This window comes from Oncorhynchus mykiss, chromosome 1 (assembly GCF_013265735.2).
Source record: "Oncorhynchus mykiss isolate Arlee chromosome 1, USDA_OmykA_1.1, whole genome shotgun sequence".
Classification (NCBI taxonomy): Eukaryota; Metazoa; Chordata; class Actinopteri; order Salmoniformes; family Salmonidae; genus Oncorhynchus; species Oncorhynchus mykiss.
In genome coordinates this window covers 17,659,827-17,722,766 of record NC_048565.1, presented here as the reverse complement: position 1 = coordinate 17,722,766, position 62,940 = coordinate 17,659,827, and the positions used below count along the sequence as shown (strand labels likewise).

The window sequence follows — 62,940 nt, the reverse complement described above, 5'->3', positions numbered from 1 at the left end:
AAGACGACAGCAAAGGAACAGATGTTTTGGAAGACCAACCATGCCCTGAGGACCACTGTATTGAAGATTGCCCCAGCTACAGTGGATCACGGTTATTATTAGACCTTCAGTATAAAAATAGTATACAAAAAGTGTACAATATTGAGCCTGTGAGTTTAAGAACTTAATTTCCCTTTGTCAACAAGATGTTAGCAGAATTACCATGAATTTTGTTGTTCATAACATCTGCTTTTGTGTAGCAATCTTGCAAGAACATCTCATTCACTTTGGATCAATGTCTCAGTGGACACTATTTCAGTCACATCGCCTGATACATTGTAGCACTTTACACCCTTTGGAAGGGTCCAACTGTTTATTTTAGTTGTTATACTTTGTCAGTCGAATGTGAGAAACTCAACGTCATATTGTCACTTCTATACTTCCAATAGTAATATATTGTAAATTAATATCCATTTTCAAAATTCTTTGAATTAAACTACTTCAAACAAAATATCGTAAAGAAATGTAAAAGTGACAGTTATATTTGCAATGGTTGATTGCTTGGGTGAAATGAGTCCTTAAATCTATGACTTATTTTATTTTGTATTTCTGGATCCTTAAGGTTTATAGTTGTACTCAAGATTGCACAAAGAATCATAAAACATACCGCTCCTAGTGAAGTAAAAAACGATACAACCGCTTCACTTAAAATTACAGACAGATACAAGCACAACCAAGCTTAGTATTCCCCAAGTTATAAATTAAGGGTTATCATGTCTAATTTGCATAAATGGCCAACGCCCCATAGAAACAGAACACAGTGCATAGAACATAAATTACAGACATCCTTACAATAAAGGCATAAGAATTCCAGGGGTTGTTTTTGTACCATATGACTGATAACGGAGTTACAGTGCATTCGGAAAGTATTCAGACCCCTTGACTTTTTCCACATTTTGTTTTACGATACAGCCTTATTCTTACCCCCTTTTTCATAATATCCAATTGCCATCTTGTCTCATTTCTGCAACTCCTCAACAGGCTCAGGAGAGGCGAAGGTCAAGTCACGCGTTCCCCAAAACATGAACTGCCAAGCCGCGCTTAACACCCGCTTGCTTAACTTGGATGTTAGCCACACAAAAAAAGTGTGAAACAAATCGATCCTGTAACAGGTGTGCCTTGTAAAAAGTTAATTTGTGGGATTTATTTCCTTAATGCATTTGAGCCAATTTGTTTTGTGACAAGGTAGGGGTGGTATACAGAAGATAGCCCTATTTGGTAAAATACCAAATTCATATTATGGCAAGAACAGCTTGAAAGTTTCTTCAAGTGCATTTGCAAAAACCATCAAGCGCTATGATGAAACTGGCTCTCATGAGGACCGCCAATGGAAAGGAAGACCCAGAGTTACCTCTGCTGCAGAGGAAAAGTTCATTAGGAGTTACCAGCCTCAGATATTGCAGCCCAAATAAATGCTTCAGAGTTCAAGTGACAGACACATCTTAACATCAACTGTTCAGAGGAGACTGCATGAAATCAGGCCTTCATGGTTGAATTGAACTACTAAAAAGGACACCAATAAGAAGTGACTTGATAGGGCCAAGAAACACGAGCAATGGACATTAGACTGGTGAAAATCTGTCCTTTGATCTGATGAGTCCAAATGTGAGATTTTTGATTCTAACTGCCGTGTCTTTGAGACACACAAGAGTAGGTGAACGGATGATCTCTGCATGTGTCTCACCGTGAAGCATAGAGGACGAGGTGTGATGGTGTTTTGCTGGTGACACTGATTTATTTTGAATTCAAGGCACACTTAACCAGCATGGCTACCACAGAACTCTGCTGTGATACGCCATCCTATCTGGTTTGCTCTTAGTGGGACAATCATTTGTTTTTCAACAGGACACTGACCTAATACACCTTCAGGCTGTGTAAGGGCTATTTGACCAAGAAGGAGAGGGGTGGAGTGCTGCATCAGATGACCTGGCCTCCACAATCACCCGACCTCAATCTAATTGAGATGGTTTGGGATGAGTTGGACTGCAGAATGAAGGAAAAGCAGCCAACAAGTGCTCAGCATATGTGGGAACCCCTTCAAGACTGTTGAAAAAGCATTCCAGGTGACTACCTCATGAAGCTGGTTGAGCAAATACCAAGTGTGTGTCCAAAGCTGTCATCAAGGCAAAGGGTGGCTCCTTTGAAGAATATCAAATATATTTAGATTTTTTTTTTTAACACTTTAGGTTACTACATGATTCCATGTGTTATTTCATAGTTTTGATAACTTCACTAATATTCTCTAATGCAGAAAATAGTAAAAAAATACATTTTTAAATCCTTGAACGATTGACTGGTACTGTCACTATTCAGACCCTTTATTCAGTACTTTGTTGAAGCAACTTTGGCAGCGATCACAGCATCAAGTCTTCTTGGGTATGACGCTACAAGCTTGGCACACCTGTATTTGGGCAGTTTCTCCCATTCTCTGCAGATCCTTTCAAGCTCTGTCAGGTTGAATGGGGAGCGTCGCTTCACAGCTATTTTCAGGTCTCTCCAGAGATGTTTGATCGGTTTAAGTCCGGGCCACTCAGACTTGTCCCAAAGCCACTCCTGCACTGTCTTGGCTGTGTGCCTAGGGTCGTTCTCCTGTTGGAAGGTGAATATTCGCACTTGTCTGATTTCCTGAGCGCTCTGGAGCAGGTTTTCATAAAGGATTTCTCCATTCATGTTTCCCTCGATCCCGACTAGTCTCCCAGTCCCTGCTGCTGAAAAACATCCCCACAGCATGATGCTGCCACCACCATGCTGCACCGTAGGGATGGTGCCAGGTTTCCTCCAGATGTGACACTTGGCATTCAGGCCAAAGAGTTCAATCTTTGTTTCATCAGACCAGAGAATCTTGTTTCTGATGGTTTGAGAGTCCTTTAGGTGCCTTTTGGCAAACTCCAAGCGGGCTGTCATGTGCCTATTACTGAGGACTGGCTTCTGTCTGGCCACTACCATTAAGGCCTCATTGTTGGAGTGCTGCAGAGATGGTTGTCCTTCTGGAAGGTTCTACCATCTCCACAGAGGAGCTCTGTCAGTGACCATTGGGTTATTGGTCACCTACCTGACCAAGGCCCTTCGCCCCCGATTGCTCAGTTTGGCCAGGTGGCCAGCTTTAAAAACGATGGAGGCCACTGTGTTCTTGGGGACTTTCAATGCTGCAGAAATGTTTTTTTTACCATTCCCCAGAGCTTGGCCTTGACACAATCCTGTCTTATAGCTCTACGGACAATTCCTTCGACATCATGGCTTGGCTTTTGCTCTGACATGCACTGTCAACTGTGGAACCTTATAAAGACAGGTGTGTGCCTTTCCAAATCATGTCCCATCAATTGAATTTACCACAAGTGGACTCCAATCAAGTTGTAGAACCATCTCAAGGATGATCAATGGAAACATGATGCACCTGAGCTCAATTTCGAGTCTCATAGCAAAGGGTCTGAACAGTAATGTAAATAAGGTAACTGCTGTTTATTTTAAATAAATTAGCAAAAATGTAAAAAAAATAGTTTTTTTTTACCTTTGTCATTATTGTATTGTGTGTTGACTGATGAGGGAAAAAAATAAAATAATACATTTTAGAATAAGGCTGTAACGTAAAAAATGTGAAGGGGTCTGAATACTTTCCGAATGCATTGTACATGTGACACTATTGATACATTTAACATTGCGATTGAGATGAAAGTCAGTAAAAGTTATCAAAAGCTAAAGAAGCCTGCGTCTGAGGCGACAAGCTCAGCAAAGACTTGATCACTAGAGTGAAATGGCATTGGAGATAGTAGTCTTAATGACTTACTACATTTAGACACTGGTTATAAAAGAAGAATTCCTAAAAATACTTTATTTTAATACACACTTAAAATACCAGTTGCAGGTAGTGTGTGGTTTCCGTCCTCAGCGGCCACACCATTTGGCTCACCACACAACACTGTAATCCACCATGACTTACAACAGCACAGTCCAAAGTATGAACAAAAAAATCATTTACATTTTAGTCATTTGCAGATGCTCTTATCCAGAGCGATCAAAAGTAGTCCATATACTTTCATACTGGTCCCCCTTGCTAACAGGGTGTGGAACAAATATCCCAAATAAAAACAGAAAATCACTCCATGATGCTAACGAGCTCTTTTTCTCAAAATGCTCATGTTTGCTCTATATTTTCTACTTCTCTCCTTCTTTGCAGTCATTGTCCAGTTAAAAACTGACAGGTGACGACCCTCTGCTCTCGGCGTGGGAAGGGGTTGGTAGCATGGGAGGGCTTCTCCAGGCTGTTATAAAAAATCTTGGTTTTTAAGAGTGGTGTGAGGGATCGGATGCAAATCGCAGATGGGGCACAGTGTGTTTATCACAGGTGGCACCTTAATTGGGGAGGACCAGCTCATAGTAATGGATGGAACGGAATAAATGGAATGGTTTAAAATACATCAGACATGTTTGATACCAATCCATTCACTCCATTCCAGCTATTATGACCAGTCCTCCACTCACTAGCCTCCTGTGGTATATGTGAAGGGGCATGGTAACATTGGGCAGTGGTTCTGTTCATTCAACTGCAGCCCTCAGAGGTACTGCTGGAGGAAGTGCAGCAGCATAATCTCATAGTGCTCTCCAGACTCTGGGCAGCGGATGCTGTGTCTCTCATTGGGGTAGATCTGAAGAGATGGAGACAAAGGAACAGATGGAGGAAAGAGAAAGCCCCCGGAAAGGAAGCACCTGTCTTCCTCATTTATAAAATGTTTATTTTAATGTGCTCTGAAAAGAGGCCTTGAAAAATAAATGAGTCCCACACTTTTCTTCTTTGTAGCGAATGCGTGTTTGTTTTCAACAACGTGTCAACTAAAGCCTGGGAAAGGGTTCCACTCCACATATTCAATTCTCTCATCATTGCGCGCCATTTTATACAATGAAGTTGAATGAACACTGTGTTGTCGGTCTGTGTAAGATGGGGCACATGTACACAACTAAACCCACTGCCCTCCTACCTGTAGCTGATACGGCTTCCCCGCACGGATCAGTTGAGACACCAGGAAGTTGGTGTGGAAAAAGTGCACATTCTCGTCAAGGAATCCATGTAATATAAGTAACCGGTTAGGCCTGGGTAGGAAAACAAAATCTAAAAGATTATCCCTAGAAAAGCTTTTTAAAAAAACACATTTTAATTTCCCCTCGCATCAGAACTTATCCTGGTCCCAGATCTGTTCGTTATGTATAGCCAACTCCTATGGTCATTGTCATAAGAGTTGCCTATACAGCACAAACAGAGCTGGGATCAGGCTAATTGAGACATAGATTCCAAGCAAGTCTGTCCCATCAGGACCATATCAAAAACAAGTGATGAAAAGTGTTGCAGGACAGCCGCACTTTGGAGTCTCTTTAATGCTGCCTTTATGTATTGCCTGTGAAGCACCCTGAGGTTGACAGTAAACAGTAATGAATGGTGATGACTCACTCGCTGGGCAGCTTGTCTACGTGCAAGGCGACAGAACCGGCTTCGTATCCCTGCTGGTTGTTCTCAGGTAGGTCCATGTAGCGCTCCGTGTAACCGGTGTCATAGGCCATCCACAACGTCACAGGGGCACCCGCTATGGCCACCTAGACCATACAAGGACACCTCAAATCAACCAGGCTTTTAAATTAATGCTAAAATGACTTAATTTTAACTGATTGAGTGAACAGTAACCATATGTACAGTACAACCAGTCAAGATTTTGGAGCGTTAAATTCAGTTTTAGAGTCAATATTTTGAGCTTGTTGATTTAAACCAGGGCTGGGCCACATTACTACCCCTTCATGGTTCAAAGCCATAGAACTACACAGCCTGCCGTCACAATTAATTTCTTACACAGAATGCATGTGAGGTGAAGTTGTGACATAGTCCAAAGAATAATCAGCGCGACTTCGAACTTTCCTCTCACCTTGAAGACGTTGGGCCTGTGGACGAGGCCCATGAGGGAGAGGAAGCCGCCGTAAGACCAGCCGTGGATGGCCACGCGACTCAGGTCCACAAAAGTGTAGTTTTCAGCCACATACTGCAGCCCCTCCACCTGGTCCTCGATCTCCACCTGGCCCTGAGAACCACAGGTGAACCTAGGTGAAAGACTGACACCTACAACACTGGTGTATGGTTAGTAGAGATGTGAAGTCGTGTTACTGTTTACCATTTTGTTTTTCAGAGCTCCCTCGAACTTGAGGCCTCTCTGACAGGAGCCTCTCCCGTCAATGACCACGACGGCGTAGCCTAGTGACGCTAGCGTATTCAGTCTCAGGTACTTCACTCCTTTGTATGTGTTATTTACTAACTGCACCTGGAGCACACAAACCCCCCCCCCCCTCAACATTAAAAACATACGATATAACTAGCCTTGAAATCCAAACTGTCACAAACAAGACTATATTACAGAATACAAATATTTTTATTGAACAAACCTGGGGGCCTCCATACACAAAGAGGATTGTAGGGTGCTTCCTGCCAGGTACCAAGTTGTGTGGTTTGTACAACATGCCGTAGAGGTGGAACCCTGAATTCCCTGGGAAAGTAAAGATCTCTGGTGGGATGTAATCTCCTGGGCGCCCTGAGAAATAACATTAACACCAATATGAAGTCAAATGCATATCACTATCGAGGTCAACTGTAGATACTATAGATGTTCATTCCATTGGGGGAGTTATTATTGCAAGGGCAGATTCTATTGATGTGACTGCCCTGGGAAAGTGACTCATTCAACTATAAATAAGCAACATTGAATTTGCAGGGCCATTCTGTAGTCTCAACATGTGAGTTAAGTGTGATGCCGACAGCGTGCTTATGGTAACACAGTTCATTGATGTGTTCATGTTTTGTAGTCAGAGGTGAAAAGCCAACAGAAGATTTCAATGCATTGACCCTAGTGATGAGTGGGATACTTAGATATTACAATATTATTTTGGACGATATTATAAAATCGATACTTTCACACACAGAAAATATTCAGACCCCTTGACCTTTTCCACATTGTTAACTTAGCCTTATTCTAAAATGGATAAAATACCCCCCCTCCCTCTCAATCTACACACAAGCAGGTTGACATTTTTGCAAATGTAATAAAAATAAATAAATAAAACCCCAGAAATAACACATTTACATAAGAATTCAGACCCTTTACTAAGTACTTTGTGAAAGGACCTTTGGCAGCGATTATAGCATCGAGTCTTCTTAGCCCCTTTTCGCTCAATTTCTGCCTGAATGACATGCCCAATGTAAACGGTCTGTTGCTCAGACCCTGAAGCCAGGATATGCATATAATTGGTACCATTGGAAAGAAATCACTTTGAAGTTTGTAGAAATGTTAAAATAATGTCAGAGAATGTAAAACACAAAAGATATGGTAGGAGAAAATCCAAAGAAAAACCAACCAGAAATGTTTTGAGAGAGAGACCATCCTCTTACAATGGCAAGTATAAGGTCACACTAAAAATTAGACTGCTGACACCCTGTGGAAGCTATGTTCAAGGTTTCCGGCTTGTAACTTAAAAAACGAATAAGAAATAACAGTTTTATTGGAAGGACAGTCTTGGAAATTAATGTTTGCGCAAGCCATGAAGACATTACGCACCTGCTAAAATTAGCTTCCTATTGAACATACTTCTTTCCATAAGAAATATTCAAGTTTGATTACATTTTAGGGTATCTGAGGAGTAAATAGAAACGTATTTTGACTTGTTGAAACAAAGTTTAGGGGTAGATTTTCGGATTCCTTTCTCTGCAAGTTGAATGGGTGGACTACTCAAATCGATGGCGCCCACTAAAAACTGACTTTTTGGGATATAAAGAAGGATTTTACCGAACAAAACGACACTACATGTTATAGATGGGACCCATTGGATGATGTATCAGACGAAGATTTTCAAAAAGTAAGTGAATATTTAAATCGCTATTTGTGAATTTATGAAACCTGTGCCAGTTTGAAAATATTTTGATGTGGGGCGCCGCCCTCAAACAATTGCATGACATGTTTTGCTGTAATAGCTACTGTAAATCGGACAGTGCAGTTAGATTAACAAGAATTTAATCTTTCAACCGATATGACACGTATGTACCTAAATATCCATAATATTTATGATTATTAATTTGAATTGCACGCACTCCAGTTTCACTGGAAGTTGTCCCGCTAGCTGGAAGCCTAGCCCTAAAAGGTTAGCCTTATTCTAAAATGGATTCCATTTTTTTCCCCCCTCATCAATCTACACACAATACCCCATAATGACAAAGCAAAGCAAAAACAGGTTTATAGACATTTTTGCAAATGTATTCAAAAAATATATTTTAAAAAAAATATCACATTTACATAAGCATTCAGACCCTTTACTAAATGCTTTGTCGAAGCACCTTTGGCAGCGATTACAGCATCGAGTCTTCTTGGGTATGACGCTACAAGCTTGGCCCACCTGTATTTGGGGAGTTTCGCCCATTCTTCTCTGCAGATCCTCTCCATCTCTGTCAGGTTGGATGGGGAGCACTGCTGCACAGCTATTTTCAGGTCTCTCCAGAGATGTTAGATCGGGTTCAAGTCCAGGCTCTGGCTAGGCCACTCAAGAACATTCAGAGACATGTCCCTGAAGCCACTTTTGTGTTGTCTTGGCCATGTGCTGCAGGGTCATTGTCCTGTTGGAAGGTGAACCTTCGCCCCAGTCTGAGGTCCCGAGCACTGTGGAGCAGGTTTTCATCAAGAATCTCTGTATTTGCTCCGCTCATCATTCCCTCAATCTTGACTAGTCTCCCAGTCCCTGCTGCTGACGAACATCCCCACAGCATGATGCTGCCACCACCATGCTTATTTGCTTGACAATCGGTTGACTAAATTTTGTGACCGCCACAGACCTAGCCACCACCATGCGTCACCATAGGGATGGTGCCAGGTGGCTTCAGTCTAGCCACTCTACCATAAAGGTATTGGTAGGGTGCTGCAGAGATGGTTGTCCTTCTGGAAGATTATCCCATCTCCACAGAGGAACTCTGGAGCTCTGTCAGCTGTTCACCTACTCTGCGTCTCACGAAGACACAGTAGTTGGAATCAAAAATCTCAAAGGACATATTTCCACCGGTCTAATGTCCATTGCTCGTGTTTCTTGGGCCAAGCAAGTCTCTTCTTATTATTATTATTGGTGTCCTTTAGTAGTGGTTTCTTTGCAGCAATTCAACCATGAAGGCCTGATTCACGCAGTCTCCTCTGGACAGTTGATGAATCAGATGCGTCTGCTACTTAACTCTGTAAAGCATTTATTTGGGCTGCAATTACTGAGGCTGGTAACTCCACTGAACTTATCCTCTGGGTCTTCCTTTCCTGTGTCAGTCCTGTCATGACGTTGGCCTCTTTGGGTATAGCAAGCCCCATCCCCCTCTCCCTGCCTCCCCCTTTCCTCCTTCAACTAGGTTGCTGTGGTCAGAGAGACGTCGTAAATTCCTGAGGATCTCCTCATGGACACACAGTACAGAGAGTACATTTTCATAGAGGACAAAGGAAATCCTTCCACCTCACAGAACTTGAGGTACGAACAAATTTCATGTTCCGGAGAAAGTATAAAAGACTGAAGAATCCAGCTACGAACTGGTCCGTTTGTCACAACTTGGGGAAGCTCATGGGAGAAGGTGTGACCACATTACCATAACGCTGTTTATATAATAGCCTCAGATATGAGGTTTACATCTAATTGTTGTATAAGATGAATGAGTGAGTATGATACTGTTTGTATAATTGTGTAATATGATTTTGGACTGTTTAATGAAGAAAAATACAATTACCTTTTGATTTGAACTAAATCCAGTTAAAACCAGTTAGGGTCAGGCCTCCTGGAACAGCCCTTTTTAAGCCATTACGAATAAAACCCCCACTCGGGTTTTCGATCAGCAGACCGAGCTTACCTCAATTACGAGATGGCTAAAGGTTGCAGACCATGTTTTTCTCCATTAGGGGAGACAAAGGTTGTAGACCATTGCTGAATCTTTTAACCACACCATGTGGTTAAACTCTTAGACTATCGATACCGACAGAATAAGAACAAGTCTTTGGTATTAATTACTAGTCTGCAGCTAGGAATTCGGTATCATTGAATTTGAAGAACGACAACCGCCGAAACATCCATTCTATAATGGATAATAATAATAATGAATGAATGTCACTCTGAACTAACCTCTATAACCACGACAGAGAGACAGGGAGAGAGACGGACAATTCTACAAAAGAAACAAACTTTTCACCAGCGATCAAGACGACACACTGAGCGTAAATATATATATTGATTGCAATTGTTCTCGAATGAGTGAGCGTTCATGTGTAAAGGATTAGCATTTCAATTGTTATAATTATCACTCTGTAGTGACTTCTTAGGTCGACCCCCACTTCCGCTTTTGTCTAACAAGCCGCCATTGCCGGTTTAGCCCACTAGGGCACATTCGCCTATCATTTCATGTAACCACATTTACCTTGTTTGTTTGGTTGTTTATGCATTTCTGTGAATTACTTAGTAATAAATAAATTATTTAAGAAAAATGATGTATGGATGACTCATAGTGAAGACTGGGTTCGTGCAGATAACCAACAATTTACAACGTTTGGAATGAGACTAACGTGAGGTAAAATAAATAATTCATTAATTCGAAGACTAATTAATCAGATAAAATATCTGAAAAGTTATATTAGGAAATTATAACTTTGTAATCTGAATATTCTTCCTTGGTGCCCCGACTTCCTAGTAATTACAGTTACATGATTAATCAGTCTAATCGCGTAATAACTAATTACAGAGAATCTTTGATAAAAACTTCAGTTAATGATAGTAAAGACACGACAGTCCTCATGAGAGCCAGTTTCAACATAGCGCTTGATGGTTTTTGTGACTGCACTTGAAGAAACTTTCAAAGTGCTTGAAATTTTCCAGATTGACTGACCTTCATGTCTTAGAGTAATGAAGGACTGTCGTTTCTCTTTGATTATTTGAGCTGTTCTTGAGCTGTTCAGACTTGGGTCTGTTACCAACACTACTGATAGGCCAAACAAATAAACTTAACAAGCATTCCAGGTGACTACCTCAAAGCTGGTTGAGAGAAAGCCAAGAGTGTGCAAAGCTGTCATCAAGGCAAAGGTTGGCTACTTTGTAGAATCTCAAAATATAAAATATATTTAGATTTGTTTAGCACTTTTTTGGTTACTACATGATTCCATTTGTGTTATTTCATAGTTGATGTCTTCACTATTATTCTACAATGCAGAAAATAGTAAAAATAAAGAAAATGTGTGTGTGTGTATATGCATGTCTGTATGTATGCATGCATGTCTGTATGTATGTATACACACACATACGCCAAAACTCTGGTATTTTTCATCCAATAGCTTGTACTCCATATTTTTAAATAGTGAGCCAACATGTTTTCAGCACTTTCATTTCCATAACTGATCAAACTAATTTTCTCATGCCCTCTCGTCTCTCTGAGGCAGACATATAGTAAGCAATTTGTTTGCAGCACTAAAATCGCAATAAAATTGCAGCATTGAATCGCAATACATATAGAATCGTGAGAACCGCAATACATATTGTATCGGCACCCAAGTATCGTTATAATATCGTACCGTGAGGTCCCTGGCAATTCCCAGCCCTAACTGACCCCCTTTCTTACTTACCTGTGGCCTCCATCATGCTAGCCCAGAACTCAGGCTCTTTGTGCAGTGGATCACTCTCAGGGCCCATCAGCTTGTAGATGTGGACACAGGGAGGTGTGCTGACATTACTGTAATGGCTGACAAACATGTCAAAATTCTGCAGAAACATAAGAACAGGTGAGGTCAACTAAATCTTCAAAAAGCTAAAATGCCAAAACCTCCAAGCTTAATTTCAAGGAAAAAAGAAGATGACAGAGCTTGTCGCTAAGGTAATGTACCTACCTGGCTTACAGAGCAGCTGTGGGAGAAGCCTGGCTTGGTCAGCCTGACCATATCCCCCGGGGAGTCGTAGCTCACAGTGTATAGGTGATGCTCCAGGGGCGTATCCCGCGTGCCTTGGAAGTACACCAGCTGGGTAGCCTCGTTCACCCAGATCTGAGTTGGTAGGGAGGGGAGACAATGACTGGGATGTTTTGCTTTCTACTGTGATAGCTGATGAGCGGTGACAAAGGGCTGTGGCACAAAATAAATGGGGTGATTTCCATGCTCGCCGCCTTAAAATGCTAAAACCCTTTAGGCATTCATTTTAGATAAGAGGTGTGTGTCTAGGGCTTACCTTGGAGCCATGTCTGGCCAACACCTCCCACTCTCCACTGGTTAACGTCACCTCTTCCTTGATCGGGCACTTAAAGTCCTCTGAAAGGAACAACCAGTAGACTAAATGAGTTGACCACAGGTGGCTTGAGGCACCTTAACTGCAGAGGATGTGCTCATAGTAATGGCTGGAACGGAATAAATGGAATGGTATCAAACAAACCAAACACGTGGTGTCCATGCATTTGATACCCATTCCATTGATTATCATCAGCCGTCCTCCCCTCAGCAGCCTCCTATGGAGTTGACCTCCCAAAAATATTATCAGAAATAGATTTGGGAAGGTGCACCTCTATTCACATCTTTACCATTAATCCATAAATCAGAGTATAAACAGTGTATTCTGCTACCCTCTGTCTGCATGTAGTCTCTGGTCCACTGGTAGCAGCCCTGTTGTAACAGCGTGGTTACTTTGTACAAATGGCAGAAGCCAGTTTTGGACTCGTTCGCCCAGAGGAAGGTGATCTCATCATCGTTTGTTTGAATGAAAGGATAAAATATGTCATGGACCTGAAACAAAGAAAAGGCCTTGCCATAACATGAGTCCTAGAAGAAAGAGCATTTTCTGGTTTCAAAAGGTTAAGACTAAATCTTTTCATTTCAAAATGTATAATTAGAAGAGAATTTTACCTTAACATTCATGTGACTACAAATTAACCAATAAAAACTACAGTACACATAACAGCAATATCAACCAAGGGCATGAAACTACAACTTCGTGCAAATCAGGGCACTGCAAGCAGTAAGGATGATTTCTATTACATATTGAGTTCCATGCTTAGATCTCAAGTCAAAATCTAGGCATTAGAGCCGAAGCCAGAGTTATTTTAACTCACGTTGATCCAGATGTCGGTGATCTCCTCGTAGATGATGAAGGGGTGAACCCCCTCTGGCACAGCCTCCACACTCTCCTCCCGTTGGGCCTGGTCCTGGGTTACAGGGATGAACAGGGCCGGGGGCAGCAGGACCAACTGGAGCCTCTGTTGGCTCCTGTCCAGCAGTACCGCCCATGCACTGCACAGAGGAGCAGTGGGTTGTCAGGGTCAAATAATTAGCTGGCTAACGTTGCTAAATAGCCTCATGAATTCCATATTTCCTAGTTGATGTAGAGAAAGACAACCTTGAAATTGAAAGGGTATATACACTATTTTAATTAAATGAAAAATAATTTGTTACAGTATACAGTGGGGCAAAAAAGTATTTAGTCAGCCACCAATTGTGCAAGTTCTCCCACTTAAAAAGATGAGAGAGGCCTGTAATTTTCATCATAGGTACACTTCAACTATGACAGACAAAATGAGAAAAGAAAATCCAGAAAATCACATTGTAGGCTTTTTAATTAATTTATTTTCAAATTATGGTGGAAAATAAGTATTTGGTCACCTACAAACAAGCAAGATTTCTGGCTCTTACAGACCTGTAACAACTTCTTTAAGAGGCTCCTCTGTCCTCCACTCGTTACCTGTATTAATGGCACCTGTTTGAACTTATTATCAGTATAAAAGACACCTGTCCACAACCTCAAACAGTCAGACTCCCAAACTCCACTATGGCCAAGACCAAAGAACTGTCAAAGGACACCAGAAAAAAAATGTAGACCTGCACCAGGCTGGGGTGACTGAATCTGCAATAGGTAAGCAGCTTGGTTTGAAGAAATCAACTGTGGGAGCAATTATTAGGAAATGGAAGACATACAAGACCACTGATAATCTCCCTTGATCTGGGGCTCCACGCAAGATCTCACCCCGCGGGGTCAAAATGGTCACAAGAACGGTGAGCAAAAATCCCAGAACCACACGGGGGGCCGTAGTGAATGACCTGCAGAGAGCTGGGACCAAAGTAACAAAGCCTACCATCAGTAACACACTACGCCGCCAGGGACTGAAATCCTGCAGTGCCAGACGTGTCCCCCTGCTTAAGCCAGTACATGTCCAGGCCCGTCTGAAGTTGGCTAGAGAGCATTTGGATGATCCAGAAGAAGATTGGGAGAATGTCATATGTTCAGATGAAACCAAAATATAACTTTTTGGTAAAAACTCAACTCATCGTGTTTGGAGGACAAAGAATGCTGAGTTGCATCCAAAGAACACCATACCTACTGTAAAGCATGGGGATGGAAACATCATTCTTTGGGCTGTTTTTCTCCCAAGGGACCAGGACGACTGATCCATGTAACGGAAAGAATGAATGGGGCCATGTATCGGGAGATTGAGTGAAAACCTCCTTCCATCAGCAAGGGCATTGAAGATGAAACGTGGCTGGGTCTTTCAACATGACAATGATCCCAAACACACTGCCCGGGCAACGAAGGAGTGGCTTCGTAAGAAGCATTTCAAGGACCTGGAGTGGCCTAGCCAGTCTCCAAATCTCAACCCCATAGAAAATCTTTGGAGGGAGTTGAAAGTCCGTGTTGACCAGCAACAGCCACAAAACCTCACTGCTCTAGAGGAATGGGCCAAAATACCAGCAACAGTTTGTGAAAACCTTATGAAGACTTACAGAAAACGTTTGACCTCTGTCATTGCCAACAAAGGGTATTTAGCAAAGTATTGAGAAACTTTTGTTATTGACCAAATACTTATTTTCCACCATAATTTGCAAATAAATTCATTAAAAATCCTACAAATGTGATTTTCTGGATTTTTTTTCCTCATTTTGTCTGTCATAGTTGAAGTATACCTATGATGAAAATTACAGGTCTCATCTTTTTAAGTGGGCCCCACTGTATATGAATATCAAATCATAGTTACTGTAGCTGGCTAACTTTTTGGTCATGCTCTGTGATATGCCCCTCTGGAGAGAAGAGATAAGTGCTGTTCAAAAGATAACCAGCCCGCATTAAGATTGAGATTGGTTTCTTGATGCGGTGACGTTTGCCTTAGCGGAGACCTCAAGACAACTGTCACCCACCAGGAGTGGTTAACTTGCCATTTCAGCCCAGCCGGTAGCACAATGGTGTGAGAACTAGTCCAGATTGCTGGTGAGTGTGGGATGGAATAGAACTTTAGGTGGTGTTGACCTACGTAACACGATCGGGCTGTCATTGTAAATATACATTTGCTCTTAACTGACTCGCCTGGTTAAATAAAGGCTAAATAAAAAAAATATCTGAGATGAAACCACAAGGCTTGGTGAGGTTTTCATATTTACAAGGACTTTACTCAATGACAGGAACAATTACACCTTTACATCACAGATATAATCCGCACAGATAGCTTTGCTTAGTTGTGTTTATTCCAATCTTTTGAACTCACTATTTGCCGTCTTTTGTCCAGCCGGCGCGAGCGATGTACTCAACCCCAGGGAACAGGGTGGTAAAAGGCAGGACCAACTCCTTGTCCTGGGTGCTTACAATCTAATGATAACAAGGACTCATAAGAATAGGCAGAAAGGCATTGAATGACATACAGAAACATATGGAACACATAAAAGACCACAAAAAGGGAACAGAAGGCAACATACAAGATGACATGCAGAATACGAAGACAGACCAATACAGTTCAAAACCATGAGAACTTTTTATGCTGTTCTTACTCTGCCAAGGTGGTCGGTTCTGATTTCTACCAGTTTGAAAGTAATTTGAGGATTCTTACTCCCTGAAAAGAAAAATGGAGGAGGGCAATACAAGTTACCCGTCTTAGATATCACGTATTGTCTGGCACTCCTGTCTAATAGCTCAAGTTACTCAAATGTACAGTACCAGAAACACCTACTCATTCAAGGGTTTTGATTTATTTTTACTCTTTTCTACATTCTAGAATAATAGTGAAGACATCAACACTATGAAATAACACATATGGAATCATGTAGTAACCAAAAAACTATTAAAAACAAATACAAATATATTTTATATTTGAGATGGATCAAAGTAGCCACCCTTTGCCAAGTGTGTGCAAAGCTGTCAAGGCATTCTCTCAACCAGCTTCATGAGGTAGTCACCTGGAATGCATTTCAATTAACAGGTGTGCTTAGTTAAAAGTTAATTTGTGGAATTTTATTTCCTTCTTAATGCGTTTGAGCCAATCAGTTGTGTTGTGACAAGGTAGGGGTGGTATACAGAAGATATCCCTATTTGGTAAAAGACCAAGTTCATGTTACATCAAGAACAGCTCAAATACGCAAAGAGAAGCGACAGTCCATCATTACTTTAAGACATGAAGGTCAGTCAATACACAATACATAACATTTCAATAACTTTGAAAGTGTCTTCAAGTGCAGTCGCAAAAACCATCAAGCGCTATGATTAAACTGGCTCTCATGAGGACCGACACAGGAATGGAAGACCCCAGAGTTACCACTGCTGCAGAGGATAAGTTCATTAGAGTTACCAGCCACAGAAATTGCAGCCCAAATAAATGCTTCACAGAGTTCAAGTAACAGACCCATCTCAACATCAACTGTTCAGAGGAGACTGCGTGAATCAGGCTTTCATGAATTGCTGCAAAGAAACAACTACTAAAGGACACCAAAAAGAAGAGACTTTCTTGGGCCAAGAAACACAAGTAATGGACATTAGACCGGTGGAAATCTGTCCTTTGCTCTGATGAGTCCCAATTGGAGAATTTAGGTCCAACCGCCTTGTCTTTGCGAGACGCAGAGTAGGTGAACGGATGATCTCTGCATGTGTGGTTCCCACCGTGAAGCGGTGGTGGTGTGATGGTACTTTGCAGGTGACAGGTCATGATTCATTTAGAATTCAAGGCACACAAGGCCATGCCCCCTTTCACTCAAGGAGAGCATTTGATGTTCCTCGACCACAACACACTTGCGCTCAGTCTGCATGGTCAATGCAGCACATACAACAATGCTGATGATGACAAGAATGTCGTTTTCACTTTGCAGCTTAATATAAATCCACTAGCATTCTATAATGACACTATTAGTTTGTTTCTTACATCAATAAACAGCTAGTTTGTCTTCACTTAGCAAGTTGCCCTGAATCTTGTGAGATATTAAATGTTAGCCGCTAATACTAATAGCTAGCTAGTGAGATGTACTGAGTAAGAGCAAATGTAGCTAGCTAATACGGCCTGATAATACCAGTGACAGTGTAGACCTAAATCAGCATGTTGTTTGTGCAACAGTATCTTCCAAATCAAAGAGGAATATGCAAAGCAGGAATATGTTAGCTACATGAAGTAGCTAAGAGAAAACATGCAATGTATTTAAAGCTTGTAGGATCCCCTAGGAAACACTTATAAACACTTTGGTTCTTACCCTGTCCCAATAACACCGCCCTGGCATTTTAATTTGCCGTAATCTCAAACACTATTCAAAGTGCACACTATTATAGTCTAACTATAGAATTAGAATAAACATTCTATTTCCATGATTCCAACAGTTTTGCTCTACTTCTCAAGTCAAATCGCAATTGGTAAAATATAAGTCCTAGATTATTTGCCCATATCGTGCAGCCCTATGTGGCAGTGTGAAATTGTCAATTGAGCAGTGGTGTAAAGTAAAAATACTTTCAAGTACTACTTAAATCATTTTTTTTGGTATCTGTACTTTACTATGTTTGACAACTTGTACTTCACTACATTCCTAAAGAATATACTGTACTTTTTACTCCATACATTTTCCCTGACATCTAAAAGTACTCGTTACATTTTGAATGCTTAGCAGGACAGGAAAATGGTCCAATTCACGCACTTGTCAAGAGAACGGTCATCTACTGCCTCTGATCTGGAGGACTCACTAAACACAAATGCTTTGTTTGTAAATTATGTCTGAGTGTTGGTATACCCCTGGCTATCTGTAAATATAAAAAAAAACAAGAAAATGGTGCCATCTGGTTTGCTTAATATAAGGAATTTTAAATGATTTTTACTTTTACTTAAGTACATTTTATCAATTACATGTACTTTTGATACTTAAGTATATTTCAAACCAAATACTTTTACTCAAGTAGTATTTTACTGGGTGACTCACTTTTACTTGTGTCATTTTCTATTAAGGTACCTTTACTTTTACTCAAGTATGACAATTGGGTACTTTTTCCACCACTGCAATTGAGTGCAGGAAATGCAGAAATGATAAAAGTGCTGAAATTTGTTTTGGTTGAAATTGAATTGAACAGTATAAAACAATCAGAATGGAGAAAGATTCACTTAGAATGTATGTGCTGCCACCCTAGGATCATGTAGAACTTCTACTTTTCAAAAACAAAAAAAAATACCATGATATAATATTTTGGCCATATCGCCCAGCCCTAGCTTAGCATATATGGGAACTCCTTCAAGACTGTTGGAAAAGCCTTCCATGTGAAGCTGGTTAAGAGAATACCAGTGTGCAAGGCTGTCATCAAGGCAAAGGGTGGCTACTTTGAAGAATCTAAAATACATTTAGATTTGTTTAACACTTTTTAGCTTACTACATGATTCCATATGTTATTTCATAGTTAATGTCTTTGCTATTATTGAACAATGTAGGAAATAATACAAATCAAGAAAAACCATTGAAAGAGTAGGTGTTTGCAAACTTTTGACTGGTACTGTATATTGAAGTATAAAATCCAACTCTGCCTTGCCACAATAGTCACATGAAAATGTAGATAATAGCCAATACAGTTCAATAAAAAGTTATGAATCAGTACTACTAATACTTAAAAAAAGGCGATTTGGGGTGGGGATGAGGGTGAGAGCGGACCTGTGCGGGGGTATCTGTAAACATCAGCCTTGCGCTCCTCCAGGGCTGGGGAGGGAACGTGAATTAACTCCACCTCTGACTCATCCACCTCCTCATACAGTAACTGGAGGGTCTTCCCCCCATCTGGGTCTGAAAGAGAAACTTATTGAGTTGACCATTTTATTCAAAAGCAAGTATGTGCTAAAGTTTTTTGGGGTATCTGTATTTTACTATTTATATTTTTGCAACTTTTACTTCACTACATTCCTAGAGACAATAATGTAATTTTTACTCCTTACATATTCCCTGACACCCAAAAGTACTCGTAACATTTTGAATGCTTAGCAAAACAGGAAAATGGTCTAATTCAGACACTTAAAAAGAGAACATCCCTGGTCATCACTACTGCTTCTGATCTGGCGGACTCACTAAACACCTGCTTCATTTGTAAATTATGTCTGAGTTTTGGAATGTGCCCCTAGCTAATGTGCCCCTAGCTATTTGTTTAATACAAGACATTTGAAATGTGTTGTACTTTTGATACTTAAGTACGTTTTACCAATTCCATTTACTTTTGATACTTAACTATATTTAATACCAAATACTTTTAGACTTTTACTGTGTGACTAACTTTTACTTGAGTAATTTTCCATTAAGGCATCTTTACTTCTACCCAAGTATGACAACTGGATACTTTTTCCACCACTATGTGCTTTGTGTTTGAGTAGCCTAACCTGGCTTAATTTGTCTTCAACAATCCAGTAAGATTTAACTAACCTTTTTTAAATGATTAAACTTACAGTAGTAATGAAAAACAAAATGCATTTTATTGATAAGATAAAGAGAAATCAGGAGTCCCTGTTCAGTCAAAAGCTACATCTCTGGTAGAGGGAAAGGAAACATAAGGACAAGCATCACAAAAACCATCCAGAAAAGACTAACCTTCAGGAGCAGCTGGCGACCACCAGTAGCCCGTGAAGCGGTCAAACTCCTCCTGGATTACAAAGGTGGCAATGCCTGCAGACTTGGGGTCCTCCTTCACATTATTCATCCCTAAGAAAAGGTAGAGAAGGATGCACTGTCAGGAGAATGCTCTATGCTTTCCATTTTACGTTAAAAGATGATGCCCTTTCATTAACAACCTTAATTTAAAAGATTAAAATAATAGCAAAATTGGTCATCAACACTACATGATACTATTTTAAAGAAAACTCTTGCTAGTATATTTGCACATCATATATATCGTAGCACGCGCTCCAGCAGATTTATCTCACTGGTCACCCCCAAAGCCAATTCCTCCTTTGGTCTTCTTTCCTTCCAGTTCTCTGCTGCCCATGACTGGAACGAATTGCTAAAATCTCTGAAGCTGGAGACTTACATCTCCCTCACTAGCTTTAAGCACCAGCTGTCAGAGCAGCTTACAGATCACTGCACATGTACATAGCTCATCTATCTACCTACCTCATCCCCATACTGGTATTTATTTATTTTGCTCCTTTGCACCCCAGTATCTCCACCTGCACATTCATCTTCTGCCAATCTACCATTCCAGTGTTTAATTGCTATATTGTAATTATTGTAATTACAGATTTTTACCTTGCCAGCTCGGGGATTTGACCTTGCAACTTTTCAGTTACTAGTCCAACGCTCTAACCACTAGGCTACCTGCCTAGTGATGAAAATGTCATGCAAATGAAATCCAGGCCTGTATGCATCTTTGGTATTACCCCAAGAGAGCACCCTTTCTGATACATTGAAGAGCGTGCATTCAACAGAAATCTATTCAATTGAGAAATACCACAACTCTGAAAGCTGACAAACATCAGTCTCAAAATAGTTTGCTTGTTTAGTAGCATGCCAACCTTCATGGCTGTAGGAAAGTCTATCCTCCTAATTTTTGAAAGTTCTAATGTTACTGGCCCCACTACAACAAAAAAAACATGTAATTTTGTTCTTGAAACAGTTAATTGAAATACTGTAGAATCCCATTCATTCCTAAGGAGTACTGCTTCTTCTGGGGAGTGCCAATACGGCGGACCGGTATACTGTGGTCACCAACCAGTCGATCTCCAAGGCATTCCTCGTAAATTCACTCTGGAGTGCCAGAGTGTGCGTCCGTAAATTCAGAGTGCTCCGCTCTGGGAGTGTTCAGAGCGCACACTTGGAGGCTCTGGCCGAGGAGTAGAGTTGATCCAAGCGTTCTGACCACACAATGGCAGTCAAGCACCCAAGCTAACAGGCTAACGTTGGCTAGCTACTTCCAGACGCAAATGAGATAACACCGCACTCTGACCATTTTTCACACCCTAGCAGAGCTGGTTAGGCTGTTATCATGTTATCCAGAGCGTTGGTGACTAACTGTGCTGCTGGCAACAATTTAAATGTGTTTTTTGCCAACGTTTACCGACACCAGTCATTTTCAACGGGTGCTGAGCGTTCGTAAATTAATCCGTTATTCTGCACTCTGGTGCACTCAGACGAGAGTGCTCTGAAATCGGAGTAGATAGCCAGAGTGAATTTACGAACGCGCCCCTAGTCAATCACCAAACATTTCTGTAAAGAAAACAGCGATGAAGCCTTGCGTTCCTATTTGTTTTATTTATTCGTTTCGCGCTGTTGATAGTATATATGCCTACTGTTGGCCAATCAGATAGCTCGGATCACCGTGCCGGCACAGTTTCCTCGAGCCAAAGACAAACAAAAAAAAAGTAAAAGTAAAAGCAAAGTTGATACTGTGAGCAGTATCCCCACTGACCCACTGGAATTGTGATACAGTGATTTATAAAATAAATAATCTCTAAACAATTGTTGCAAAAATGACTTGTCATGCACAAAGTAGATGTCCTAACCGACTTGCTAAAACTATTGTTTGTTAACGAGTTTTAATGACTCCAACCTAAGTGTATGTAAACTTTCGACTTCAACTGTACTCTGCATTTGGTTGGGGTAAATACTGTAAACTGCTGCCTTGAGACAGATTCGTGTTTAACGTTTGTGCAGTCAATATATTTTTTTATTTTATTACTTTTACCCCTTTTTTGTGATATTCAAATTGGTAGTTACAGTCTTGTCCCATCGCTGCAACTACCCTACAAACTCGGGTGAGGCGAAGGTCGAGAGCCATGCGTCCTCTGAAACACGACGCTGCCAAGCCAAACTGCTTCTTGAAACACTGCTCGCTTAACCCGGAAACCAGCCGCACCAATGTGTCGGAGGAAACACTGTCTTGCTGGTGACCGAAGTCAGCACGCCACAAGGAGTCGCTACAGCGCGATGGGACAAGGAAATCCCAGCCGGACAAACCCTCTCCTAAGCCAGACGATGGCTGGGCCAATTGTGCACCGCCTCATGGGTCTTCCAGTCACGGCCGGCTATGACACAGCCTGGGATCGAACCCTGGGCTGTAGTGACGCCTCAAGCCTAGACCGCTGCACCACTTGGGAGGCCCTGTGCAGTCAATATTTAACTTTTGCTCCAAATCTACCTGGCGTGGCAGACTGCGATATCAGGTTTAGAACCAAATGAAAACAGTCTAATTGAAACCCTCAAATCCTTTTCCAGTATGAGGTGGCCTGCCCATGCACAATCAACAAAAGCATTATGCCTCAATTATGCCAATGTTAGTCAGTCTCTTCTAGAAGTATCTGAGGATGAAAATCTAACATGGCTCTACCACTCTATACCCAAATGGATAAAGAGAAAGCTATTTCAAGTTTAACTTGTGAAACACAATACTCCAACGTTTTCAGAAAGCACTGCACTTAAGGTAGTCCAACTGGACCTGTCTAAGGGTGTTCGTTTGGTGGCCTCCTTTAGAGATTGTGGCTATGCCCCAGGATCAGTTTGATAGCTTTGAGGCAAAAGGAAAGGACATGTCGCCAAGCGTTCCAACGCTTTACAGACCTAACACAACTGAGAAGATGACAAAAACACGCTGATGAGTCAAAAGAGGCAGAGCCTGACTGTCGTTAATCAATGACAGTTTAGCAGAAATTTGCTGTTTGTGTTCACCGTTGTGATTGACACACTTATTGATGAGTTGGATAGGAGGTATGAGTCATACAAAGAGCTAAACAACTGCTTTGGATTTAACAATATACCTTCACTTTCCACATAAGACCTACATGGATCTGCACTCAACCTTCAAAGTAAATATATATAAATAAATAAATAAATAAATAAATAAATAAATATCAATCTGACTTGCAACATGATTTTCCAGATGAAATTGTCCAGTTTAAAGAATGTATTAAAAGTAGGGGGGAAAATTGCTTCACATGTTCTAACAGAGCAATCTACAAGCATTCTTTCACAATGTTGACATTGCCTTGCGAATATTCTTGACTTTACCCGTTACCTATGCATCAGGCCAGTGGTGCTTTTCAAAGCTTGCTCATCAAAAACAGACAAATCAACAATGGGACAGGAAAAGACAAACATTTTAATCTTATGGCTCTAGGGAATGATCTACTCAGAGCACTTGATTTCAAGGACATAGCTGCAGATTTCACTGCTTGGAAAATTAGGAACAAAACCCTTAAGATAAGCCATGATGACACTTTTTGCAACAGCATAAGGCCTAACGCTCGTCCGCTGGAGAGGCTGTCCAGGCAGCTGGTAGTGCTGAAATGGCGGAGGCCGCGCTCTTGTTTTCTTTGCGTAGGCTGTCTGGATGGTATCTGTCCATGGTCCTCCTGAATCAATATTGTGACCATGCTGTGTAGCCTAGGTTATGCAACTGTAATAATATGCTTTGTGGACTTTAATGTTGCTCTCCGATTTTAACTGTGATAATTATGAAACAAACATAAAATGTTATGCTTACTGTGTTGTATTGTAGCCTAGGCTCAATTTATTTAGTCTATTTCGAGAAGACACACACATATATAATCCCATGCATAAGGGGCTCATTCATCAAGCTAGGGGAAGCTAAGCTCTCTAATTGAATTAAATTTGCCCAAATTATATAGCTCATGATTAGCCTACTCCTGTCTATTATACAGAAATAAAATAATTCAAAATAGGCTACTAAAGCATGATTTGGCCACAGAGGATCATTAGACTCTTACATCGCATTGCCTACAGTCAGAAGGAAAGGCAGCATGCACAATATGGGCAGATGATTGTTGTGTAGCGACTGTCAGTGAAAAGTAGAGGCCCAGCCAGGCATATCAGAATATTTAAAAATACAATCACGGGAAAACATAGTTTGGAAAGCAAATGGTTATTGATGTAATGAGAAAGCAATGAAAAGACTAAATCTGTCTGAGTTATCCAAATTCTCAAATTAATTGGTGAGGGTGCACTACGCATATTCACTCTTTATCATTGTTGGGTCAGTGCAAAGTTTGTTTTTGGACAATTTCCTCCTCCAGTTTAGATGGATGTTATATTCTGTTTGTGTCTCCCCTTCTTGTAGGCCTATTTATATGGACATCATTTTTATTGATATGTTTGTCAGTAAAGTAGGCTATTGGTAATTTGTTGTAATAAAAAAGATTCTGCCAATGCCTCTAGTCATGTAAAGTCTAGTAGAATTACAGGAAATGTGTTTATAAAAAGCCAAAAAATAAATTCTGTCCAAAGAAAGGTAGGTAGGCTATCTGATATAGCCTAGGCCTACTCTACGCTATACGTGCTCAGCCATGCATTGAACGGTCTTTTTTCCAAACAGTGATTATTAGCCTTTTCTTTATCGTAAAAAAAACAACCTATTTTTTTGGCAGGCCATCTAACGATTTGTCCAGGTAAAAATGTACTTGAACACGCATTTCACAATCTGACATAATGGTCTCCTACCTTTTGGGCTTTACATTGCAGATAGTACATTTGTTCATGGTTCTAGGTCGTTTTTTTAAGCATTTTGAACAAAGAGCAGTTTGGGAGCCAAATAAGCAGTCTCTTTTACGTGAATGGAGCCAAATGAGCCAGCTCACCGAAAAGACTCAGAACGCCCATCACTACCCTCTCTCCCCTCACACTGACCATCAGATGCAGGCCTTCAGTCCAGTAAAAAAAAAAAATTATGCTCACTCAGCTGTGCCTCACAAGTAATACAACAAATGATCCATTACATGTGATCATATATCTAAAATGTTGAATAATATTGTATTGGGCCTATAGCACAAACCTCATTGCTATATAACTGTTTTTATATGGTTAATGTTGCAAAAACTTAAGTTGTTTTTTTATCTGAGAGGTAGATCTCGGCTTGAATTTTGACTCAGAAAGTGATCTTGATTCAGTAAAGTTTGGTGACCACTGCTATACATCATTTGTGCCAACCTTTATGGCAGTAGGTGAGTCTCCTCTCCTCCCCAGTCTCGATGCTGGCCACCCACAGGTCGTTGCTATTGATGAAGGCCATGAAGGTGGGGTCGCCTGGGGAGATCTTGGGGTCCATTCGAGTGCCTGAGCATTGGGTCTTAATCTCTACAGGCTTCATGGGGGACGCCTGCTAAACATCACACAGACTTTCAGGTATAGAAGTTACCATGCAACAGACAGGTTGGTTACCAGAGTGCCTACATGTCAAAGTCTTTTCTATCACAAACACTTGTAGGTGACCACTTGGTATACTTCTTTATTTTAGAAGTGTATAAGGCACTTTGTATACTTCACTTTAGCAATGTACAGTCATGGCCAAAAGTTTTGAGAATGACAAATATTAATTTCCAAAGTTAGTTGCTTCAGTGTCTTTAGATATTTTTGTCAGATGTTACTATGGAATACTGAGGTATAATTAAAAGCCTTTGGTACTTATGAAATGCTTGTATTGACAATTACATGAAGTTGATGCAAAGAGTCAATAGTTGCAGTGTTGACCCTTCTTTTTCAAGACCTCTGCAATCTGCCCTGGCATGCTGTCAGCCCATTCTTGCATAATCAATGCTTGGAATTTGTCACAATTTGTGGGGTTTTTGTTTGTCCACCCGCCACTTGAGGATTTACCACGCGTTCTCAATGGGATTAAGGTCTGGGGAGTTTCCTGGTCATGGACTCCCTTGGCTGGGAAGCAACCTCACACATGAATTGTCTCAGGATGCTTCACTGTTGGCATGACACAGGACTGATTGTAGAGCTCACCTTGTCTTCTCCGGACATGCTTTTTTCCAGATGCCCCAAACATTCAGAAAGGGGATTCATCAGAGAAAATTACTTTACCCCAGTACTCAGCAGTCCAATCCCTGTACCGATTGCAGAATATCAGTCTGTCCCTGATGTTGTCCTGGAGAGAAGTGGCTTCTTTGCTGCCCTTCTTGACACCAGGCCATCCTCCAAAAGACTTCGCCTCACTGTGCATGCAGATGCACTCACACCTGCCTGCTGCCATTCCTGAGCAAGCTCTGTACTGGTGGTGCCCCGATCCTGCAGCTGAACAACAATTGAACCGCTCTCCTTGAAGTTCTTGATGATCAGATAAATGGTTGATTTAGGTGCAATCTTACTGGTAGCAATATCCTTGCCTGTGAAGTCCTTTTTGTGCAAAGCAATGATGACAGCACGTGTTTTTTTGCAGGTAACCATGTTTGACAGAGGAAGAACAATGATTCCAAGCACCACCCTCCTTTTGAAGTATCCAGTCTGTTATTTGAACTCAATCAGGATGACAGAGTGATCTCCAGCCTTGTCAACACTCACACCTGTGTTAACGAGAGAATCACTGACATGATGACAGCTGGTCCTTTTGTGGCAGGGTTGAAATGCAGTGGAAATGTTTTTTGGGAGATTCAGTTCATTTGCATTGCAAAGAGGGATATTGCAATTCATCTGATCACTCTTCATAACATTCTAGAGTATATGCAAATTGCCATTATACAAACTGAGGCAGCAGACTTTGTGAAAATTAATATTTGTGTCATTCTCAAAACTTTTGGCCACGACTGTACAGAGCACTTTGAACAATTATTTCATTTAAAAACGCACAGAGCACTTTGCACACTTCTTCATTTTCACAATGTACAAGTTCGGACTACCGTACATATATTTGAAGGACTTTGCTTTCATGACACTTTGCTTTCATGACCACCTAAATAACCAAGATGCCAAGATAACTGTATTGTGTTAACAACAGTATGATCCTAACTTTAATAGGAAGGTATGAGCTGTGTCGTGTAAATAATACTCACAATGAAGCCATTATGGCCTCCGTCCCGACAGTAGAACAGGCTGTTGCTGGCCTGGAACAGGAAAAGGCCGCTCTCGGCGTGATAATCATACGATGTGATCCCAAAGACCCCCAGACGTTTTCTCTCCCTCAGCAGCTCCTCCTCCCGGGAGTACACCCCATGATGAGGGGTGGCCTGATGGTCAGGGAAGATACGTAGCAGACAGTGAGACAGCAATGCAGTGTTAGCTTAGCATGAACACCAGCGTGTTTTGGCTTTAACCAAAGTGCGGTTTTCTGGGCAACAATAGTGGTACCTTCATTTTTCCACTCGTGTTTACAGGGGAAATTAATGATAATATGCTTTTTGGGGGGCATAGTATTGATGGCTGTGTCATAAACAGAGCATAGACAAACACAGGCACTGCCAAAGGTCGGAAGTACAGTAGTATTCCATTAGGTGCCAACTGAGCTGACCCGTGTATGTCCTCCTCTACATAGTTCACATCAGTGCTGTGGATGAGGACATGCATGCAGAAATGCCTTGTGAATGTGTGACGAACTTCTTGAGGTGAACAACATTTATGTTTAGATTTCCCAGAAATCCGACAAGTGGCAAAAGGGAGCCCAGCGGAAGGGGCTGAGGGTTCATTACCTGAAAGTGATCTAGCATCTGTTTCCACGACAACACCAGAAGGGCCTCTTTCCGAATCTTCTTGGGAATCTCTGAGTAAAGTAATGAGTTTTCCCTACTTCCATAGGGCATTCCTATATGAACATGGAGTGGAAGAAACGGGTTGAGTTAAAGAATATATTTGCATCGCTAAGTCTGTTTATCTTTTGTCTGTGTAACCACAAAGTTCAAGGATATTGTCACTGATATTGGTTGTTCTGAGGTTGTCCTAAAGAGTTTCTTCCCATTGTAATGTTCCCTATAGCCTACCTTCTAACATTAATGGTGCAGAGGGAATCAAACACAAGTGAAGAGATCAAATACACACATGAGATTCCTCCATTTCCCACACCTATTCACATAAGTTAATTACGATACACCGTACTGTCACCTTTGCGGTGCTGTTTGTTGACAGAAGTTATGACGACTCCTCAAAATCCATAATGGGATTTCCAGTGAGGGTGTGGAGGTGTGACCTCACCAAGGTAGTAGAGTCGATGGGAGTATGGGCCTGACTCGTCCTGCCTCTGGACAAACTGGAAGTCGTGCGGGGCCTTGTTGATGACCATGCCCGTGTACTTGCGGCTACTATGGATGATGTTCCGCAGGCCGTCCCATGAGTGCTTCTCCACAAAGAACTGGGAGGGCACGTCCTCCATCTCCACTACCTCCGAGCTGTCCGAGAGCTCATCTACAGCAGTCATTCTGAAAGCTGAATAACTGACCCATAACAATAGAAGTCACCAACAACATGATACAAAGCTGAATATAAGTACATACATGTTACTGAGTATTGAATACAAGTAAACGATGAGAACAGACGGACCAGCTAGTTGTATAGGTTAAAAAGGTCCAACATTTGACCAAATGAGCACTGTAGAATGCAAGATTAGTTACGCACCTTTTCCAACTACCTTCTGTTTCGTCTTCAAGTTTCACCCTCTTAACTCTATGCATTAACCGGCCAACAAGCCTGAACCAGATTTGGAAACCTAAAACAGAGACATTGGATTTATTTGATACAGTCACTATAATACATGCCCATTCTCTTAAGGAACATTACAGTGTGAAACAAAAGCTAAAACCCTACCATGACATTTAAAAAAAAAATTTTTTAGAATACGTAGGAGACTGACACTAGACTGAAAATTCCCTGCATGAAAGAGGATTATCGTACAAGGACAAGCCAGAGAAACAGCACAGAATCTGCCATAAACATCCCGGATGAACAAGACTTCACAAAACAATTCCCTAAAAACTGCTATCTTGAAGAAATCTCCACACCATTGTTCTTTGACTTGCTTCATTGAGGCACAGCTCAGCGACTCACTTGGGAAAAACCTTTCTCCTGCGATGGTCTAACTATGTGTGACTCAGGACAATGCTAGAGAATGCTACATGCCTCTAATGTCTCAACACGAATATATCACCAGATTGAGGAATGTTTGGCTATTACTATACAATTCAGAGGTTAGTCAGGCTTGTTGATCTGCCTTCATTTTTTAGGCCTAAATGAGATCACTCACATAGCCTACAGTACATTAACATAACCATCCAATTACTACTGAAAGGAAGTAGGGCTGCAAAGGGTCAGAAATTTTCACGGAAATTTTCCATGGGAAGTTAAGCCTGGGAATCTTGCTTAAATTCATCAACAAACAAACAAAAAGTTAGCTTATAACAGTGAACCTTTTTTTGTGGGATACACAAGGCAATTCTAGGTATTCTGGCATATTTTGGTTGAACAATCCCCAATTCAATGGAATTGCAACCCTCTGCATGCACAGTGTATTCTTCTATCACATGTGTTGTGCACTCTTCCATCACATGTACAGCTGATTCTCAAGGTCTTGCACACTAATGAGATGCTATTGAGCCCACATTACTACACTGTCTTAGCCAAGGACTAAGACAGCTTTCAGGTAAGTTTTGATTACAATACTGGGTGGTTGAATATATTTTATGACATACATGTTTTTTTGTTAACTACTAAATAGTAGCCTGCAGCAAAGTGTGTTTAAATCATTTTGAAGTTGTTACCCATTTCTGCTAGTTAGTTTTTGCTACCATATGGGTTTTAGCTTGCTTGAGCCTGCTAACTGGGTGTTAATTCATTTTAAAACATTTATGTTACAAAGGAGTTGTTTAATCTAACTGCTTAACTATTTATCTGTACATGGAATTGTATTTGGGGGTTTTTTACAACAAAAAAAATTACAATCTTTACAGGAAAATGCCACGGGCACTATCTGATGTGTGAAGACATTTCACTGCAGCTAATGTAGAAGGAAAATCTGTGTACATTTGCAAATACTGTGCCAAATCATATGTGACGAATGCAACAAAGATGCAGAATTATCTGGCCAAGTGCATAAAGTTCCCTCAGCGCTCACAAGAAGCAACCTCTGACAAAAGTCCCGCTACTTCTATTCGAGGGGAAAATGATGAATCAGACACCTTATCAATAGCAACAGCTCATGGTCGTCCTGGAATCAAAAGTGTTTTTGACTCAATGGAGGAATGTAGACAGAGAAATGCTGATGAATGTCTTGCTCATGCTGTGTATGCAACTGGTTCACCTCTGATGCTCAAAGGCAATGTGTATTGGAAGAGATTTCTGAATGTTCTTTGCCCAACATTACACCCCTCCAACCAGACATGCTTTATCTACTAATTTGCTGGATGCAGAGTTCAACAGAGTTCAAGTGAAGGTCAACCAAATCATAGAGAAAGCAGACTGTATTGCAATCATCTCTGATGGGTGGTCGAATGTTCGTGGGCAAGGAATAATTGACTACACCATCTCCACCCCTCAACCAGTATTCTACAAGAGCACAGACACAAGGGACAACAGACACACCGGTCTCTACATTGCAGATGTGCTAAAGGCAGTCATCAATGACCCTGGCCCACAGCAGGAAATTGGACTGAGAACAGACAATGTTGTGAACATGAAGGCTGCTTGGTCTAAAGTGGAGTCCTACCCTTGCATAACACCCATTGGCTGTGCTGCTCATGCATTGAATCTGCTCCTCAAGGACATCATGGCACTGAAAACAATGGACACACCCTACAAGAGAGCCAAGAAAATGGTTAGGTACGTGAAGGGTCATCAAGTTATAGCAGCAATCTACCTCACCAAGAAAAGTGAGAAGAGGGGGTTGTCGAGGACTCCGGCCACCCTGGTCATGGACTGTTCTCTCTGCTGCTGCACGACAAGCCAGTCTGGGTCCAGGAGGATTCTGGACAGCTTCTACCGCCAAACCACAAGACTCCAGGACATCTAGTTAGGTGGCTGCCCCACCGCCACTCTGTTGTCATCTATGCATGGTCACTTTAATTGGCTCTACCTACATGTACATACTACCTCGGCTGGCCAGCAGCCCCACGCATTGACTCTGTAAAGGCGCATGTGACTAATAAAATTTGATTTGAATAAGAGCACCACATTGAAGCTGCCCATCAACACCCGTTGGGGTGGTGTTGTCATCATGTTTGACAGTCTCCTGGAGGGGAAGGAGTCTCTCCAAGAAATGGCCATATCACAGTCTGCCCTGCCCACTTCACTGTTGCTCCAAGCAGAGGAAACTGCAGTTCTGAAATACATCAAAAAGCGTGAAGACTTCTGCCTGAAGCCCATACACACCACTACGTACATGTTGGACCCCAAGCATGCTGGCAAGAGCATCCTGTCTGGTGCAGAGATCAACAAGGCCTATGGTGTCATCAGTACCGTGTCTTGCCACCTAGGCCTGGATGAGGGAAAGGTTCTTGGCAGTCTGGCGAAGTACACTTCCAAGCAAGGGCTTTGGGATGGAGATGCAATATGGCAGTCGTGCCAACATATCTCATCAGCCAACTGTTGGAAGGGACTTGTGTATCTGAGGCTCTTTCCCCTGTTGCCTCCATCATCCTCCAAATCCGACCAACATCAGCCGCCTCAGAGCGCAACTGGTCCTTGTTTGGGAACACACACACCAAAGCATGCAACAGGCTGACCAATACAAGGGTTGAAAAATTGATGGCCATCCTGGCAAATTTTAGGCTTTTTGAGCCTGACAACGAGCCATCGTCAACATGGATGGAAAGTGACAATGAAGATGAGACCTCAGAGTCTGATGTTCAAGAGGTGGACATTGAGGAGGTCCAGTGAGAAGTTTAGTTTCTAGACTATCATTTTACAGATGTATGTTGAAACCGTTTTTGGGAGATGTGATGGATCATTGGGGATCATTCAATTTTCCCTTTTGTTGTTCAGTGAAATCATCTCAAGTGAAGAGTCAACTAAATTCAAGTTAAATTCGGAACTAAATAGTTGTTCTTATTTCTATTGGAAGGATTTAATCATTTGCAATTAAGTCCACTTATGATAAGGTAAAATGTTCATGTTTCTGTCTCCATATGATATGGTAAATATATCCAATGCAAAAAACAAATATTTAAACAGTATTAATATTAATTTGCATATATTTCCATTAATTCCCTTATATTCCCATGGAAAGTTTCCACCTCTGAATATTCCCCAAAATGTGCAACCCTAAAAAGAAGAATATGTATGCTTTTATCCACACAATCCACAGGTTAGTGGGTTACTATACTTCAAGATTGTTTTGATCATGACGACAGGAATATGTTCTGGGTTACCTCAGTAACATTGACGTTATACACTGACTCGTTCACTGAGTTGTGCCCGCACCCACTGTGACGATTAGAATTTCTCCAAACCAAACACCATGGATAGATGGAAGCATTTGCACAAAACTGTAAGCAGGAACCACCGCATTTAACCACAGTAAGGTGACTGGGAACATGGATGAGTACAAACAGTCCAACTATGCCCTCTGTAAGGCAATCAAACAGCCAAAACGTCAGTACAGAGACAAAGTCGAGTCGCAATTCAACTGCTCAGACACGACATGTATTTGGCAGGGAGTTCCGACAATCACGGATTATAAAGGAAAAACCAGCCACGTCGAGGACACCGACACCTTGCTCCAGGACCAGCTAAACACCTTCTTCACCTGCTTTGAGGAAAACACAGTGCTACTGATGGGGGCCACCGCCCCTCAAGAAGTCTGTGAGCTCTCGTTATCCATGGCCGACGTGAGTAAGACATTTAAGCACCTTAACCCTTGCAGGGCTGCAGGCCCAGACGGCATCCCTAGCCGCGTCCTCAGAGCATGTGCAGACCAGCTGGCTGAAATGTTTGTGGACACATTCAATCGCTCCCCATCCAGGTCGGTTGTCCCCCACTTCCTCCAAAATGTACACCATTGTTCATGTAGCCAAGAAAGCAAAGGCAGCCTAACTGAACTAAATGACTATCGCCCCGTAGCACTCACTTCTGTCATCATGAAGTGCTTTCAGAGGCTAGTTAAGGATCATATCACCTCCACCATAGACCCACTACAATTTACATACCACCCCAACAAATCCATGGATGACACAATCGCCATTGCACTGCACACTGCCCTATCCCATCTGGACAAGAGGAATACCTATGTAAGAATGCTGTTCAACTACAGCTCAGCTTTCAACACCATAGTGACCTCCAAGCTCACCACTAAGCCCGGTCTGAACCACGTCCTGTGCAATTGGGTCCTCGACTTCCTGACGAGCCGACTCCAGGTTTTGAAGGTAGCCAACCTCCGCTGATCCTCAACACATGAGCCCCACAAGGGTGCGTGCTCAGCCCTCTCCTGAACTATATTTTCACTTGATCAAGCATGTCTCAACTCAACCACCAAAATGGCAGACGACACAAAATCGAAGAGACAGCCTACAGGCAGGAGGTGAGGGACCTTAGACTTCCCAAATGTGGGACCCACTTCCTCTCTGCTTACCTCATGTCAAAATAAAAGTCCTGCATGTCTGCCATATGTGGACAAAAAAGGGATAACTTGTTTTTGACATGAGGTAAGTAGAGAGGAAGCGGGTCTACAACAGACTCATGTTTGGAAGTCTGTTGAATAACAAAATCCTTTAGATATTTTGTCTCAAATTCCCCCAATCATAATGACCAACCTTCCTGCCTACAGACACAAAGTTGAAATAGCATTGCATTTAACATCTGGCTTCCCACGGAGTGTTTTTATGCAACCCAATCCAATAGAAAGCAACGCTAGTGTATGTAAATACCCCTGCGTTGCTAAAAGCACCTACCGTGGTACAAGGCTAGTTTTGGGTTGGCCGTTGATCATGACTCAGTTCCATTACATTACACATAAGAGTCATTGGACGAAGGCATCTACTGTACAGGGGAGTTTTGTTTAAGAGCTGCGACGCTCGGTCGGAACATTAACAAGCATCGCTTGCAGTACGGTTTTGGTAGCATAAGAACCTTATCAAAAAACAAAAAGGTTCAATTGATACACACCTTTATAGGGTTAGTGTTCCCACACGGCCATATATCCATGTTACAGTGCGTGTTTACGGAAGACAGAGGTGCTAATTAGCATGCTCCGAACAAATGTATTTGTCACATGCGCCGAATACAACAAGTGTAGACCTTACAGTGAAATGCTTACTTACAAGCCCCTAACCAACAATGCAGTTTTAAGAAAATAAAATAGAAAATATAATTATAATAATAATAATTAAAGAGCAGCAGTAAAATAACAATAGCGAGGCTATTTACAGAGGGTACACGTACACCGGTGTTTAACGGAAGAAGGCCGCCAGAAACGTGTTTTCACTGAAAAATACTGTCGGCTGCAAATCTGATAAAGCCGGTAAAGCCGGCGGTCCATAGCTAGCAACTCTACATTGTTATTTGTATTATTTAAACTCCTAATGTTAGGGGTTGGTGGCAGTGTCAACACAGCCCATACATTCACTTACATTAAACATGCCCAAGTGTGGATTGTAATCTGTCCAGGTCCATAAAAAACTATTTTATTAACTAGCTAGTAAAAGTTAAATAGATTCATCCTCGGATACTGACAATGACGATTGGAGTTAGGTAACGTTAGTTGGTTCTATGGCTAGCTAGCTAGATAACGTGAACTAGTACGTTTTATTGTTATATGTCACGCGATTAGCAATCCAACAAACTCTAAACGTAACGGAAAAACATGTTTTAACAAGGACCCGTTTTCAGTAATTCATTTCAGGATAAATTTAAGCAATTGTCGGAGCTTTACTAGCTACACTGCAGTGTTGACAGCAGGGGCTGTTCTGGCTAGCGAGTTAGCCTCAGCGGCTAGCAAGCTAACGGTTAGAAACGGATCTAGAACTGTCGGTTTACGGAAATAACAACATCAGGTTTGGTACTTACAGGTTCAACCCTAGATTTTCTCTCACACGTTTCTAACTTCTGCTTTAATGGTGCGATTAGATGTTAACCAGTTATAACTGCGTCCATGGCCTGTAGCTCATCAGACAAAACAATCACGGAAACGAATTTGGGAAGCCTTAACGAAAGCGACCCTTCAACCGGAAATCATACATATTTCAGCATCAACCATTGCTAATATCAGAGACGGAAGAGGAAGCGAGACACCCCACAGACTGCTTTTTTTTCCCTTAACATGTTTTTTTTTATTATTATTTTTTTTAACACAGGCTGCGTTTTTGTCTTCTGGTTCAATCGAAGTCAATTGACTAAGTAGGCCAGACCCAGCTGATATTGCGTTGATGGGTTGGTTGTTTAGAAACAAAACTTTAGGTTACGACCGTAACCCCGTTCTCTGATAGTATGAGTGAGGTATGTATTCCTCAGAAGCCTTTAAGAAGAGGCCTTTAAGCCAGCCATGATTGGCTGGACGTCGAGACCTGTGTGTCGGGGGAAAGTGTCTATCCTACCCTAAAAGGTCCAAGTCAGCGTCTCTGAGTCTTTCAAAAATAAGCAACACCTAGTCCTCGCACATGCAAAGAGGGTGGTCCAGTGACCTAAAGTTATTTTTCAAGTATTTGTTTCGGTATTTCACTTATGGGAAAACGGACTCCTGTATTGCCAGACAAGCTTATCCTGACGACCGACTGCCCTGTGCGATATATCACACAAATGGGCTTTGCCACTAGAAGATCCAACACGTAAAACAGTATGCGCCAGGGTCGGTGCAGTGACATCGAGCCTATAAAACTTTGCAAATGTATGAGGTGAAGTCCAACTCGCTGCTGAGCAAATATCTTGGATAGATATGCCCAAAAATAAATCGCAGAACGTAGCCATTCCTCTAGTGCAGTGGTTCCCAAACTCTTTACAGTCGTGGCCAAAAGTTTTGAGAAGGACACAAATATTAATTTCCACAAAGTTTGCTGCTTCAGTGTCTTTAGACATTTTTGTCAGATGTAACTATGGAATACTGAAGTATAATTACAAGCATTTCAAAAGTGTAACAGGCTTTTATTGACAATTACATGAAGTTGATGCAAAGAGTCAATAGTTGCAGTGTTGACCCTTCTTTTTCAAGACCTCTGCAATCTGCCCTGGCATGCTGTCAGCCCATTCTTGCTTAATCAATGCTTGGAATTTGTCGGAATTTGTCAGAATTTGTGGGGTTTTGTTTGTCCACCCACCTCTTGAGGATTGACCACACGTTCTCAATGGGATTAAGGTCTGGGGAGTTTCCTGGCCATGGACACAAAATATTGATGTTTTGTTCCACGAGCCACTTAGTTATCACTTTTGCCTTATGTCAAGGTGCTCCATCAACTGGAAAAGGCATTGTTTGTCACCAAACTGTTCCTGGGTGGTTGGGAGAAGTTCCTCTCGGAGGATGTGTTGGTACCATTCTTTATTCATGGCTGTGTTCTTAAGGCAAAATTGTGAGTGAGCCTACTCCCTTGGCCAAGAGGCAACCCCACACATGAATGGTCTCAGGATGCTTTACTGTTGGCATGACACAGGCCTGATGGTAGTGCTCACCTTGTCTTCTCCATACAAGCTTTTTTTCTGGATGCCCCAAACAATCGGAAAGGGGATTCATCAGAGAAAATGACTTTACCGCAGTCCAATCTCTGTACCTTTTTCCTGGAGAGAAGTGGCTTCTTTGCTGCCCTTCTTGACACCAGGCCATCCTCCAAAAGTTTTTGCCTCACTGTGCATGCAGATGCACTCACACCTGCCTGCTGACATTCCTGAGCAAGCTCTGTACTGGTGGTGCCCCAATCCCGCAGCTGAATCAACTTTAGGAGACAGTCCTGGCACTTGCTGGACTTTCTTGGGCACCCTGAAGCCTTCTTCACAACAATTGAACCGCTCTCCTTGAAGTTCTTGATAATCCAATAAATGGTTGATTTAGGTGCAATCTTACTGCCAGCAATATCCTTGCCTGTGAAGCCCTTTTTGTGCAAAGCAATGATGACGGCACTGGTTTCCTTGCAGGTAACCATGGTTGACAGAGGAAGAACAATGATTCCAAGAACCACCTTCCTTTTGAAGCTTCCAGTCTGTTATTCGAACTCAATCAGCATGACAGAGTGATCTCCAGCCTTGTCCTCATCAACACTCACACCTGTGTTAACGAGAGAATCACTAACATGATGTCAGCTGGTCTTGTGGCAGGGCTGAAATGCAGTGGAAATGTTTTTTTGGGATTCAGTTCATTTGCATGGCAAAAAGGGACTTTGCAATGAATTGCAATTCATTTGATCACTCTTCATAACATTCTGGAGTATATGCAAATTGTCATCATACAAACTGAGGCAGCAGACTTTGTGAACATTTATTTGTGTCATTCTCAAAACTTTTGGCCACGACTGTATTGTCCCATACCCCTTCAAACATTCAACCTCCAGCTGCGTACCCCCTCCAGCACCAGGGTCAGCGCATTCTAAAATGTGTTTTTTTGCCATCATTGTAAGCCTGCCACACACTAAACGATACATTTATTAAACATAAGAATGAGTGAGTTTTTGTCACAACCCATCTTGTGGAAGGTGACAAAGAGCTCATATAGGACTAGACAAAACTCACCCTTCTCCCGTTGGAAAATATACATGGACTGTTTGAAAATGTGAAGAAATAAAAAAATATATAAATATATATATACAGTGCCTTGCGAAAGTATTCGATCCCCTTGAACTTTGCGACCTTTTGCCACATTTCAGGCTTCAAACATAAAGATATAAAACTGTATTTTTTTGTGAAGAATCAACAACAAGTGAGACACAATCATGAAGTGGAACGACATTTATTGGATATTTCAAACTTTTTTAACAAATCAAAAACTGAAAAATTGGGCGTGCAAAATTATTCAGCCCCCTTAAGTTAATACTTTGTAGCGCCACCTTTTGCTGCGATTACAGCTGTAAGTCGCTTGGGGTATGTCTCTATCAGTTTTGCACATCGAGAGACTGAAATTTTTTCCCATTCCTCCTTGCAAAACAGCTCGAGCTCAGTGAGGTTGGATGGAGAGCATTTGTGAACAGCAGTTTTCAGTTCTTTCCACAGATTCTCGATTGGATTCAGGTCTGGACTTTGACTTGGCCATTCTAACACCTGGATATGTTTATTTTTGAACCATTCCATTGTAGATTTTGCTTTATGTTTTGGATCATTGTCTTGTTGGAAGACAAATCTCCGTCCCAGTCTCACAGGTCTTTTGCAGACTCCATCAGGTTTTCTTCCAGAATGGTCCTGTATTTGGCTCCATCCATCTTCCCATCAATTTTAACCATCTTCCCTGTCCCTGCTGAAGAAAAGCAGGCCCAAACCATGATGCTGCCACCACCATGTTTGACAGTGGGGATGGTGTGAGCTGTGTTGCTTTTACGCCAAACATAACGTTTTGCATTGTTGCCAAAAAGTTCAATTTTGGTTTCATCTGACCAGAGCACCTTCTTCCTCATGTTTGGTGTGTCTCCCAGGTGGCTTGTGGCAAACTTTAAACGACACTTTTTATGGATATCTTTAAGAAATGGCTTTCTTCTTGCCACTCTTCCATAAAGGCCAGATTTGTGCAATATACGACTGATTGTTGTCCTATGGACAGAGTCTCCCACCTCAGCTGTAGATCTCTGCAGTTCATCCAGAGTGATCATGGGCCTCTTGGCTGCATCTCTGATCAGTCTTCTCCTTGTATGAGCTGAAAGTTTAGAGGGACGGCCAGGTCTTGGTAGATTTGCAGTGGTCTGATACTCCTTCCATTTCAATATTATTGCTTGCACAGTGCTCCTTGGGATGTTTAAAGCTTGGGAAATCTTTTTGTATCCAAATCCGGCTTTAAACTTCTTCACAACAGTATCTCGGACCTGCCTGGTGTGTTCCTTGTTCTTCATGATGCTCTCTGCGCTTTTAACGGACCTCTGAGACTATCACAGTGCAGGTGCATTTATACGGAGACTTGATTACACACAGGTGGATTGTATTTATCATCATTAGTCATTTAGGTCAACATTGGATCATTCAGAGATCCTCACTGAACTTCTGGAGAGAGTTTGCTGCACTGAAAGTAAAGGGGCTGAATAATTTTGCACGCCCAATTTTTCAGTTTTTGATTTGTTAAAAAAGTTGGAAATATCCAATAAATGTCGTTCCACTTCATGATTGTGTCCCACTTGTTGTTGATTCTTCACAAAAAAATACAGTTTTATATCTTTATGTTTGAAGCCTGAAATGTGGCAAAAGGTCGCAAAGTTCAAGGGGGCCGAATACTTTCGCAAGGCACTGTGTATATATATATATATTTTTTTTGTTAAAAATGTTAATCACATTTTTATTTGGCGTACCCCCACAGCATTGCGCGTACCCCAGTTTGGGAATACCTTCTCTAATGGAATGAGCCTATAGGCCAGTAGGAGACTGAAGACCCTTACTTGTCCTTTTTCTAATAATTCCTGTACAAATGACAGGATTACCGGGACAGAGCACTGGAATGACACTGTCTGTGTTTTAATGCACCATTCCTCAAATACAAGCCATTTACAATTATAAAGGGACCTGGTGGATGAGGCTCTAGCACTCTGAATTGTCAAATTACATTTTGGGGAAGCCCGACATTGTTCAAGTTGAACCATTCATGGGCCAGGCCCAGAGCGCCAACCGTTCTGGTTGAGGATGGAAAATCTACCCTCGCGCCTGGCACAGTAGGTCGCGACGCAGGGGGGGGCCACGAATGAACGCATAGTAGTTGAGTGATCTCCACTAACCACTATTTCTCTGGCCAATGTGGGGCTATTAGTATGAGAGATAGACCCTTCTCCCGCATCCTGGCTAGGGTGGGGGAAATCAGGGCTAGTGGGGGGAATGCATACAGGAGGATGCGTGACCACCCGTGTGCCAATGCGTCCACACCCATCGTTGCATCCCGATCCCTCACGGAAAAGAACAGTGAACACGGAGTATTCTCCATTGATGCATAAAGATTTGCTGGCATGCCAAAGTGCATCCAAGCCTGATTGGCTACCTCTGGGGGGAGCTTCCACTCTCCGTATAGAGGGTTCCCCCTGGAAAATAAATCTGCAACCAGATTCAGTACTCCCGGTACATGAGTAGCTCTCAGTGACTGGAGATGCACACTGCTCCACATAATCAGTCTGTGTGCCAGTGTGTGTAAGTGAGGGGATCGCACTCCCCCTTGTCTGTTTATGTAAGCCACAACAGTGGTATTGTCTGTTCTGACTAGAACATGACGACCCTCCAGAAATGGGAGGAATTACTTTAATGCTAGGGACACTGCACGGAGTTCCAGGCCGTTTATGTGAGTAGATCGGAGATGGGGTCCCCACACCCCATTGACTGTTCTGCCCTCGTGGGTCGCACCCCAACCCAAGAGATGAGTCTGTTGTGACTACGTTTCTGGATAAAATCTGGGCACCCTGTGACAGAAACGTACGGTGTCTCCAGGAGGGCAGTGCTACCATGCAGTCTATAAGATCTGTACACGGTGATGTTTGTGGCATATTGGGGTCAGACCTAGAGAAGAGACCCAGCCTTGAAACCCTCTCATATGCAAACGTCCTAATGGGATGACTACTGATGCATCAACCAGCGGCTTTCAGTAGACGCAGGTTGACGTCTGTGGCAATATAGATCTCATCCCACAGACCTGGCTCCGGTGACCGCTAGCTCCTCCTGTAGCTCAGCCAAGGTATGCCATGGAGGCGGTGCTGAGAGCCCTTACCGCTGTGGCGACTGATCTGTAGACCTTCTCTGTCGCAAAGGACTGGAAGCACCCGTACTTGTAAGGTGGGGCCAGTCAAGGTCATGGAGGACTTCTGGCTAGGGTGTAGATGGGAAGCCACAAAGGGGTTCGATGGGGGGTATGTAGGCAAGCCCAATCCCCACCATGTCAACACAGTCCATCACCGACCCACCTTGGACAGGGTACTTGGAGGAGAAAGGTGTACTCCAGGTACGGGTAACCTCTTCCAGGCATTCTGGGAAGACTGGTAGTAATTGCCTGTTTTCCCATTTTATTTTTGGGTAGCCGCTTACCTCGTAGCGGGACGTGGTTGTCGCTGCTAATACATTTGGCCAGGGAATCACTAGTTTATTCGCAGAGCGCTTGCACACGTCATGCAGGTTCACACCAGGAACTGGTGGGGATGGCGCCCCGCCTGCGTGACCGGTTTCAGATTCCCCGGCAGGAGGCTTGATGGCCTGGCCTGACGGGGATGAATGAGTCTTTGTCTCCATTTGATGATTCTGAAAGGAGGCTGTCGCAAAACCCTGTGGAGTCGTTATCATCTCCAATCAGGAAACCTGGCAGGGAGGCCTCAAGGTCATTGCTGGAGTCCTCCAACAGACGGGCAATGGCATCGAGCTGGTCGCCCCAACTAGCATTAGCCGTCAATCCACGATTCCACGTTGGGATATCCATCGCCTCTGGTGAGCCATCGGGGACGCCGGCCTCCATGTTAGGGCCCTGTTGACTCTGTGATGGAGGCTCTTCACATTGAAGAGGGCACAGCGTTGACAGTTGCCAGGGGAGTCTAAGGCTTCCTGGGCATGTTGCAGCCCAAGGCAAGCGGAGTGGGTGTCTTTGGGCGATATCTTGTTTCCACAAGAGCAGATTTGTGCCAGGAGCTTCTCCTTGTTTGGGGTGGGAGATGCTTTTGTTGTCATAGCTTGGATGCTATGTTTTTAGCTGTCAGAAAAAAAATAGAGTTGTAGGCTAGTCCGATAGCTAGCGATTAGTGGGTTATGTGCGACGGTGGCACTCGGTGTGATGGCCGCATACCGTTTTCAAAACAACAGGTTAGAAAAGATAGCTTGGTGTAGCTATCAAAAATGTTTCTTGTCGAAGTAAAACCACAAAAGCTAGCTAGTGTGGTGGCTTGCTTGCTAACGACTTGTTGCTGTTTGGATACAGCTAACTTGGTTGTGAACAGGTTAGCCGTGTCACAGCTGTACCCGTTCCTCCCTCAAATAATTTCCTCTAACTATGGTGAAGGAAAAGGAAAATTGTGACCACCACACAGTCCCGAGAATAGCGCCCGGTGAGCGAGTTCTGGAAAATGCAGTCGTGTCGAGGTAAGTTTTATGATGAAAAGCAATAAGAGGTGCTTGAATGACTCAGAGATGCTGCATTGGACCTTTTATAGGGTAGGAGGGACACTCTTCCCCGAGGTGCATGTCTCGACATCCATCCAATCAAGGCAGGCGAAGTGTAATAAAGGCTTCTGATGAATACGCTGGGGGCATATCCCATTAGTGAAATACTTGAAAGAAAGTTGCGCACGCGTCAGTTATGTGGCAAAACAGACAGGGTTGGCTTGAATTCCTGACAACATATAAACTATATTTTGTCTCCAATGTTTGTTGAAAACAAATACATTTGCACAATGAGCACTTGTTGTCTCTCAAATACATAGTTACAGTTATTGGTTGGTTAGCTAGCTTGCACAATTTTTTTCCATTTTCCATATTAGCATAGATGTGACGAAAGTCAAAACACCTCAAAACAAGATATGCTATCAAGAACAAGATCAAAATTACAGCTGCAAGCAGAGTAGCCAGGGTTCAAGCTGTGGGCCCACCATGCCACCATCAGGACAATTGGTCACATCGTCCTAGGATGAGCTACTTCTTTACACCTTACTATGCTTGAATAAGGAATGGCGCCGGTGGAGATGGCTGCCGTTTTACAGACTCCTAACCAGTTGTGCTATTTGGTGTGTTCTCGCGTTGTTTGTAACTTATTTTGTACGTAATGTTTCTGCCACCGGCTCTTATGACCGAAAAGAGCTTCTGGGTATCAAAACAGCAATTACTCAGTTCGAACTGGACAAAGATTTTTCTTTAATGAGTCGGACGCAAAGGATTTACTCCAGATACCTGACAAGGCCCAAATCCCCGTTATTCGCATGAAGAGAATCCGCCGATACAGGGCACACAGGTCCGGGTGCCTTGTGAGAATTAGTTTGCTAGTGGGTAACCCGCCTCTACCATCTGTCCTATTGGCCAACGTGCAATCATTGGAGAATAAACTGGATGAGTACCGTTCAAGACTATCCTACCAACAGGACATTAAAAACGGAAATATCTTATGTTTCACCGAGTCGTGGCTGAACGACAACATGGATAATATACATTTGGCTGTTTTCTCCGTGCACCGACAAGACAGAACAGCTGCCTCTGGTAAGACAATGGGTGGCGGTCTCGAGGTTTTGCTCAGCTGAGGAAGGGTATCTCTTGATAAGCTGTAGACCACACTATTTACCAAGAGAGATTTCGAAGCTGTGTATTTACCACCACAAACCAATGCTGGTACTAAGATCACACCCAAGAAGCTGTATAAAGCCAGGCGGCACTCCTAGTGGCCGGGGACCTTAATACAGGGAAACTTAAATCCGTTTGACCTCATTTCTACCAGCATGTTACATGTGCAAAAAAAGGGAAAAAACATTCTAGACCACCTTTATTCGACACACAGAGACGCATACAAAGCTCTCCCTCGCCCTCCATTTGGCAAATCTGACCATAATTCTATCCTCCTGATTCCTGCTTACAAGCAAAAACTAAAACAGGAAGTACCGGCAACGATGATACAGCCTATAGGGATGAGGTCAGAGACCTGGAAGTGTGGTGCCAGGACAACAACCTCTCCCTCGACGTGAGCAAGACAAAGGAGATGATTGTGGAAAAGGAAAAGGAGGACCGAGCACACCCCCATTCTCATCAACAGTGCTGTAGTGGAGCAGGTTGAGAGCTTCAAATTCCTTGGTGTCCACATCACCAATAAACTATCATGGTCCAAACACACCAAGACAGTTGTGAAGAGGGCACGACAATGCCTATACCCCCTGAGGAGAATGAAAAGGTTTGACATGGATCTTCAGATCCTCAAAAAGTTATACAGCTGCACCATAGAGAGCATCCTGAATGGTATGGAAACTGCTTGGCCTCCGACCGCAAGGTACTACAGAAGGTAGTCTGTACGGCCCAGTACATAACTGGGGCCAAGCTTCCTGTCATCCAGGACCTCTTTACCAGGCGGTATCAGAGGAAGGCCCTAAAAATTGCCAAAGACTCCAGCCATCCTAGTAATAGACTGTTCTCTCAGCTACCATACGGCAAGCGGTCCCGGAGCGCCAAGTCTAGGTCCATAAGGATTTCTACCCCCAGCCATAAGACTGCTGAACAGCTAATCAAATGGCTACCCAGACTATTTGCATTGACACCACCCCCTTTTTTACGATGCTGCTACTCACTGTTTATTATCTATTATCTATGCTTAGTCACTTTACCCCTACCTATACGTACTGTAAATATTACCTCAATTCCCTCGACTAACCTGTGCCCCCGCACCTTGACTCGGTACCGGTACCCCCTGTATATAGCCTTGTTATTGTTATTTTATTGTTGCTCTTTTATTTTTTACTTTAGTTTATTTAGTAAATATTTTTCTTAATTCTTATTTTTCTAAAAACTGCATTGTTGGTTAAGGGCTTGTAAGTAAGCATTTCACGGCGCATTTGACAAATAACATTATTTGAGTTGATTTGACAATTATCAGCAGTTGAAATCATGACGTTGATTACTTTAAACGTCTTCTCCAGAACCGCTTGACCGATTGCCACCAAATTTGGTCTATAGTATCTATGGATGAACACCTTCAAACACATTTTCCAAGAATCTAGCTAAAACAATGTGGTCGCTATGAGCCAATGAGTTTGTATGAATGGTTTTCCCTTTCCGACAGCGCCACAATGTGGCCAAACTCAGCCACACTTTACAGGTTAGTTAGAGTCATATAATTGAGTCAAACAGATCAAGACATCTAAATATGTGCCCGTTATAGCACCACCGTGTGGTCGATCTAAAGGTGCTTGCATATGTTGAGTGTTGACACTGTTTGCAACATGTGTACCAAACGTGAGTGATTTATAGGCATTTATGTGCGAGACCACACCCACATGAATGTTTATTGGTCAATAACGGCCATTTTGTTTTTGGTATAAGTCTGGAAAATATTGCGTTGAGAGATCTTGGTCCATAGATGCCACATATCAAGTTTTGAGCAGATCGGTCATTTGATGCCAGAGTGCCATTTTAAGTGGCAGAAAATCCATCATGGGTCCTTAATGGGTCCTTCAGACAAATGTGTTCCTTGTGAGAATGACCTATGTACTGATTTTCATGATTCTAGCTCAAACAGGGTAAAATTAGACATATTGCCTTCGGATGAGCTACTTCTGTACTGTTTACCACACTTGCCAAATTTCAGAACTCAACATACAAACGATACATCAGAACTCAAAATCAAACTGACCCTGCAAAATAATATGATTTTGATGTATTTTGGACTATTTTCAATGCTGTTAACTACTTTAAACGTTTTCACCTCCAGAATCGCTCGACCGATTGGCAACACATTTGGTACATAGCATCTATGGATGAACATCTTTAAACACACTATTGTCCAAGATTCTAGCTGAAACAATATGGCTGCCAAGAGGCAACAAGCTTGAGTGAATGTTTTTTCCTGTCCAACAGCGCCACAATGTGACCAAACTCAACCCTATTTTACAGGTTAGCTAGACTCACACCCTTGAGCATTTGTGCCAAATTTCATCAGATCAAGAGATATAAAAATGTGCCCAACGTGTGGTAGATATGAATGTGCTTGCATATGTACCACATTTCATTAAACATACGAATATCTGTGGCTGATTTACAGTATATGCATTTATGTGACAGACCGCACCCACGTGAATGTTTATTGGTCATGTTGTTTGACATACTATCCTGGATGTGTTTACAGACCTTGGTCCATAGATACCATATATCAAGTTTCGTGAAGATCGGTCATTTGGTGAAAGAGGAGTAGCATTTGAACTGTTTTTCTGAAAATTCTAAATGGTGGACCTTGTGGGTTCTTGAGGCAAATTTGTTCCTTGTGAGGAGATGGACCCACAGTATGTACCACATTTTATGACTAGGTCACACAGGGTTAGGGGCATGGCCTTTCAAAGTTTGCATTTTCAATCGCTTGTTTTTGGCCTACCATGTTGTCAATTGTCATGGCATTGCATGGGAGGGTGTGGCTTTTGTCCCTTTACCATCATGCCAGGTTGCACCCTCCTGGGACTTACCTTCTCACGAAAATGTGCATGTGAATTTCGGCTTTACAGAAGAAGATTAAAAAGAAGAATGAACCGGAACAAAAACAATAGGGTTTCACCAGCTTCGCTGCTTGAACCCCTAACTAGCTGAAACGATCCACCAATGATTCCCTATATGGCATCTTCTTGTCATTAACCACGTTTCCACTCAATTGTTATGCAAGAAAAGTCATACCGGGCTTCCGAGTGGCGAAGCGGTCTAAGGCACTGCATCTCCGTGCTAGAGGTGTCACTACAGTCCCTGGTTCGATTCCAGTCTGTATCACAACCGGCCATGATTGGGAGTCCAATAGGGTGGCAGACAATTGGTCCAGCGTTAGGGTTTGGCCTGTGCAGGCCGGCATTGTAAATAAGAATTTGTTCTTAACTGACTTGCCTAGTTAAATAACGGTAAAATAACACTGTCATGACAGCTGTGATGGAAATAGGAAGTTTCGGTAAAATAGTATAAATGCCGACACATAATTTGTTCGTTTGACATGGTGGGATCTTTTTGTGTCGGTAATTAATTATATGAGAATTCTGCCTTTATGCGCAAATATTGACATAATAACCATCATATTGAAGTAAACTTGGAGTCACGAGATGGTATGGCGTGTGGCCTCCCACTGCGACTCTTGAAATCATGCCGTTTATTAGGCTGCAGATTAAATACATTGGGGTGGTGAACGTGCACGATGATGAGCTTGATGCTCATTTCCAATAAATATTGAGGTTCTTATTCTGGTGACGTGATGATGGATGCTTGACTGCTTTTTGACAAATAAAAATATTCTCGCTCTTATCCATAATAATGTCATCATGTAAACTAGCCTCCCCGCACCGTATCTGCGATCCGTTGGCTAGAGCGCACGTAAAACCAGAGTAGGCACATTTGCTATTTAACGCAACCGTTTTTGTGGCAAAACTATCCGTAGAGGTGAAAATCAGATGCAAACAATTAACTTTAGATTTTTATTCGGTACATGAACACGAAAAAGTACATTTTGGTTACACTATGTCATCAAGCAATAATTTCTAAAAGCAACAAATCCGTTTGTTGGAAACACCACTGGTGGGAAAATTCAAATTTTTCCACCAGCAGATTTTTGAATATTCGCATGAAAGTATTTTGCCAATTGGATGGAAACCTAGCTATTGTTACGAACTATCTGGCCACACAGAATCACAAGACCCAGACTTTTGACCCCTTGAAGCGTGCGCATCTTAATTTATCCACCATCTTTGATAAAATATAGTCAATGAACAAAAATATAAACACAACACGTAAAGTGTTGGTCTCATGACCTGAAATAAAAGATCCCAGAAATTTTCCACATTAACAAAAAGCATATTCTTATCTCGAATTGTGTGCACAAATTTGTTTACATCCCTGTTTGTGAGCATTTCTCCTTTGCCAAGATAATCCATCCACCTGACAGCTGTGGCATATTGAGAAGCTGATTAAACAGCATGATCATTACAGGTGCACCTTGTGCTGGAGATAATAAAAGGCCACTCTAAAATGTGCAGTTTTGTCACACAATGCCACAGATGTCTCAAGTTTTGAGGGACTGCAATTGGCATGCTGACTGCAGGAAATGTTTGTTAATTTCTCAACCATAAGCTGCCTCCAAAGTCATTTTTAGAGAATTTGGCAGTAAGTACAACTGGCCTCACAACCGCAGACGTGAATGGCGTCGTGTGGGCGAGCAGTTTGCGTTGTGAACAGAGTGCCCCATAGTAGTGGTGGGGTTATGGTATGGGCAGGCATAAGCTACAGACAATGAACAATGGCAATTTGAATGCAGAAATACCGTGACAATATCCTGAGACCTATTGCTGTGCCATACATCCGCCGCCATCACCTCGTGTTTCAGCATGATAATGCACGTCACCATGTCACAAGGATGTGTACACAATTCCTAGAAGCTAAAAATGTCCCAGTTCTTCCATGGCCTACATACTCACAAGACATGCCATCAATTGAGCATGTTTGGTATGCGCTGGATCGATGTGTACAACAGCATGTTCCAGTTCCCGCCAATATCCAGCAACTTCACACAGCCATTGAAGAGTGTGACAACATTCCACAGGCCACAATCAACACCCTGATTAACTATGTGAAGATGTACCGCTGCATGAGGCAAATGGTGGTCACACCAGATACTCACTGGTTTTCTGATCCACACCCCTACTTTCTTTTTTTAAAGGAAGCTGTGACCAACAGATGCATATTTGTATCCCCAGTCATGTGAAATCCATAGATTAGGGCCTAATGAATTTATTAAAATGTACTGATTTCCTTACTGTATGAACAGTAACTCAGTAGAATCTTTGAAATTGTTGCATGTATATTTTTCAGTATAGATTTTACAACCAAACCAAAAATTACAAAGCTGGAACTAGAGCACCCATGGGAAAACTGCCCTTTGAATTTCTTAAGAAAAAAAAGGCACCCAAAGGTTCTGTGCCATGATAATGTAGTTAGGCTAATGATAGGTAAAATAATATTTTATGATGGCTATTCCATGGTCTAAGCATGAGACCAACTGGGTTTGAAAATGTGTCATCTGCACAACGCAGAATTGTTAGCCCGCTAAGCTAAAGCCTATTGGCATTACCTTGGGAGAGAAAACCATTGACATGTTCAGTGTTTATATGTGTGCAAATATATATTTTTGATAAACTAGGGGGGCCAACCTGATTGGGTGTGACAGAATATTCAGGTTTTAGTTGATATAGTAAGTGAAACCTGGTACATTATAATTCCACTGTATTTGTTTTTTGCCCAGACTGTGGCCCTGTCCAGAAACAACACAGCTCCTACCCCTTCATGATTAATGTAAATACAAAATAATTTGATAGGTGTAAGCAACATGGTATTCAATCCAAGCTGATACTAAACATACAGTACATGGTGATACTAGATAATTATTTTTAGCACTAGTATGCCATCTACTGATGCTTGTCTGTCCAAATCATTCACTTCCACAGAGGACTCAGCAGTTTAAATGCATCTTATTGTCAGGTTTTGGGGAAATGAGGCTATTATCTGGCCTAGTAAGTAATTTGTACAACTTAAAGACCACATAGTGTGGTGTTAATCTATTTTTTTTTTTTAAATGGTTTTAATCATTTTAGTGTAGTACAGGTACGGCAGTGCATGAGTAAGTAGCCTTGCACGAGCCTTGGCTTGTCCAAGCCGGAACAGCTCATAGCCTCTTGCCCTAAGTGCCAAGCAGAGACGCATCAGGTCCCATTTTTACAGTCTTTGGTATGACTTGGCCGGGGATCAAATTCACAAACTTCCAATCTCAGGGTGGCAACACTAACCACAAGGCCACTGAGTTGATGGAAGAATCCGGTAGCCGTAACCAATCCCTAGTAGTTATACTCAAACATATTTAGTGACATTTAAGTTGAAGCATTGATGGCCAAGATGCAGGACAGCAACCAGAGGCAGGATATCTTTTATTTGAAATAAGTTCCTTTCTTTTTGCATAAGTGAAAAATGCACTCAAACAGCCACCTGAGGGAAGTCTACATCTTTAAATAAAAAACAAGCAAAGTGTACATTTTTAGTACAAAATTGTCTTAAAAAATTGCACAGATTGTGTATAATATATATATATATTCATATTTTCCATTTTAAACAAACTTTAAAAGAAAGGCTCAGAAAGTAAACAAAATCCACCAAATGAAAAATAAAAACATTTTCCCTAGAATTTAAAGCTGAGGAAACTTGAGACCCTGTTTTCATTTCTGTATCCAGCATAAATATACATATCCTTATATATATATATATATATAATTTTTCCAATCTCTGTGCTATTGTTTGACCAGAAAATCAAAACCTATTGCAAAGTAGTTAAGTCCTACTATAAAACATGGGGGGAGAAACAAAGGTTGTTTCATTTCAACAGGTTATGCAAAAGTCTTACATCAACTTTTACATCAAGTGACATTGTAACAGAAGTAATTGGAATCCCTGGTTTTATGAGTTCACTTTTTCTCAAATTGTGTGTATTTGTGTTCCAAAAAACATCAATCCAGTTTTGCTTATCACCAGAACACATTTCCCTGACATTAGAACTGAGCGCTGTGGCGGTTGGAGACGCTCAGCGCCGGTATGGATGGAAGCCCGTTACGTTGTGATTCTGCACACGAGCAAAAACGGCTGCTGCAGCCTGGGGTCCCACTGCCGGTTGTGCTGTTGGTGCCCCGTAAGAGGCAGTCTGCTGGCTGGGGTCTGCGAAAGTATGCCCAAACCCACTCAGGTCCTGACCATAACCTGTGAGGGTGGGTAGGTGGAGAACAGGGAAGAGAGGTTCATTATCAGGATCGTAAATGGTATTAAGTGAAAGTCCCTTATTTGACCTATAATAAATTCATTGATCATAGTTTCAGGGCCTTCTAATGTTCATGTTAAATATTGTATTCCTTCCATCGTGAGCCTCCATGAACCTACATTCAGAGTTTGGTTAGCCAATTAGGAATGGGCGCTTCCAGTGTAAATCAATTGACTTATAATTGAGGATTCAAAGATGTAATCTGAACTCTTGTGAAAGGCATAAACAAAAGGAAAACAGTATAACAAATACTTAATCAGTTTTCAGTCACACAAGCACACACATTCTTTTTCCAGACACTGGATGGCACCATCTCCCTGCAATCCACTGTAGTCAGAGAAGCAGGGAACTGCATAGACATTCAGTGAAGACAGGTCTGAACAGTTCCAACTCATGTCGGACAGTACAGAATAACAAAAACATTTATGAAATGAAACAATAGAAATGGTATAATACAAGGCTGCAAGAAAGAATTAAGAAGAGCTAATAGCAGAGGGGCTAATATGACCAAAGAAATCAAATATAAATTGGGTATTCGTTCACCAGCCAGAAGTTATTTTTTTCTTCATACAAAAGTCCCTTAGATTATCATCATTCTTTTAGCTGTCATAAGGAGATGGCATATGAAAAACAACAAGTGAATTGACTGCCATCACATTGAATAACAGAGCAAAATAACAGAGAGCAAGAGAAAAAGTAAACAATGTTGAACATAGTACACCACGAACACATTTTGCCAATTAGATCATCCCCCTTTTAACAGCAAAGCTATGCAGAGAGAGAGTGGACAAAGTGAGGACGCAGGTGTTGTTAGTATAACAAACTACAGCTACTACAGGAAATGAGGTGTAACACTGTTAGATGGAATATTCATACCTTGAGATATGGACAAAAATAACTCAACCTCAAGTCAATGAATACTGTAGCTGTATTTTAGTATACTCTAGAACAGTGGTATTCAAAGTCAGGGTCGTGGGGGAACAAAAGGTCATGTGTAGAGATTATTGTATGGAACAATATACAAATGTTTTTGAGAAGGAATTAGAAAATGTATTTATTGGTTTATTTTCATTTTGATAAGAGATGAAAACGAATAGAAGATTATTTGTTGATGTAAAATTTTAACGTTAACCATTTTAAGGCTGTGTCATTATTTGGGGTGGGGTCGTGAGAAATTCTTGGGGGAAACATTGGGTCCACAGAAATTCTGGTGGAAAAAAATGAGGTGCCCGCTGAAAAAGTGACTACCACTGGTCTAGGAGTATGTACTTTGTATGCACAAACATACCAAAGTACATGCAGGGGAAAAGTATGCAAGGGAACATTAAAGTTGCAGTTATGTCTATGTACCGAACTGTACTTTTGGTGGTTGGAAAAGACGATGCTCACACCTACCTGCACTACTTCCTCCCTGCACATCCTGACCATTACTGTGAGAAGGACGCGTTGGTCCGTAGGAAGAGGGCTCCTGAGGGTAGTTACCCAGGCCTATCAGGGAGACGAGGAGACTACGTTGACTGAACCCAGATAGAGAGTCTACTTTACTTTAAAATGGTCCCCTTCTTAGACCTGCCACCTGGGGCTTGGCTTAAATTAACACTTATTACACTCTCTCTGACTGCTGTGAGACTCCTGCTAAAATCAGTGCACACATCCTTATTACACTCTCTCTGACTACTGTGAGACTCCTGCTAAAATCAGTGCACACATCCTTATTACACTCTCTCTGACTACTGTGAGACTCCTGCTAAATCACATACATCTTGAATTAGAAACACATGGGGTAGATGGGCTACTTGCTAATGCCCTTTGCTGCCTGTGGCTATGGTTACTGTACTAAATTATTCTAAAATCAGGCGGCTGACACTAATGGTTAAGAGCAGGATGGGTATGCAAAGCACAAGCATGAAACACCGAACAAGATGGGAATCTCACACCTGACAGTTACAGGGAAATATACAATTTATATAGTCAAATATAAATTATGGTAGAATATAGATATACACACACAGTGACCAGTTTATTAGGTACACCACCCTGTTCACAAAAATGGTTATCTCCTACAGACAGTGAGTCATGTGGCAGTGGCTTGCTATATAAAGCAGGCAGACAGGCATCGGGGCATTCAGTTACTGTTCGATTGAACTTTAGAATTAGCAAAATGAGTGACCTAAGCGACTTTGGGCGTGGCATGATCATTGGTGCCAGTATCTCAGAAGCAGCCGCCCCCTATGGCTTTTAACGCACCACAGTGTCTAAGGTTTACCAATAATAGTGCGACAAACAAGAAAACATCCAGTCAGCGTCAGTCCTGTGGACAAAAACAGCTCCTTGATAAGAGAGGTCGAAGAAGAATGGCAAGAATCATGCAAGCTAACAGGTGGGCCACAAACAGACAAATAATGGAACAGTACAACAGTGGTGTGCAGAAGAGCATCTTGGAACACACAACTTGTCAGTCCTTGTCATGGATGGGCTGTTGCAGCAGACGACCACACCAGGTTCCAATCCTATCAGCTAAAAACAAGAAGCGGCTCCAGTGGGCACGTGATCACCAACATCGGACAATTGAGGAGTGGAAAAACGTTGCCTGGTCCGACGAATCCCGGTTCCTGTTGCGCCATGCGGTCAGGATTTGGCGTAAGCAGCATGAGTCCATGGCCCCATAATGCCTGGTGTCAACGGTACAGCTGGTGGTGGTGTAATGTTGTGGGGAATGTTTCCTGACACACGTTAGGTCCCTTGTTACCAATTGAGCAACATTTGAACGCCACACCTTGTAGAATCCATGCCCCAAAGAATATGGCTGTTCTGGAGGCAAAGAGGGGACAGACCCGGTACTAGATGGATGTACCTAATAAACTGGCCACTGAGTGTATACAGTCTTGAAGAGCTATACACTAAGAGATATTAACAAAGCAATATATCCAAGTCTGTGTCTCCCCATTGTATTTTGTTTACGAAGGATAAATGCCAGTAGGAAATGAGGGGGAACACAGAATGAACTAACTAGGCTACATAAATTAACCTTCCAAACAGCAAGGATTTACCAATGCATTTTGTTTAAAGAGGGAGAGACCTTGTGCAAAAGCCCCGCAATTGATGACAATGCTAGATTTATTGGTACAATAAGTATAATTGGAGAGTAACTGGAAAAATCCTGATACATTTCATAATGATGTATTGCATTGAGTCTTCTCATAACAGCTGTAATCTGTTAGTAGGAAAATATTGGTTTCAGGCCAATTACGCTCAAGAGAAAAATAACATGCAGGATCCATCGACACCAGAGCTCATGCCAGGAGAGAAAAGCCAACCAAGTCAGTGACAAAAAGGGAACAGTTGGCCAAACTGCCTGTCACTTTTGCCAGTAAAATATCTACCTGGTTTATCTGCAGTTTGGTGGGCATTCAAACTCCTCTCAAAAACATTGAGAGGCAGGATGATCTAATTCAAACCTACCATGGGTTACCCATCCCCATTATTCCCCAGCCCCACCTGGAAAAATGCTGAAACGGGTGGCACTGAAGAGTCCTGGGTATGGTGGGACTTCTATAGCATTTCCATGGCCTGGAGGGTATGTATGCAAGCGTGTGTATGCATGTGATGCCATTAAAGCTAAATTGTACCAAAAGGCAAGCTCCTGCTTGTTTGAGGGTTGCAGTAATGAGCTTTGGCAAGGGGGCGGTTGTTGACCCAATAAAGCATCCAACATAATGGATCCATCCAGTACAGGCCATAATAACAGTAGGGTTGAGGGCGGGGCTGAGGAATTCATGGAGGCTCTACTTACCATACTGGCTGTAAGGGAAGTCCGGCTGTCCCGTGGGTGCTTTGCTCATGTCCTGAGTAGGTGTGGTGGCTGGAGCAAACCCCAGCGGCCCTGTTCCTGGAGTTGTGGGTGGGGGCGGCACTCCTTGTGGTGCATACTGGTCACCATGAGGCGTGCCAAAACTGTACCCTAAACCAGTGCCAGATGGAATAATCATTATAATGTACATTCTGAACTATCAATGATAAAATGTTAATGTCTCGTACAGGTTATCATAATCAAAAGAAACATAACATGATTATTGTAGTAGGAGCTGCAACCCTAGGCATTATAAAATAATATATTGTGAAGACTATATTAACGTTCTTGTGAAGACGACATTAAAATATATTTCAGAACCATAAACGTGTGTGTTACTGTTGGTGTTGCAGCACTGCTATCAATTTATTCAAGACAAAGCTGGCAGTGAAAGTACAATGATTTTCCTCCTTCATTTTCTGATTTAGCTGACTTTCATCAATGCCTGCATATGAAACTCGCAGTGACCTTTCAGAGTTACTTAAGAGGTATTTGTAAATGTGTGTAGACGTTTTTAACAAAGCAAAACACTGTAATCATATTTTGGCCCATAATATTGTTAATCACAATATTTACGATATGAAAACAAAATAATGTATGTAGATGGAAACACTTTAAAAAAAAATGACAATACAGCACAGCTACTGACCAAACTGAGGTGGTGTACTGTATCCCTGTTGAGCGTAGGCCTGAGGTGCCCCAAACCCCCCCGCCGGGGCCGCTGTGACGAGGAATGCGTTGAATGGCGAGGGGGGCTGTGCGGGAGCTCCACGACCCGCAGATAAAGGGGGCCCGTACCCACCTGAGACAGAACACAACGTATAGTTACGTATATACATACACACATGATGACAGGTGTCTATTGCTACATGTTCAGTCCCAGATATACCCTAGATGAAACCCACTGTCAGCAGACACTGCATATTAGACAATATTTTCAACATGGGGAGAACCGTGTCAAAAATAACAAAAATGCAACTTGTATATGAATGTGGTGCATTCTAGAACTCGAGCATTAAAGCTACAATAGCACTTGCTTGACCTAAGATACAGGAACACCGCTGGGATTGTTTGGGGGTTGGTTGTATGATACATGACAAGCGAGGGTGAAGAGAGGTAAGAATCATTAAGCCCATTATCTGTCTTGAGAGGGAAATGAGCAGAGTGACCTCAGCCATTACAGCTGACACCGTGATAACACTGGTGCTTAACGGACAATAACTAATTGGTCAATATGGAAAATACAAAGTGCAAGGCAATGTCTATGTCGCAATACTTTCTTGATAAGTTAACTGTCACACAAGACTATTTACTATTTAAAAAAGCAAGTTAGTGAGATATCTGAAATGTTCAAGTGATTCAAGGACAAAACATACCCAAGGGCTGGCCTGTAGACACCCAAACTCCTTCAAAGAGAAAATAGTTGACAGTTTATTTATGCTGGCACAAAACCAATCTCGCAATATGTAATTGGTAACTGTGGTACTGTTGTCAGTAAGTTGACCATTCCTAAAAGTTACATTTCAGCGCTGACCCAGAAATACAATGTTATAACATAAGGCATCAGACATTGTAACAGTTTCCAATGCTATCTTTCTTCTAGTTATAAAATAATGTCATGTTCCTGGTCTGAGAGATCGAGCCGTGCCTGGCTGGTCTCCCACTCACCCGGAGGCCCATAACTCTGCTGCCAGCCTTGGGCAGGCTGTGCCGACCAACCATTGGCTGCACTCAGGATGCCTCTGGGTCCCCATTGGTTAGGTCCAAGCTGGCCAGGAGCGTTGCTGTCCCGAGGTTCAGCCTTTTTCACTTCCACCTGGACAAAGGACAAGGAGGGCACACATTGCAAGACCAGTAATTTATCTTCAAAATCCCTTCCTTATCTAAACTCACCCATTACTAATATTTATCTTTAACATATCAGCTTGAGAGGGTTTCAGTTTTACATCTTATCTGAGCCAACACTGCTGCCTAATACAGATAAAAAGTTGCTTAACAATATGTTTCTCAGGTATTTCAGTCACAATAAGGTTTTGATACATCAATTTATGCAATTGATTTAAAATGGTGCTAAAAACGTCATGAAAACTACAGTACAACTGGTCTACCTGAGAAACATAGAATTCCTATTTACTGTTTTTTTTATGCCCTTTAATTTTTATAAAAACATCTAATGGAAGGTCAAGACTTACCTTTCCCGGGCTAACGCTTAAATAATCTCAATTATGTTTAACTTGGAGTAGAATTTCAGAGGGAAATGGATGTAGAAAGAAATGTGTATCATATCTATCAGAATAAGAGGTACAACATGCAGACAATAGAAATGGATAGTCATAAGTCAATATAGAAATGAATCTTCATACTGTGTCAGATAATGGAGAAAATGGCAATGTTGCTTAATTGACTAATACCCATCTGATTTGCTCATCTCAGACAGAATAGAAGTACCTGGTATTGGACTGGTCTAACGTTCAATGAGGTTGAAAAGCCTGTTCTTTTAACATGCCAGATGGCTTGTGAGGCTACCAGCCATTATCTGCCCTAAAAAAAAAAAATTGTAGCGTCACTTGCTGTAGCTAGCCAGCAACAGAGATACCAGCAGTTTACCAGAGCGAAAAATGGGTTAGGGGGGAGACTAGATAGAAATAGACTAGGCTCTATAGAGGTTGAGTTATTGAGGTCACCTTGCATGAGGAAAACAAATCGCAATTCTTCCCCTGCTTTAAGGTGGTGCTACCTTCTTTGGCTCCCCTTCTCTGTCGACCTAATTACAGGCACGTTTCCATGAGTGCCCCCCGCCTAGCCTATAGCGCAGATACCTGGGTCCTCTCCCTCGGGCATCGCGGCTGGAGTGATGGATACCACGACTTCGGTACACTCCCCAACAGCAGACCTGGGATTTGTGCCACAGTTTGATGTGCTCCACTTTCTAATTTTATCACTTTTATTCCCCTAAGTCCCAGCCTAAGGTAATGTCAACTCAAGAAAAATATCTCAAGTCGAGCCCCAATTCCTGCTGGAAATCAGGACAAAGTCAAGGAGAGTCGGTATGAGTACAGCACAATGTAGGTAGGGTCTCATACATCAATCATGAACAGACATGGCTTTAGTTTGTACATTTAACGAGGTCAGAATGGGTTAAACTATGAATACATTTGTAAATAAGTAAAAAATGTCTGTGTGGCCATTTAATGTTCTCTTTCAATAAAATAAAAAGTATCCTCGTTTGGGGGGGGGATCGGAGTGCTGAACTCAATTTTTTCCAAATGTTTAAAATGTATTTTGTCAAGATAATTACATCTGTAAGAGAGGATGTCTCAGAAGTAGCTAAGCTAAAGTGTTTTGTTAAAACTATAAATGATGAATGACTGGGCATAAATAAATACAAATTAAAAAACTCTGCTGGTATCACAGAACTGTGGCTTTAGGCACCCAATTAGCTAAGAAATCTCCATTGGGAGAAATTATTGAATGAATAGGGGCTTCAACTAGCCCTTGAAAAAGACCCACCCATTTTGGTTGTCAGAATTGATCAACACAGTATGGAGATTCTTAAACTGAGGTCACTTAATTGAGGTTGTTTCACTTTTTAACAAGTTGAATAGGAAATATATCAAATAGCTCAAAAAGTAAGTGACCTGCCAACAAAATAAGAAAAAAATAACTGAACAAGACCAATCCTTTAGGTGATTTCGTTGTGGTAAAATACACACTTATCTCCAGGGGTGAAAGTAAGCCGGTAAGTCTTCCCGGCAAAAGAAAGTGGACTTACACCGTACCGGTAAAACATGAGCCTATCACAATAATTAAAACAAAATGTCAAGAAAACTGTATGCTTTTACAACATTTATCATAACCGCATGTCAGCCGGATGAAAAATTAGCGAACGGACTTGAAAATGGGTGGAATACAGGCCTACGATGCAAATACGGTGGTTCAACGAGAACACTGACATTTTTATAAGTCAGATGACTGGCTGAGACCGACACGCACAGAAAGCAGTAGACATCAATTCAGGCTACAAGTGTAGGCATAATGATAGCTTAATGTCATTACATGTTTGGTGTTTTAAAGGGATAGTTTGGCTGTGTGGCCCTTTATCATCATCTTCCTTTTGGCTATGTGGCCCTTTATCATCTTCTTCCCGAGTCTGATGAACTTGTGGATATAATTTTTTATGTATGGTGGTGTTCGATTTGATTGACACCCTTGATACAGATTAACAATTCTTTTTTTATTATTATTTATTTTTTTAAACATTCGTTTATACTAATACAATTGCCCAGAGAAATAGATATAGTTGAACAAGTCATACTTTTTTTCCTCACAAAAAGGTAGCGGTCAAAATATATGACACCCCTTTTTTCTCAATACCTCACCTTGCGAGGATAACAGCACAGAGCCAATTACCAATTTCTTCATGTGTGCTTGGGGTTAATGTCTTGCCAGAAGATCCACTTGCGGACAAGTTTCAGTCTCCTGGAAGAGGCAACCAAGTTTTTGGATAAAATGTCCTGGTACTGGGTAAAGTTCATGAAGCCGTTGACCTTAACAAGGGCCCCAGGTCCAGTGGAAGTAAAATAAGGTGAATTATTGAAAGGTATTGAAAACAGGGCTGTCAATTTTTACACTTTTTTAAAAACAATTTATGATTGTCAAACAAAATCTTTCTCTGAGCAACAATTAGCATAAAATAATATAATTTCCCAATTTTTTTCTATACAATAACTCAGTATTTTAATTATTTATTTTATAGTTATTTTTACTCATCTTTATCAAGGGAAACAATAATTTCAGACACTGTATCCGCGTTCAGTATGAAGGTAGAGGTAGTTTCGCGAGCCAACACTAACTAGCATTAGCACAATGACTGGAAGTCTACAGGAAAAGCTAGCATATGTTTGACAATCAGATTGAAAACATCATGACTGGTTGTGTTTATGCTACATGAAAAGGTAATACATATTAATTTAGTAAAATTAGAGATCCTATTAAATGAATAGGGATTCTATACATAATTCTATGATCAGGCCCTTGTAATCGCCTGCAAACATATGAGATCCCGTACCGGGAAGAAATAAAAATCTACTTTCACCCCTGCTTATCTACCATTATATGCTCCAAAACTGGCAACTTGAATCTCAAATGCCAGAGTAAGTATTGTATTTGAAGTAAGATATGGAATATCTTTAACAACCTAAAGGAGAGGTCAAAATAAACAAAGCCTTGGGCGACTACAGGAGTTGTACATAATATTTCAGAGGGGAGACCAAGTCTTTTTTGCAACAAGTACAAGGCCAACCAGGCCATTGAAAGGTTGCAGTCAAGAAAAAAAATAGTGCCCTGATCTTTAGGAAAATATTTGGAGTACCACATTTCCGTAATCTTCAACCGTGTCATTATCACATGAAGTTTACAGGAGCTTTAGGCCTTCATGAAAGAGTAACCAACCTCATTGGTGGCCCCTGGAAATAAGAGCTGTAACTCCAAAGGTAACAGCGCCAAACAATGCTTCCCGTCGCCCAAGCCTCTGTTTGATCTTGAGGGTAAAATAAAACTACAACTACACACTTTTTTGCCCATGATGTCGTGAAAATGCATGTTGACAGCCTGGTCCACTGATTGTTCGGCCTCGAAAGTAATAAATCCAAAACCTAGCCAACGACCAAGAGTGAATCAAGGTAGCAGGGTGTTGTGACAACACAAGATGAAGAACAGTATTGGGGTCAGCAAGACAGGGATCCATCAAGATTGAGCTGGAGGCTCCTGGGGCTTGGATGATGTCGCTGACTTGCAGCAATACACAAGTTGAAGTTTGGGGGCTGAGGCACTTTTATCATCCAATAAACTTTGCACCAATCCTCTCCATGCTAACTCTTAAAAATATTTTTTGAATACTTCTAACATAGCAAAGTAAATGTAAGTAACATTTGCTTGTACTGCATTCATGCATTATATAGGGGATTGAAAATGTAATTTATATACAACTTTAATATATTTACATGCAGTGCAGTCAGTGGAACTGCCGAGGAATATAAAAACTATAGATTTTATGACACATTTGAGTGGTTTCAAAGCATTCATTTCTATACTGGATTCCAATTTGACCTGTGCTATTGATGTGACTTCATGCAGTTTCATCCAAACCCCACCTTGATCTGCCCCTTGGTATATTTCTGTGCAGCACAAACTGGCAGCATCCAATGTTAATGCATAACAAAAAATGGAGAAACAGAAACTGTACAATGTCTAAAGATTTCTCCAAGCTTTCCCAAATTTGGTTTTATGTTTTGAGTCAGCCAGGATAAGCCTAAATGGAAAATTACAATATTACTTACAACAGCAACACAAAGATATAGGCCATTTTGTCTTCCGAATGTGTAAGTAATAACTAATGATGCTGTCAAGAGTTTACATGGGGGATAAACAAAGTTCCCTTCAAAACAAGGAGAAAAACCCCGCTGTGTGAGGATTCAACACTTACTATATAAAACAAAAACAGTGAAATTAAGTAGCAAACCAACAAAGACTTGATAAAGGATTGATGGTGAATCCTCTGGTAGCTTTACATTGAAATAGACAAAGTCTAACATAGACCCTAGGTTATTCTCACACCCTTTAAGCACAATGACTACAGTCTCTTCATGATATGAAAAAGAGCTCTAGCTGAACTTATGGATATACAGCACTGTAATTTAGCATAGCCATACCATCTTTGATTCAACTGTACATTTAGAAGGCAAACATTGGCAAATGTCCTGGTTCTGATAAGGTCTAAGGGGAGTACACATCTAAGGCTCTAAAAAACTTTTCAGAGTTTGCAGTAGCAAAAGCACACAACACTGAACCAGTTTCATTTTGATAAATGTATACCAGTGGCAGAATTGGGTTGTGAGAACATCTCCTCTGAGGGGCCTAACCTGATTCCAATTCAATGTCCTTTGAGACAAAATAGATTTTGAAACCTCTAATTACATGTCAAGCCTTCCCAAGCCGCCTGATCTACAACTAAAAATACCATCCATCGATGACCTGTCCTTAATCTAGATTCAAAACTTAGTTTAAGCATTTAGAGACATATTGGTAACATTCAAGTCGAACATTTGCTGCAAACTGAAAGCCGCAAACATTCCTAGAAAATATATATTTTTAAATAATACAAGTTTCAAAACATCCTAGGTCCTTCTTAGCGCAACAAAACTCAGTTCATATGATGAATCTAAACTTTGTATACACCCCAAATTGACAGCCTGCACATTCCATTTGGGGATTTTACATCTGGCCTGTACCTCTGTGATACCACTCAGTACACAATAACCTAAAGGAGAAAAGACAAATCTTAAGAGACACCATTAATCACATTCAAACCATTCACAAGAAGGAGAAGAGAGAAAGAAAAATAGAAAGGGCTTACTTACAAAAATACTTAACTTTCTACATATGGGAAAACACGTAATATATATATATATTTTTAGATATATCAGACATGTCTAAATTAAACAAAAGAAAACTTAGTTCAATGCCGGACTTTAAAAGTATTTTATTAAAAGAAAAGTCTGGATATTATCCTTGATTATCTTTAAGGTTATTGCTGCGTATCATCGTGTAAATTCAGATGACAAACTATTCTGTTGGTCTCCCCAAAGAGATCAATGGATTCTGAAGGAGAAGAGGGGGAATAAATTATGGAAGTCATTCATGACCACTGCATCATTGCTATGTAGGACAAGTGCAAAAGAAACAGCTCTGAGCAAACAGACCAAACTAATGTATATTTAAACTGTTCTGAGAAAACTGACCAGACTAAACAACATCAACCCATGCTTGTCTTGTCATTCTAACTGTCAACTAATTTAAACAGAATGAGTAAGGACTTCCACTTAAAGCACGTGTCAAACTCATTGTTCCACGGACGGCTGAGTGGCTGTGGGTTTTCGCAATACCCTTGTACTCAATTCATCAATCATGGTCACTAATTAGTAAAGAACCCCCCTCACCTGGTTGTCTGTCTTAATTGACAGGAAAAACTAAAACCCTGTAGACACTCGGCCCACCGAGGAATGAGTTGAACACCCCTGACTTAAAGGGATACTTTGGGATTTTGGCAATGCGCCCTTTTATCTACTTCCCAGAGTCAGATTAACTTGTGGATACCATTTGTATGTCTCTGTGTCCGGTATGAAGGAAGTTAGAGGTAGTTTTGCAGAATCCTCTGCATAATTGTGCTTGTTTACTATCAATACACTGGTGAAGCTCTGCTATTTCAACATTTAAGTCAAACTAAACAAGGAATGTTAGCACTTAGTGGGGCAAAAAAGTATTTAGTCAGCCACCAATTGTGCAAGTTCTCCCACTTAAAAAGATGAGAGAGGCTTGTAATTTTCATCATAGGTACACTTCAACTATGACAGACAAAATGAGAAAAAAATACCCAGAAAATCACATTGTAGGCTTTTTAATGAATTTATTTGCAAATTATGGTGGAAAATAAGTATTTGGTCACCTACAAACAAGCAAGATTT

The 62,940-nt window shown here is 41.6% G+C and overlaps 2 protein-coding genes across 8 annotated transcripts in view; both read right to left on the bottom strand.

The window, feature by feature from the left end:
* Positions 1 to 3,853: 3,853 nt before the first annotated feature.
* On the bottom strand, positions 3,854 to 35,177 carry LOC110496031 (dipeptidyl-peptidase 9). 4 transcript variants are annotated; one of them, XM_021571701.2, is made up of 21 exons: positions 35,001 to 35,177; positions 28,626 to 28,716; positions 28,206 to 28,444; positions 27,707 to 27,819; positions 27,074 to 27,247; positions 25,230 to 25,401; positions 19,887 to 19,997; positions 18,966 to 19,094; positions 15,852 to 15,913; positions 15,572 to 15,672; positions 13,154 to 13,331; positions 12,668 to 12,827; positions 12,280 to 12,359; positions 11,946 to 12,098; positions 11,685 to 11,820; positions 6,457 to 6,602; positions 6,189 to 6,335; positions 5,946 to 6,098; positions 5,480 to 5,622; positions 5,013 to 5,124; positions 3,854 to 4,682 (listed from the first exon to the last, which is right to left on the bottom strand). In XM_021571701.2, exons 2-21 carry the CDS (start codon positions 28,679 to 28,681, stop codon positions 4,590 to 4,592), a joined length of 2,658 nt encoding a protein of 885 aa, XP_021427376.2. In that variant the 5' UTR covers positions 28,682 to 28,716; positions 35,001 to 35,177; the 3' UTR covers positions 3,854 to 4,589. The 4 variants fall into 4 exon arrangements, with proteins under 4 accessions (XP_021427376.2, XP_021427462.2, XP_021427542.2 ...); XM_021571787.2 differs by having other exon boundaries at positions 25,230 to 25,398; XM_021571867.2 differs by having other exon boundaries at positions 28,206 to 28,436.
* A 14,495-nt stretch (positions 35,178 to 49,672) lies between these two features.
* Positions 49,673 to 62,940, bottom strand: part of LOC110495874 (DAZ-associated protein 1) — an 18,931-nt gene continuing 5,663 nt past the window's right edge. For 2 of the 4 annotated variants that reach the window (XM_021571409.2, XM_021571489.2), the window contains exons 7-13: positions 59,990 to 60,072; positions 56,087 to 56,234; positions 55,795 to 55,824; positions 55,068 to 55,220; positions 54,362 to 54,529; positions 51,964 to 52,056; positions 49,673 to 50,510 (exon numbers count right to left, since the gene is read on the bottom strand). In XM_021571409.2, the coding sequence (XP_021427084.1) occupies positions 50,338 to 50,510; positions 51,964 to 52,056; positions 54,362 to 54,529; positions 55,068 to 55,220; positions 55,795 to 55,824; positions 56,087 to 56,234; positions 59,990 to 60,072 (848 nt within the window). In that variant the 3' untranslated portion in view covers positions 49,673 to 50,337. The other 2 variants (XM_036957708.1, XM_021571573.2) reach the window with 2 other exon arrangements.

Coding starts and splice junctions, on each gene's coding strand:
- LOC110496031 (XM_021571701.2), bottom strand. CDS start 28,681: ATGCATAGAGTTAAGAGGGTGAAACTTGAAGACGAAACAGAAGGTAGT. Junction 19,095..19,886: donor GTCGCCAGCTGCTCCTGAAG/GTTAGTCTTTTC, acceptor TTTCTCTTTCAG/ACCCAGATGGGGGGAAGACC. Junction 13,332..15,571: donor TGGACAAAAGACGGCAAATA/GTGAGTTCAAAA, acceptor TCCTCTGTGCAG/TGCATGGGCGGTACTGCTGG.